Source organism: Coffea arabica, chromosome 4e (assembly GCF_036785885.1).
Source record: "Coffea arabica cultivar ET-39 chromosome 4e, Coffea Arabica ET-39 HiFi, whole genome shotgun sequence".
NCBI classification, from domain to species: Eukaryota; Viridiplantae; Streptophyta; class Magnoliopsida; order Gentianales; family Rubiaceae; genus Coffea; species Coffea arabica.
In genome coordinates this window covers 27,694,699-27,766,787 of record NC_092317.1, presented here as the reverse complement: position 1 = coordinate 27,766,787, position 72,089 = coordinate 27,694,699, and the positions used below count along the sequence as shown (strand labels likewise).

Here is a 72,089-nt window from a genome sequence, read left to right as displayed (position 1 = left end):
GCCATGCGTGATCTCCTGCCGACACTCCGTCGACCACACTCAATGGTCCGTAGAACTTCACTTGTACACCCACCGACACCTTATCACCCTCACTGGCCAGTCACCTCACAAACTTGCCCGGGCGAACGAAATCACAAACTTGAGCTTGAGTCACAAGCTCGGGTCACAAACTTGGTCACCTTCTCGGTGAACCGGATTCACAAAATTGGTTCATAACATGAACCTACAAACTTGGTGACCTCAGACTAAGTTGGACTGACTTCGACCAAGCCCTAACCGGCTCGAATAGTCCATACAGGTCTTAGATCGGGCCCACGAACTCACAAACTTTGCAAACTTCACAAACTTTACTCGAAAGTCGCCCCGAGCCACAAGCTCAAGGGTTTTGGTTCCAAAAGGTTCATATACATATGCCAAGTACAATTATACATTCAAATTAGGGTTTAGGTCGAGTGTGATAAAGTACACCCTCCCCTAAGTACCCTTTTCACATATCTCAAACACATAGCAAAGAAAACACACCAAACTGGCCTGAATACTTACTCAGACTCTGAAATAGCAAAAACACGTAGTCGGATCGAAATGAACAGCTAGTAGTGGCCCCACCAGTTCCGCCCAGCTCACCACCGTCTGAAATAGTAGATTGTGTCACATAATATCGCAAACGGCTACTATCGTACCTAAAACAAGCAAAACGGCAAAAATGACACGCGCGCACGTAAATATGACGGACGGAAACGGAAACGGCCGTTAGCGGAACCGGCAGATTTGACACTCGTTTCTAGTTTACTCATAAGTTGAGCTACGAATATCGGATTAAGGCGTATGAGACGTCATATCGAAGCTTAAAGGATGAACAACAACTGTTATGAAGACATCCAGAACTGAAACTGGAGGCTTCAGTCCCAAATGAACCAAACACAATCACTTACGAAATCTGGCCAAGGCACAAATGGTCAGTTTTGAGTGCAAACTGTTTTCTATGCTACACATGGTCAAAAGAGCTGAAAATTGGCAGTTAGATGGTTCATTCCAAATGGAACAACTTTCGTGAAGGTCGGCAATCCAAATCCGGAACGGAAATTGGTCATCAGGACCAAAACAGATCTGACCAGAAAATGGTCATTTTCACGGGCAGGCCTTGTTTGCTCGGCTATATCTCAGGTTTTATAAATCCGATTCATGAATTTCCAAGGGCGTTAGAAAGCTATGATATAGGGCTATAAGTTTGGTGTTTTGGTCGTAAGCCCAAACAGCTTGTAATCTAGTCAAATGTGAAGCCAAAGTTTCAGTCGTAAACTGTCCGGATATAAAAACAGTTCTGACATGCATTCTTATTTCGATCATAACTAGAGCTACGGGACTCGGATTTTGACGTACTTTATATAGCGTTTTAAAGCTGTGGCCAAGATCTACATTTCTTATGAAGAAGTCGACACCCAGATCGTACTCTATCAAAATCGAAAAAAATCACGGTCCGAAACTTTCCAAAAACGTAACAGAATTTGACGGTCACAACAGGTCTGAGTATTTCGTTTATAACTCAGGCTATACTAATCCGTTTAACCTGAAAATGTACAAGGATATCCAGGACTTAAGGGGCTACAATATTGACGAAGGAAACTTTGTCCAATTTTGAATGTAACAAGGTCAAAAATGCAAGACACTATACCAGAATCGTAAAACAGGATCACAAACCGTATTCTAGTACAAACATCATAACTCAGCCTACACAAGTCCAAATCCAGAAATTCCAAAGGAATATGATAGCTAATACATCAAGATACATTTCATCAAAAGACATCAACATCCAAATCCAAAGAAATACCAGTCAAAACAACCCATTTCAAACACAGTTCGCACATTCTGATCAACCTTGAACAGAAACAGTAAAATTGGCATATCTCACTCTACACTAATCCAAATGACCTGAAATTTTACAGGCACCTCAAAAACATCAATACCTACAACTTTAATGTTTTAAGCAAAATTCAATTCGGCCTCTAACCCTATGATCCAAAACCGGACAGAATAAGGGGTGATAAAACCCTAACTTTCCACAATTCAATCCAAACCCAAAATTGGTTGCAATTATCACTAATTCACACCTACTAGAGTCATTCCCCCTCATTATCAACCATCATAGATGACCACAACATCACATTCATATTAAACCAGAAAATTCCCCAAAAATATAAAAACTTCACCAAATCACTTCAAATCAAGAAATAAATCACAAATATCATCACTTTAGCCACTACTAAGCATAACTTAAGCATCATTAGGTGTAGGAGTATGTTCAATCATCACTTACCTAGTATACAAGAGAAGAGGAGTTGTAGACCACCTTAGCTCTTCCAAAAACTTCACCAAACTCACCACTAACACCAAATGGAAAGGTTGTATGGAGTAGAAACTAGTTTAGGCAATTGGTTTGGATGATTTGAGCTAGTTGAAAGCTTGAAGTTTGAAGAAGTTTTCTTCCTTCTTGGCAAGAGAGAGGGCCGGCTATGGAGGAGGTAAGAAATGGTAATTTTTGTGCAATTTTTAAGATATTTAACCATTTTGGGTCAAAAGTCAAAAACATGAATAGTAAATCATAAAGTATAACCAATAAGAGAGTGACACTTGTCACCTCTTAAATGCATCTTATCTTTCTTTTTCCTCTCACATCAATCAAATTTCACTCTCTACTTATCTCTTAACACCCGATAAATTTTACACAGTATCCAGATTTTAACCTAATTGGCCGAATTTTTCCGAACTTACCGCACTAATGGGTCCCATATCCGATATACGTTCTTATTTTCTCAAAATCTAACCGATACTTGAAAAATCATCGAAAACCCATATTTACTCATAAAAATTATCCTGGAAATTTTTCTAATAAAGAAAAATGTAGAAAAGGCGGGCGATAAAGAAAAGAAACAAAAACCCCACTTAAACTTTCTAATAAAATAAACTAGGGTTTTCAACCTTAACCGAGGTTAGGGTTTTACTCCTTAGCCTTAAAACCCGAATTCCATCCCACCGATTTACGAATAACCCTCATATCAGCTTATGGACGGACTGGGGCCTCACAATTTCCCCCACTTAGGACAATTTCGTCCTCGAAATTAATTCTTTGGTCCAAGCGTACCTTCGAATCCTGCCGAAGGATTACAAGGTCAACCATACGTTCCATCAAGTCAGCCATTCGCTGGATGGCTGTAGCTACTTGGTTTGGCTCTTGTTCACGTTCCATTTCAGGGCTTCGTCCTCGCCCTCTACCTCTACCTCGAGTACCGGAGGCCATTTAAATGCCAAAAGTCTATGGATCCAAGCATAACGTGTGCTTAGTATTCAAACTAGAAACAAAACAAAACACAAACAGATACACGAAAGGCACGCAAAGGATAGGTGCAAAAGATAATACTCGAATATATACATTTATTTACAAAGTCACACCAAAAGATATACAAATTACCCGACCTCCAGTCGGGTCAAAACCCAGTATACACACGAGCACTCTGGCTCCAGAATCTAGTCAGCCAACCAGATAACAAAAGAAATTAGCCAGGCCAGTTCTAACAAAAGTAATCTGCCAGCTAATCAAAATACGAAAGCGACCCTAAACGCCTCCCCTAGGGCCCCGGTTCCCTACGGAACCTAAAGTACCTATCTCACCTATCTGCTCTGGCCCGGTAGCTCGTGGGGGTGCCTCCGCGGCCATATCTAGTAAGACCCCACAATCAAACGTGATACTCCGGGCCCTCTCCCTGAGCTGCCTCTTCATAGCGAAGAGGTGCTGGTGTGTGTCTCGGAGATCCCGCTCCAGGTCTCTAACGCGCAACGCCTGCCAGCGGCTAAACTCTCTAGCCTCCGCCAGCTGCGCCCGCAAAGTCTCGACCGTCTGGTCTAGGTGATAACGCTCATCATCCAACGCTAAGACAACCTCGTCAGGATAGCTATAGGTATACCAACACGCACAGGGTCGGCGCGACACCTGGCCGAAGGGAGAATACAAAGTATAGGGCTCCCCAAGCCTCCTCCGATAGCGGATCGCCCGCTTACGCAGCACCCGGTCATCCGAGCCCCTCCCACTCGGAGGTCTCGGTCCCGGTCCCACGCCGCTAGAACTGCCCGGATCCATACCTACAAACATTAATTCGTCAGTTAACCGACATTTCAACTTAAAAGATATCATTCAACTTAAAATGGTCAAGTATGCCTAGTGCCTATCGCGTATGTCCCACTTGCCCAAGTCCTCTAACCTAGGCCCTCTGATACCACCTGTGACGACCCCACTTCTCCCAAGGGCGAAACCAAGGGTATCGGCGGGCCGCCTGCCTAGCTCGCGCCAGGACTCAAAACTTAAAGCAATAAAACTAGATAAATCGAAAGAGCACTATATACAATATATATATACAATCCCAAAAGTTACATTTACATCCTCAAAAGTCTCGAGTCAAACCACTCTAAAACACTATAACCACAACCAGCAGAAGATAGACCCTAAGAAGGGTCCTTATACAAACCACCAAAACAAAAACAAACATCCTAACTATTCAACTATTACAAGCCAATCTAACTATACTAGTGTACGAGCCAAAAGTCCCCGCGTCGGCCCCTGCTAAGGAAAACAAAAGGAAAGGGGTAAGCTATATGCTTAGTAAGTAAACAGGGGCGAAAGCATAAATTTCACGTAACAACAGTTACACAGTAAGAGTAAAGCAAAAGCAGAAAAGTAACATCACATAATAAGGATACAGGTGGCTCCAAAGCCAATTTATATGCCATGCGTGATCTCCTGCCGACACTCCGTCGACCACACTCAATGGTCCGTAGAACTTCACTTGTACACCCACCGACACCTTATCACCCTCACTGGCCAGTCACCTCACAAACTTGCCCGGGCGAACGAAATCACAAACTTGAGCTTGAGTCACAAGCTCGGGTCACAAACTTGGTCACCTTCTCGGTGAACCGGATTCACAAAATTGGTTCATAACATGAACCTACAAACTTGGTGACCTCAGACTAAGTTGGACTGACTTCGACCAAGCCCAAACCGGCTCGAATAGTCCATACAGGTCTTAGATCGGGCCCACGAACTCACAAACTTTGCAAACTTCACAAACTTTACTCGAAAGTCGCCCCGAGCCACAAGCTCAAGGGTTTTGGTTCCAAAAGGTTCATATACATATGCCAAGTACAATTATACATTCAAATTAGGGTTTAGGTCGAGTGTGATAAAGTACACCCTCGCCTAAGTACCCTTTTCACATATCTCAAACACATAGCAAAGAAAACACACCAAACTGGCCTGAATACTTACTCAGACTCTGAAATAGCAAAAACACGTAGTCGGATCGAAATGAACAGCTAGTAGTGGGCCCCACCAGTTCCGCCCAACTCACCACCGTCTGAAATAGTAAATTGTGTCACATAATATCGCAAACGGCTACTATCGTGCCTAAAACAAGCAAAACGGCAAAAATGACACGCGCGCACGTAAATATGACGGACGGAAACGGAAACGGCCGTTAGCGGAACCGGCAGATTTGACACTCGTTTCTAGTTTACTCATAAGTTGAGCTACGAATATCGGATTAAGGCGTATGAGACGGAATATCGAAGCTTAAAGGATGAAAAACAACTGTTATGAAGACATCCAGAACTGAAACTGGAGGTTTCAGTCCCAAATGAACCAAACACAATCACTTACGAAATCTGGCCAAGGCACAAATGGTCAGTTTTGAGTGCAAACTGTTTTCTATGCTACACATGGTCAAAAGAGCTGAAAATTGGCAGTTAGATGGTTCATTCCAAATGGAACAACTTTCGTGAAGGTCGGCAATCCAAATCCGGAACGGAAATTGGTCATCAGGACCAAAACAGATCTGACCAGAAAATGGTCATTTTCACGGGCAGGCCTTGTTTGCTCGGCTATATCTCAGGTTTTATAAATCCGATTCATGAATTTCCAAGGGCGTTAGAAATCTCTGATATAGGGCTATAAGTTTGGTGTTTTGGTCGCAAGCCCAAACAGCTTGTAATCTAGTCAAATGTGAAGCCAAAGTTTCAGTCGTAAACTGTCCGGATATAAAAACAGTTCTGACATGCATTCTTATTTCGATCATAACTTGAGCTACGGGACTCGGATTTTGACGCACTTTATAGCGTTTTAAAGCTGTGGCCAAGATCTACATTTCTTATGAAGAAGTCGACACCCAGATCGTACTCTATCAAAATCGAAAAAAATCACGGTCCGAAACTTTCCAAAAACGTAACAGAATTTGACGGTAACAACAGGTCTGAGTATTTCATTTATAACTCAGGCTATACTAATCCGTTTAACCTGAAAATGTACAAGGATATCCAGGACTTAAGGGGCTACAATATTGACGAAGGAAACTTTGTCCAATTTTGAATGTAACAAGGTCAAAAATGCAAGACACTATACCAGAATCGTAAAACAGGATCACAAACCGTATTCTAGTACAAACATCATAACTCAGCCTACACAAGTCCAAATCCAGAAATTCCAAAGGAATATGATAGCTAATACATCAAGATACATTTCATCAAAAGACATCAACATCCAAATCCAAAGAAATACCAGTCAAAACAACCCATTTCAAACACAGTTCGCACATTCTGATCAACCCTGAACAGAAACAGTAAAATCGGCATATCTCACTCTACACTAATCCAAATGACCTGAAATTTTACAGGCACCTCAAACACATCAATACCTACAACTTTAATGTTTTAAGAAAAATTCAATTCGGCCTCTAACCCTATGATCCAAAACCGGACAGAATAAGGGGTGATAAAACCCTAACTTTCCACAATTCAATCCAAACCCAAAATTGGTTGCAATTATCACTAATTCACACCTACTAGAGTCATTCCCCCTCATTATCAACCATCATAGATGACCACAACATCACATTCATATTAAACCAGAAAATTCCTCAAAAATATAAAAACTTCACCAAATCACTTCAAATCAAGAAATAAATCACAAATATCATCACTTTAGCCACTACTAAGCATAACTTAAGCATCATTAGGTGTAGGAGTATGTTCAATCATCACTTACCTAGTATACAAGAGAAGAGGAGTTGTAGACCACCTTAGCTCTTCCAAAAACTTCACCAAACTCACCACTAACACCAAATGGAAAGGTTGTATGGAGTAGAAACTAGTTTAGGCAATTGGTTTGGATGATTTGAGCTAGTTGAAAGCTTGAAGTTTGAAGAAGTTTTCTTCCTTCTTGGCAAGAGAGAGGGCCGGCTATGGAGGAGGTAAGAAATGGTAATTTTTGTGCAATTTTTAAGATATTTAACCATTTTGGGTCAAAAGTCAAAAACATGAATAGTAAATCATAAAGTATAACCAATAAGAGAGTGACACTTGTCACCTCTTAAATGCATCTTATCTTTCTTTTTCCTCTCACATCAATCAAATTTCACTCTCTACTTATCTCTTAACACCCGATAAATTTTGCACAGTATCCAGATTTTAACCTAATTGGCCGAATTTTTCCGAACTTACCGCACTAGTGGGTCCCACATCCGATATACGTTCTTATTTTCTCAAAATCTAACCGATACTTGAAAAATCATCGAAAACCCATATTTACTCATAAAAACTATCCTGGAAATTTTTCTAATAAAGAAAAATGTAGAAAAGGCGGGCGATAAAGAAAAGAAACAAAAACCCCACTTAAACTTTCTAATAAAATAAACTAGGGTTTTCAACCTTAACCGAGGTTAGGGTTTTACTCCTTAGCCTTAAAACCCGAATTCCATCCCACCGATTTACGAATAACCCTCATATCAGCTTATGGACGGACTGGGGCCTCACATGTCCCCCATTTAACATTTATGAGTCGAGAAGATTCACTCCAACGACGTATGCAGTCATAACTACCATTTCATTTCATTCAATCATTCAATACATTCCATCATTCATTTCATTTCAATTGATTCAATCATTTTCAATCAATTCAATCATGGTTCATTTAAATGAGAACGAGTGCGATAAAGTACACACTCTAGTCAACAGTTAAAGCCATTCTATTCATAACTGGTAAATTCACATAATTTTAACTATTCATGCACTTGACACTCACCAAGTAATTCAAGAAGTAAAACACAAGCGGTTGTTTAGGCGTCTCCTGCGAGATCCTCTTGAAGGTCCTCTTGAGTGCCTGAGCAATAATAATGAACTATTACACACTATCGCTTAAAACCCCTACTTATCGAGAGAGATTGCACTCGTGTACAATCTAAGAAGATATCATGAAAATGAACCTTAATTACTCGTAAATCGAGACTCAAAAGTGGGGTTTAAAAACACAAGAAAAATCTGAATTTCATCTTTGAAATCAAGTGTAAAACGGTCAAATGATATCGAAGGAAAATGGCGAGTTCTAAAAACTCAATTTCCTTTAAGTTCGGAAATTTCAGATTTGACAAGCAATCTTTGAAAAATCGTATCTCACTCTTTGTAGGTCCAAAATTGGAAAACTTAGTACCATTGGAAACTAGTTCCGAAGTACTAAAAGTTCCTAGAAGACACTTTTCTATGATTCTAAAAGGAAAACAATCAAATTTCAGCCTCAAGTTGCTAATTTGGACTCCCCGGACAGATTCGGGGTTGGTTTTTGACAAATTTTGGAAATTCGGCAAAATTCACAGAATACGAACTAGCCTCTCAAATTTGAAACTCAATTAGAGTTACAATAAAAGTTTAAAACACAAAAAATTAAACAAGAATCGGAGTTTTGAGCGCCAAGATATTGCAGCTCAAAGTTGCTGAAAATTTCTCACTGAACAAGGATTTTCCAGATTTAAAACATAAACTTTGGGACTTCAGTTGGGCATCGAAATGGACTTGGAATGGCACTAAATTTGGTAGTATTACCCTACCATATAAGGACTATTCCTCTGTGAAATTTCATGTAAAAATTCGTACAGAAGGTCAGTTAACAAAGCCACTAAGTTCCAAGAATTTCCAAGGCAAACCTGCCTTGTACTTCCTTTTCCCCTTTTTGTTTCTAACTTTTGGCCAATGAAATCGACTCAAATCCAGTTATTTTATGAAGACAAGGTCTAATAAACATCAAAAATATATTTGGTAGGTGATTGACACCAAAAGTTTCAAAATAACAAGTCCCCATTCGAAATAAGCCATTGGCTAATACCAAAATTAGGGTTTTCAATCACTGATGCAGTTATGTAATTCGGCCACAACTCACTCAATTCAACTTGGAATTGGGCGTAGTTTGTGGCGTTAGAAACTAAATTCATAAGGCTACAATGTTTTAGAAGAAATCATTTTGAAATTATTTCCATAACTAGCTCATATTCGAGCAACAAGTTACAGTGCATAACAGGTTTTCTAACACAACAGTGAAACAGGACAGGTAGATTTGAAAAGCTGGTACGGCTCACTCGAGTTGAACCAGGGAATTAATTTTATACTGTCAGAAAATTGGAACTATCTAGTTTCTAATGCCACAAACCACACTCGATTTCGACATCGGAGCAAAGAGTTATGGTCATTTAAAGTCCGCTGCCAGAGTGACTTTGAACACGTTTTCCAGCTATGAAGAAATTTCGAAATCCAAACATTTACCCAATCAAATCAAGTGATTTTTGGTGAAAACTTTCCATACAACCTATACAACATATATACATCAAAATCAAGACAATTTTACCACCAAAAATCAGACCAAGGGGTGCGGCAAGGACAGGGCAGAACCGGCCCTTCTCCCTTTGGTTTTTCCTTTGAGTTTCTTTCCACTATTTCAACTTACAACCACTAGATTAACACTTAATCAACATAAATAACATCCAAAATCATCAAATCAGTCCAACATTTCCATTGTAGGATTTCATAGAGCCCACTCAAGTGATTTCCAACAAAATAAAAGTACCCATATGAAGCTACAAGCTTCCAAGTGAAATTTAACTCCCTAGAACTAAGATTTAAAGGTTGGATGATCATTACCTCCTAGATGATGATAACCCAGAAAATTTCAGTCACTAAGCTCCAAGAAAACCATGGAAATGAAGCTCCTCTCCTAGTCCAAGATGATCTCCAAGTTGTGGTATGAATTTGAAGTGATTTGGTGCAAGATTGAGTGAGATGATGAAGAAGTTTTGGGTCTTCTTCCTCCTTGGTGTGGCCGGCTGTCTTGAGAGAGAAAAGAGAGTGTAGAGAGTGTTGTTTAGCTTCTTGAGGAAGATTGGTAGGTGTGAGGTTTAAGTGCTCAAAAGTCAACCCTCTAATAGTGCGCGTACGTGCGAGTTTCGTGCCCGTTTCCTCTCGGGTTTGTTTCACTTATGCACTTCCATTAACACTATTATTATTCACTCTTAATAGTCTAAGAATAAATGTCCAAAGTCCCTCAATTAATGGCACGCGCGAAAACGTGAACTTCGAATTTGTGTGCGATAAAGCGAAATTTCTAAGAAATTCTTATAACGATAGTATAACTAACTAATACTTGAGTACTTAAACATAAAAATAACCCTCCTAGAGCAAACCAATAAATAAGTGAATAAATCGATAAATAAATAAACAAATAAAATTAAAATTAAGGTAAAATACGAGTCCTCACATCCTCTCCCCCTTAAAAGAATTTCGTCATCGAAATTATACCTTGATTTGCGAACAGGTCTGGGTATTTTCCTCAAATTTCTTTTTCAACTTCCCAGGTTGCTTCCTCTAGCCCATGGTTCCTCCAGAGAACTTTCACCAATGGAATCTGTTTGTTTCTCAATTCTGTCACCTTACGATCTAGAAGCTTCACCGATTTCTCCTTATAGGTCAGTGTCTCATCGATTTCTATACTTTCTGGTTGCAAGATATAAGAAGGGTCTGGATGATACTTCTTAAGCATGGACACATGGAAAACGTTGTGGATCCGAGACAAACTCGGCGGCAGTTCCAACTTATATGCTACATTTCCCACGCGTTGGATAATCTTATAAGGTCCTACAAATCTCGGTTGTAACTTCTTTCTCTTTCCAGACATTAAACTTGCTTTCAGAGGTGTAATCTTAAGAAATACTTGATCTCCAACCGCAAATTCCAAATCCTTTCTCCGATTATCTGCATAACTCTTTTGACGACTTTGTGCGGTCTGAATCCTCTGGCGTACCAACTTCACTTTTTCACTGGCCTCCTCAATCCAAGACACTGTAGTTGGGTCTAAAATTTTTCGTTCACCTACTTCATCCCAACAAATCAAAGATCTACACTTCCGACCATAAAGTGATTCGTACGGGGCCATTTCAATAGAAGAGTGGAAGCTATTGTTATAAGCAAATTTCACTAAAGTTAAATACCTACTCCAACTTTCCCCAAAATCCAAAACACAAGTTCTTAACATGTCCTCAAGGGTTTGAATTGTCCTCTCAGACTGTCCATTGGTCTAGGGATGGCATGTAGTACTGAAATTCAATTTAGTCCCCAACACTTCTTACATCTTTTGCCAAAATTGCAAAACAAATCTGGGGTCCCTATCGGACACAATACTTACAGGTACCCCGTGTAACCTGATAATCTCATCCAAGTATAACTTAGCTAACTTCTCCAATGGGTACTTCATATTAATCGGCTGCAGAAAATGAGCCGATTTGGTCAATCTATCCACTATCACCCAAATGACATCATGACCTCTTTGTGTCCTAGATAACCCTGATACAAAATCCATAGTGATATTTTCGCATTTCCACTCAGATGTCTCCAAAGGTTGCAAAAGTCCTATTGGTTTCTGATGTTCAGCTTTAACTTGTTGACAAACCAAACAGGTCTGGACAAATTGAGCAATCTCCTTTTTCATGCTCTCCCACCAATACAAACTTTTCAAATCTTGGTACATTTAATTCCCTCCAGGGTGTACCGTAAACTTCGATCAGTGTGCCTCTTCCAAAATTTCCTTCTTAAGTTCTTCATCCTTTGGCACTACTTTCCGATTCCGAAACCTCAATATGCCATTCATTCCCAAGTTAAAATCCGACTCTTCTCCCTTTTTGACTCTTTCCGACCACTTTTGCACTTCAATGTCCTTTTCCTGGGCTTTTTTAATACGTTCCAACAAAGTGAAATTCACCACAATATTCTTAAGAATTACTGTCCTCGGTTCAAGTCTAGGATTCCAATAACTAACTTCTTCTAACAAGTGCATCTCTTTAATCATCAATCCGGCCACTTGCACTTGACGACTCAAAGCATCGGCCACTACATTGGCTTTCCCTGAATGGTACATTATCGTGCAATCATAGTCTTCCAAAAATTCCATCCACCTACGTTGCCTCAAATTTAGCTCCTTTGGAGAAAACAAGTACTTAAGGCTTTTGTGGCCAGTAAAATCCTCAAATGTTACTCCATACAGGTAATGTCTCCATTTCTTTAAAGCGAACACTACAGTCGCTAACTCCAAATCATGAGTCGGGTAATTTCCTTCATGCGGTTTCAACTTCCTAGATGCATACGCTATCACTTTATCATTTTACATTAATACACATCCCAAGCCTTCCTTGGAAGCATCTGTGTAGACCACAAAACTATCCTTTCCATTGGATAGAACTAATACAGGCGCTCTTGTCAAATGTTTCTTCAATTCCTAGAAACTCTCTTCACACTTAGGACTCCATATAAACTTTTCACTTTTCTTGGTTAACTCAATCATAGGTCCAGCAATTCTAGAAAAATCCTTAATGAATCTCCGGTAATACCCTGCTAACCCTATAAAACTTCGAAACGCAGTAGGATTTTTCGGTCGTTTCCACTTTGAAACATCTTCAAATTTAGCTGGATCCACTTTAATCCTATCCTTAGAAATTATGTGACCCAAGAATGTTACTTCCTTCAACCAAAACTCACACTTGCTAAACTTAGCATACAATTGGTGTTCCCTCAGGGTTTGTAAAACAATTCTCAAATACGTCTCGTGATCTTCCATATTCTTAGAGTATACTAGTATATCATCAATAAATACCACTGCAAATTGGTCGAGATAAGGGTTAAAGACCCTGTGCATTAGATCCATAAAAGCAGCAGGTGCATTGGTCAGTCCAAATGGCATTACTGCAAACTCAAAGTGTTCATGCCTCGAGTTAAAAGCAGTTTTGGATATATCTTTCTCCAAAATCCTCAATTGATAGTAACCCTGTCTCAAATCCAACTTCGAGAATACTACCGCCCCTTGCAATTGGTCAAATAATTCATTAATGTGGGGCAATGGATACTTATTCTTAATAGTGACATCATTCAAGCCTCGGTAATCTATGCACAACCTTAAACTCCCATCTTTTTTCTTAACAAATAAGACCGAGGCTCCCCACGGTGAATCACTCTCTTTTACAAAACCCCGTTCCAACAAGTCCTGTAATTGTAACTTCAATTCTTTCAGCTCAGCTGGAACCATTCTATATGGCGTCTTAGAGATAGGTGCTACTCCCGGAGTCAGATCAATCTTAAAAGCTATTTCCTTTTCGGGGATAAAGACTCTAACTCTTCAGGAAAGACATCTGGGTACTCTTTCACCACAGGCATGTCCTCCAGTCTCACTTTATCACTACTAGGAGTGTTGATTAGAAAAGCCAAGTATCCCTGAGCTCCCTTACTTAACATTTTCCTAACTCGAATCCCTGAGATAAGTGCAGATGAAGCTAATCTACCCCGTACATCCAACTTCAGGGTTGCCTCTCCCGAAATGCACAGTTCTACCATTTTCGTCTTACAGTTCAATTGGGCATTGTAACGAGCTAACCAGTCCATTCCTACGATCACATCGTATCCCTTAATCACTAAGCCTATCAAATCGGCAAGTAATTTCCGTTCTCCAACCCAGATCTCACAATCTCTGTATACCAAGTTAGCGATTAGACTTTGGTCACCAGTAGGCGTCCTAACTTCCAAGTCATAAGGTAACTTAATTGGCTTCAAGTCTATTCCACCCATGAAATTAGGGTTTACAAAAGAATGTGTCACACCCGGATCAATTAAAACCCTAACTAAGCGGTGAAAAATAGGAATCGTACCTTCAACCACCTCAGTCGCATCAGAAATCTGCTGATGGTCCAGTGCATAAACCCTAGCCGACACCTTAGGTCGGCCCCTTCCAGCACTAGTCAGCTTAAAGGTTGACTTTTCTGGCCTTTGGTTCTACCTACCACTTTCAGCTTATTTGGACAAGTCGCGAGGTGGTGCTCGGTACTACCACAAACCAAACACTTCCCAAACTTTCTCCAACAATCATTCTCAGAGTGGTTGGGTTTACCAAAGTACTCACAAGTAATTTGAGGGGTCACGGCCGAACCACTAGAAGGTGCTCCCCTTGCTTGAACCGGTCTACTACGACCTCCCCTAGATAAAGCTCCCCTTGAAGCTCCAGTAGTCCTTATTCCTCCCATTCCTATTCCTATTTTGGAAGGCAATGTATTCTTACTAGCCTGTCCAGAAGTATGACTAGAAAAGTTCATTTTTCTATTACGGAAGTCCCTAACTTGCACTCTTACACTCTCAATGTGACGGCCCCATCTCCCCCTAGGGCGTACCCCAGGGTTTAGCGGACCGCCTGCCCAGCTCTCGCCAGGACTCATTCACTCACGTCTCTAGAAAATAACTTATATCCCTAGAAAATAAGTAACACCACAAGTTCAAACTTAATATATACATTGATGCTCAGATCCAGCTACAAGGTTTGTACACACCCAAATACATTAGCGTGTTTACAGTTCGAGTCCAATCAACCCTTGTCGAGTGCTAGCGTGAGTACCATTCAAAATTCAAAACTAGACTACTCTGTACAAGTCTCACGCCTCGCTCGTACCCCCTGCTAGGGAAAACAAATGGAATGGGGTAAGCTATAGGCTTAGTGAATAATTGGGGGTAAAAATGTAAAAGCACATTCAATTAAACATATAAATCCAAATATTTCACATCAATACAGAAATGTAACATCAAAATGGAAGGATACGGGTGGCTCCAAAGCCAGTTCAATTCCCCGAGCTTGAACGCCTGTTGACACTCCGTCAACCAAAATACTCACAGACCGTAGACTCCAGTTAACTTTCCCCGTTCACCTTATCAACCCCCGCTGGCCAGTCAACAGCACACAGCAGCTCGAGCGAAACAAAATAACTTAGCTTTCATCAAAGCTTTAACAAAGAAATAATCCCAAGGTTAGCATGGAACTATCTTCGACCAAGCCCCGGCTGACTCGAATAGTTCGTCTACCCTTGGAACCGGGTTGGAACCAAGCCCTAAGATATCCAATCTCTCAATAGATGATATCTCTCAACAAAGTACACAACAAAGTACTTACCCCAACAGCACACAACAAAAAGGGATTTAATTCAAGTCATGTAATCACCCCCATCAGCACACAGCAAAAGGGTGATACTCAACATAAGGCAGGTATTCTCACTTATGATGTGAGAACCCGTAAATTCCCTAATATTTTTCCTAGGGTTTTCCCCTTTAATTGCATGTTTTCTGCATTTTCTGGCCTAGGAATATTTTCTTGGTGGATTTTATGAGCAATTATAGTTTTTAGATGATTTTTCTAGCCTTGGAGAGTTTTTGGAAAATTAAGTATATAGAAAGGACGTGGGACCCACTAGTGCGGAAAGTTCGGAAAAATTCGGCCAATAAGGTTAGATTCTGGATACTGTGTAAAATGTATCGGGTGTTAATGGATAAGTAGAGGAGTGTGAAGTGATTGATGTGAGAGGTGAACAAAGGATAGAAATGCAATTAATGTGATGCCAAGTGTCACCATGATATTGGTTAGGACTTAAGAGTTACTATTCATTTTCTTGACTATTTTGACTAAGTGGTTAATATCTTCAAAAAAAATCACAAAAATTCACCATTTTCACCTCTTGATGGCCGAACCTCTCTAGCAAGAAGAAAGACAAAATTCTTCAACTTTCTAGCTTCCATTTCACTCAATCTTCCAAAACCAACCACAACTTAGATTCTACTCCATAAAATCTATCCTTTGGGTGCTTGTGAGTGGTCTATTGAAGTTTGTTTGAAGGTCTTAGGTGGCCAACATCTCTACATCTCTTGTTTCTTAGGTAAGTGATGTTTGACTACTCCCTTATACTTAATGATGATTATTTTATGCCTAATGGTGGCTATGGTGTGAGAAATTGTGGATTATTTCATGGTTTGGAATGAATTGGTTGAGTTTTTTATTTTATGAGGAATTTTCTGGTTTCTTATGATCTTGATGGTGTGGTTGTTTTTGATGGTTGGTAATAAGGGGCTTTGACTCTAGTAGGTGTGAATTGTTGTTAAATGCAATCAATTTTGAATTTGGAAGAATTTCTGGAAAATTAGGGTTCTTGGTTGAACATTTTGTCCGAAATTTTAGGTCATAGATAGAGGCCGAATTGGACTTTTCTCAAAACATGAAAGTTGTAGGTATTGATGAGTTTGAAGTGCCTACAAACTTTCAGGGAATTTGGAGTAGTGTAGAGTGAGTTATGCCATTTTTACTGTTGCTGTTTTTGGTGAACAGAATGTGCGAACTGCGATAGTAATTGTCTGTTTTGACTGGAATTGATTTGGATTTTGTTGTTGGTGTCTTCTGATGAAATGTAGCTTGATGTCTTAGCTTTTATATGCCTTTGGAATCAATGCATTTGGACCTGTATAGACTGAATTGGACTGATTACAGTTTTGTGGGATTTGGGAACCTGCAATTACGGTTCTGGGTTAGTTTTCTGCATTTTTGACCTAGTTGTGCTAGGATTTGGACTGAGTGACCTTCTACATTGTTGTAGCCCTGTCTTTTAGCTTCGCGATGGTGGGTCTTACACCCTCATCCGATGAGCGTAACGCATTTTGTGCCATTACCGCATTTGGAAGCCAAAAACTGTTTTTTTTTGTAAGGTCACATTAGTGCATTGCTGAAATTTCTGGTTTGCTATGATGCTTGATTATGCATATGAAACCCTATTGGGGTTGTGTTTGGCTTGGATTTATGACTCGTTATCGAGTCTTATGGTATTTGTTTACATATTCTAGGGCGTGACGTTAGTGCACGACGTACTAGGGACGACGGTGCATGAAACCTCACTTGCTTAATTGGTGAGTATACTACTCACTTGGATTTATAATGTGGCTTTGCTATATGTGATTGTGATGCCTTGAAGGCTTGTTTGGCTATTGGAAATGATTAGGGTGAGGGTGTACTTGACCGCCCTCATTCCTTTTATTCTTGTGACCGATTGTTTACCGTTTCACTGTATTACTGTACTGCTATATGAATTCTTGGATTTCATTCATGGAAATTGTTTGGGTGTTGGTTGGACGAGTATCCAACGGCCCTACTGTACTGAGCTCGACCCCGTTGGCATTCAATTGAATCGAGCCAGCGAGGGCTTGGTCGTGAACATTGACTAGCCACGGGGACTGAAATGGGAATCTTGTGATAATGAGACCCTTGGTTCCGGTGTACTCGAGTATCACCTAAAGCTACTGCTTGGAGTGCGGGCCCGGTTGGGGTATGTTGGGTGGAAGGAATGGAAGTGAAGAGGGGTCTACGGTTTGGTACTTTTAACATTGACGGAGGGGTCAATGAGTTTGGATCAAGAAGTGGAAATGGGCTCCTGAGAGCCGACCGTATCCTTTTACCGATTTGTTTTGCTTCTTATTTGAATATTTGCAATGAACGAATATGCTTAAGTGATCTTGGTTGATTGTGTGATAGTTGCTCACTGAGCTTTAGCTCACACCATTCCATTTGTTTTCCTTACAGGAAAATAATCACTTTTGGAAGCTCATACTTGTTGGTTGCCAAATTGAGCCATGTATATGTCTATTTTGATAGCTCTTTGCATGAAACCCTAATGTGTATTGGGTTCATTGTTTGATTGGCAAACCAAACATGTGTATTCATGATAAATAGCTTTTGACATGCCAATGTGGTTGTAAATATTGGATTTTAGTGTATATATGCTTGGTTGATGTTTGGTTGACTTTCGGAACAATTCGGCTTGTGAACGGCAAAAGAAAAATTTTGACGGAAAGGCACTGGACCGAATCCGGCCAGGAATCCGGCCAGAAACTGGCCGGATTTTCGGCCGGATTGCCTTGGATTTTTTTGAATCCGTGAACTTGCTCACTGGACAGTATCCGGCCAAGAATCCGGCCGCTAATCCGGCCAGATTCAGGCCGGATTCTGCTGTCCAGGCTACTATTCAACGTTTTCGTTTTTTTATATTTTGTTATTTTGTTCCTTGCGGCTTGTCCGAGCGCGCTTTTACTTTCCCGAAACGTTCTAGATCGCGTGTAACTGCCCGTAGTCCTGGCGAGAGCTGGGCAAGCAGTCCGCTAACCCCTTTGGTTCGCCTTAGGGGAAGGTGGGGCTGTCACAGGTGGTATCAAAACAAAGGATGGGCTTAGGTCGAGTAAGATAAAGTACACCCTCGCCTAAGTACCCATTTAACATATATAAAGCACTTTAACAATTTCACATCAATAAACAACCTAATTACTCACTTGATAAAGCTTGGCAAGAAAAACGATACAAGTCACTGAGCTTGACCGTCACCGTCAAAAGCCTCACAGTCTGTATAGACAGATTATATACACACATAAGTGAAATGGCCATACAATAGCAGTTTATAACTTAAACGATCAAGAACGGTCGAAAACGGTCAAAAATAATCAAAAGAACGGTACAAAATGGGTTACACGATTTTGACCATAATTGGAGCTGTGGTTATCGGATCAAAATGTACTAGATAGTGTCTCGAAGCTTAGACAAAAGGTTACAACTTTCATGAAGACACCTTAACCCAGTTTTCAGTGTATCCAAGTCAACTTTGCAAAATACAGAACTAGAACTCCAAAGGCAAATTTATATCTCTAGCGAAAATTTGGCGGCATGCCCCTTGTGTTTACCTAATTTCCAGCCATTTTTGGCTTCAATATTTTCCTCAAACAATCCCAAAGTCACACACAAAATAATCTTATTTCAATATCCGTTCAATAGGCTCAAACTCATACAAGTACAAAATTAAACTAGGTACATGTCCGGAAATGAAATGGAAGGCATAAATCAAAAGACAGATTTGCCGTCACTTAGCGTAACGAGCACAAACAAAGCTACGCTTATCGGATTGGGATGAAATTTATACCATGTCGAAGCTAAGACAAAGACCTACAACTTTGATGAAGACCACTCAGTCCATTTTATTGTGTATCTAAGTCAAAATCTTAAATTACAGAAGCAGAATCTCACATTCGGGCTAGTCAACCGCAATATGCATAAATGACAATAACTCAGGCTAACGAAGTCCAATCGAGACGATTCTAGGGGCGTTGGAAAGATAAGAAATAGAAATACAACTTTCATGTTTTGATAAAATGCTAATTCAGTACAGATCAAGGTGAAAAGACATGATCAGATTGGGTGAAATGTCAAAACTTTCCCTAACGTTCTACCTATGGCAGTCAGGGGTAGTTCGGTCTTTTCACATGTTACAGTGCTCGGATTGAGTTACAATTTTACAGGCAGATATAAAACATCATTCCCTACAATGTTCATGTTTTGAGCTAAGTCTAATTCGACCTCTAACATGATGAACGGAAACCGGGCAGAACAGGGGACATACTAACTTCAATTCTGGAAATTGGCTACAATCAAGATATAAATCTCATTTTTAGCTTGAAACCATCACTACCACCTCTTATACCAACATATATACATCATACACCATCCATACAAAAAGTATGAGGAGGGTATCATTCAAACCCTAACTCAATTGCATCATTCCAATCATCCAAAATCACTTGATATAAGCATTATTATAACCACAAATACAAGCTACTAAGCAACTCCAACATGATTAAAGGACAAAGAAAAGTGTGGGCAGCCATGTACCTGCCAAAAAATCCCTTGTAGGTGTGAAACCAAACACTTTCTTCTCAAACTTTTACCACACACAACTACCTAAGTACTCAAATGAAGGTTTAATTGGTTTGGATTCATTGATTTTGCTCAAATGAAGGTGATTCAAGGTGAAACTTGGTGGTTGCTCAATTGGTTTCTTTCTCTCCTTTTCTCCTCTCTAAGTCATGGTTCTAATGTGCAGAAATGGAGGCTAAAATGAAGCTTCAAGAAGGTTAAGAAGATATTAATAAGCTTGGGTCAAAGTTAAGTGGATTACCGCCAAGTGTCGCCGTAGGATTCAATCTCAATTTTTTTCTTTTCTTCCTTTTCTTTAGTCAACAAAGGTGGCTGGATTAAGGGGTAATTTAGGGCTAATTAGTCAAGTAAAAACAAGGGAATTAAGGTAATAAAGTGGTGGTCAGGTGGTGTAATCCATCGGTAGAGAACGGTACGTCGGTTCAACCCGATTTTTCTTAAATCGCGTATACTAGGGTTTTAACTTATAATTCACTAACTTATTATTATTACCTCTAATCCCACACTTAATATCATCTAAAACTCACTTTTAATCACCAAATTTGATTCACACTTCGTACCGGATAGTCGCACTACGGATAGGCGTAAAACCCTAATTCACGCTAACTTAAAAAACGAAAAGTGAAACCCTACTTTCTAGGTTCATTTGCACTTATTGTGGGGTGATTGAGTAGTAAAGCTATTAGAAAGGAATAAATGCCAAATAAAAGGACATTTAAGAAAAATGTGGGGGATTTTACAATTCCCTTGATTCCAGTTAGGGTTTCGGGTCAAATATGAGAGATTTGAGAAAACCGAGTAGTCACTAGTAAAACTAGGGTTTTTTTATTAGAATTTAGGGTTTCTAGTTTTTAAAACAAAACAATATCTTAAAATAAAAATAAACTAAAGGAAGCGTAATATTTTTTTTGAGACTGAACAACAATAGTATCCTAAAAGTTGGGGTATCACAATCTCCCCTCCTTAAAAGAATTTCGTCATTGAAATTCATACATTTATTCGTAAATTCATATGTTTATTCGTAAATAAGTATAAGCAAATAAAAGCATTTTCAAAACACATTGAAAATAACATACTTTCTTTATATGCATATCATAGCAATTAACAAATCCTACGGTACATTAACCCTAGGTATTACTCAGGCACTATACTTAATCAAAACTTGACGAAGTACAACCAAGTATGTACGCGTGAATAATAAGGATCTCAAATCCCACGAATATTTTCAATATATTTCAAGTCCAGACTATTCGCATCCCCCGTGCCTTTGCTTTCACTATCCAAACTTATCCTAATAATCCCAAAGGTATCACTCTTTGGTACTCGGGTACAAGAATCCAAACATGTGATAATTCACCACTGAACTGGCCAGGTTCAAGAGGAAATCAACCACTTTTGAGATTCCTACCCAACATACATATCTAATGTCCCCAACAATAGACATTTGTTCCACACTTAACAAGTCAATCCCCACAGTCCGAGAATCCTCTCCCGACACAAGCTCGATAGGAGCTCTGATACCATCTGTGACGGCCCCACCTCCCCCTAGGGCATACCCCAGGGTTTAGCGGACCGCCTGCCCAGCTCTCGCCAGGACTCACTCACTCACGTCTCTAGAAAATAACTTATATCCCTGGAAAATAAGTAACACCACAAGTTCAAACTTAATATATACATTGATGCTCAGATCCAGCTACAAGGTTTATACACACCCAAATACATTAGCGTGTTTACAGTCCGAGTCCAATCAACCCTTGTCGAGTGCTAGCGTGAGTACCATTCAAAATTCAAAACTAGACAACTCTGTACAAGTCTCACGCCTCGCTCGTACCCCCTGCTAAGGAAAACAAATGGAATGGGGTAAGCTATATGCTTAGTGAATAATTGGGGGTAAAAATGTAAAAGCACATTCAATTAAACATATAAATCCAAATATTTCATATCAATACGGAAATGTAACATCAAAATGGAAGGATACGGGTGGCTCCAAAGCCAGTTCAATTCCCCGAGTTTGAACGCCTGTTGACACTCCGTCAACCAAAATACTCATAGACCGTAGACTCCACTTAACTTTCCTCGTTCACCTTATCAACCCCCGCTGGCCAGTCAACAGCACACAACAGCTCGAGCGAAACAAAATAACTTAGCTTTCATCAAAGCTTTAACAAAGAACTAAATCCCAAGATTAGCATAGAACTATCTTCGACCAAGCCCCGGCTGGCTCGAATAGTTTGTCTACCCTTGGAACCGGGCTGGAACCAAGCCCTGAGATATCCAATCTCTTAATAGATGATATCTCTCAACAAAGTACTTACCCCAACAGCACACAACAAAAATGGGTTTAATTCAAGTCATGTAATCACCCCCATCAGCACACAGCAAAAGGGCGATACTCAACATAAGGCAGGTATTCTCACTTTTGAAATCAAAACAAAGGATGGGTTTAGGTCGAGTGAGATAAAGTACACCCTCACCTAAGTACCCATTTAACATATACAAAACACTTTAACAATTTCACATTAATAAACAACCCAATTACTCACTTGATAAAGCTTGGCACAAAAAACGATACAAGTCACTGAGCTTGACCGTCACCGTCAAAAGCCTCACAGTCTGTATAGACAGATTATATACACACATAAGTGAAATTGCCATACAATAGCAGTTTATAACTTAAACGATCGAGAACGTTCAAAAATAATCAAAAAAACGGTACAAAACGGGTTACACGATTTTGACCATAATTGGAGCTGTGGTTATCGGATCAAAATGTACTAGATAGTGTCTCGAAACTTAGACAAAAGGTTACAACTTTCATGAAGACACCTCAACCCAGTTTTCAGTGTATCCAAGTCAACTTTACAAAATACAGAACTAGAACTCCAAAGGCAAATTTATATCTCTAGCGAAAATTTGGCGGCATGCCCCTTGTGTTTACCTAATTTCCAGCCATTTATGGCTTCAATATTTTCCTCAAACAATCCCAAAGTCACACACAAAATAATCCTATTTCAATAGCCGTTCAATAGGCTCAAACTCATACAAGTACAAAATTAAACTAGGTACATGTCCGGAAATGAAATGGAAGGCATAAATCGAAAGACAGATTTGCCGTCACTTAGCGTAACGAGCACAACCAAAGCTACGCTTATCGGATTGGGATGAAATTTATACCATTTCGAAGCTAAGACAAAGACCTACAATTTTGATGAAGACCACTCAGTCCATTTTATAGTGTATCTAAGTCAAAATCTCAAATTACAGAACCAGAATCTCACATTCAGGCTAGTCAACCGCACTATGCGTAAATGACAATAACTCAGGCTACCGAAGTCCAATCGAGACGATTCTAAGAGCGTTGGAAATCTAAGACATAGCAATAAAACTTTTATGTTTTGGCCAAATTCTAATTAAGTATGTATCAAGGTGAAAAGATACGATCAGATTGGGTGAAATGTCAAAACTGTCCCTAACGTTCTACCTATGGCAGTCAGGGGTAGTTCGGTATTTTCACATGATACAATGCTCGGATTGAGTTGAAATTTTACAGGAAGCTATAAAACATTATTCCCTACAACTTTCATGTTTTGATCTAAGGCTAATTCAACCTCTAACATGGTGAACTGAAACCGGGCAGAACAGGGGACATACTAACTTCAATTCTGGAAATTGGCTACAATCATGATATAAATATCATTTTTAGCTTGAAACCATCACTACCACCTCTTATACCAACATATATACATCATACACCATCCATACAACAAGTATGAGGAGGGTATCATTCAAACCCTAACTGTGATACCCCAACTTTTAGGATACTATTGTTGTTTAGTCTAAAAAAAAAAAAAAACATATTACACTTCCTTTGGTTTAGTTTTATTTTAAGACATTGTTTTGTTTTAAAGACTAGAAATCCTAAATTCTATTAAAAAAACCCTAGTTTTACTTGTGACTACTCGATTTTCTCAAATCTCTCATATTTTACCCGAAACCCTAACTGGAATTATGGGAATTGTAAAATCCCTCATATTTTTCTTAAATGTCCTTTTATTTGGTGTTTATTCCTTTCTAATTGCTTTACTACTCAATCACTCCATAATAAGTGCAAATGCACCTAGAAAGTACGGTTTCACTTTTCATTTCTTTTTAAGTTAGCGTGAATTAGGGTTTTCACGCTTTTCCGTAGTGTGACTATTCGGTACGGAGCGAGGATCAAATTTGGTAGGTAAGAGTGACTTTTGGATGAGGAAATATTATATGATTTGAAGTGATAATAATAAGTTAGTGATTAGAAGGTAAAAACCCTAGTATACGTGATTTAAGAAAAAAAGGCTCGAACCGACGGGTATCTATCACTACCGATTGAACCACCACTTCCTTACCACCACATACCCTTGATATTTTTGCAAAATATCTCCCTCATCCTCAGCCATATAACCGAAAATTGTGGCCAAAATTCAAGGAAAAAGAAAGCAAAACTTGGATGGCTTTGGTGGTGACAAGTGTCAACCATCTATGGTTCCTTGACCAACCTCTTGTTTTGCCTTCTTATCCCTTATTTCAGCCCATTTTCCTTCATTTCTTTCTATTTTTGGCTGAGAACAAGAAGGAGCAAGAGAGTGAAGAGAGTTTCAATCTTCTACCTTGAATCTAACCTTTTGAGTGCAACCAGGGAAAATTAAACCGATTAATCCCTAGTTTGGAAGCTTGGGAAGCTAAGGAACCAAACATTTCAAGGAGAGGTGAAGGATCATCCTAGCAAGCTCTTGTCTTGAGGTATAATGGCTGATCAACCTTTCTTTCTCTATTAATCATGATTAAGTTGGGTATTAATTCTAGTATTGTCCTTGTGATGCTTGTTCCAAGTGATTTTGATGATTAGATGGATGACTTTTGAATTAGGGTTTCTTGTGGGTTAGGTGTTGTATGATGTGTATATATGGTATATAATCTTGTAAAGGAGATAGTAGTGGTAGTTTCAAGATAAAAATGAGAAGTATAGCTTGAATATAGCAAAATTCCAGATTTCTGGAAATCTTAGCTGTAGTTCTGTCCAGTTCTATTTCATCATGTTAGAAGCCGAACTAGGCATAGAAAAAAACATGAAAGTTGTAGAGAATGACATTTCATGGTTTCCTACAAAATTTCAGCTCAATCGGACCAACGTAGCCTGTGAAAAGATGAAAATACCCTGACTGCCCTATGAGTAAAATCAGCGGACAGTTTTGACAGTACACTAAGTTGGTTGCGTTTGTTCACCTGGATACGTACTGAACTAGCTTTTAGCCAAAACATGAAAGTTTTATTACTATGTCTTAGTTTTCCAACGCCTCCAAGAACGTCTTGAACGGCCTTTGGTAGCTTGAGATATGTCCATTTGAAGGTAGTACGGTTAACTGGTCTATTAGTAGGAGTTTGGTTCTGTGAATTGGGAATTTGACTGGGTTACACTGGAATTTGGACTAAGTGATCTTCATCAAAGTTGTAGGCCTTTGCCTTAGCTTCGAAACGGTATATGTTACACCTCAATCCGATAAGCATAGCCATGGTTGTATCCATTATGCAAAACAACGTTAAATCTGCCTTTTGTTTCCTAACTTAAACTTCATTTCCGCACATGTTCTTAGCTTGATTTTGTACTTGTATTACCTTGAGCCTATGGAATGGCTATTGAAATGAGTTTGTGTTGTGTGTAACTTTGGGTTTGATTGAGGAAAATAATGAAGCCGTAAATGGCTGAAAAATAGGTAAATACAAAGGGCGTGCTGCCCAAATTTACGCTCGAGGGCTAGGTAAACATATTTGTAACTTGAGTAAGGGTTAAGAACGACTACCACTTGTTTTGCATGAAGTTGTGTAATGTGACCAAAACTGGTATGAAACAGGGTAGCTAGAGCAGTGTTGGGAAATCTGTTGTATCTTGGTGTAGGATGGTTAAAATTTAGTTTTGTTTATTGCATTTAAAACTATATTCCTAGGGCTATAAATCATGAAAATTTCAGACCCTGGTTCTGTCTGTACGATTTATGGTGATTTTGTAAAGTTTGATAAATTTCGAGACTGTTCTGCCTTAGTTTTGTAGTTGCTGTATTGTATAGTTAAAATCTGACTCGTTTGTGGTCCGACACTTGTAAAGTGACCTTCTAGACTTATGTAGCTTTTCAAATATACTTTCTTGTGTCAAAATTTGGTGATTTTTGGACTTACAAAATCCCTGTTTTGATTTTTCCAAAGTTGGTTGCTGGAGTTGAAAACTTTCTGTTCAGAGAGGTTTCAAGAGCCATTTGAGCAGCAAATTTGTCCATTGCATAGGCCAAACTAGGTCTTTCTCAAAACATGAAAGTTGTATGAAATAGAGTTATCTATTTTCCTGTAAAATTTCACCTCAATCGGAGCACTGTAGAGTGTGAAATGACTAAACTACCCCTGACTGCCAAAAGCCTATTTCACGGGCAGCTTTCTGTTTTCTCTGAGATTTCACATTTTGACCTTGAAAATGCATGAACTGGGTGTTTGTGTCTTCATAAGAAATGTGGCACTCTATCTTAGCTTCGAAATGCCATAAAATTTAACCCAATCCAATGAGCGTAGCTTCAGCTGTGACCAAAACGCCGGAAGATGTCAAACCTGTTACTTAGTTTTTCTTCTTTAATACTAGTTCCAACTTTGATTTTGATAGTTGTATTGCTAGAATTGCCTTGTATTGGGATGACATTGAGCCTATTGAAGGGCTATTGTGTTAAGATTGTTTATGTGTGAATTTGGGCTGCGTTGAGAAAAATAATGAAAAAAAGCTAAATACAAAGGGCATGCCGCTGAAATTTTCACTCGAGAGTTAAGGGTGTGTACTTGCGACTCGAGCAAAGAATTGAGGTCGAATTGAACTTGAATTGTCTAGGGTATTCGAGTCTTCTTTCGTAGAGGTATATAAGCTGAAATTTGACTGAAACTCGTACCCTTGGAAAAATAGAAATACCGTTTCCTCGTCTTTTCGACTCAAATGGGAATTCTAAAGTTTTAATCGCTTCCTTACCAAAACTAAAAGAGCGAGCATAAATTTTCGAGAGTTTAAGAAGTCATATGACTACTACTTAAACAAGTTTCATTTACTTGATCTTCTTGAAGCGAAACTCCTATGTTTCGAATCCTAGTAGATTTTAAACTCTTAAATGATATTTTATCGTAGATGTGAGAACCCTCATTTTTAAAATACAATTTCCCAAACTACATGCCTTGTACCAAGATTTAAACCACCTCTTATATGCCCTAGCATTATATTTTACAATGTGTTACAACAAATCCCTTGTATTGACCCTCACTTTAAAACACAATTTTCTTATTTACATACCTTATTATAAGATCTAGACCATTTAATATATGCCCTTACAATATATTTCCTATGTATTATAATAATTTCCATGCATTACATTTCATTTCATTTTACTTGAAAGTAAAACATTTTTCCTGAGTTGATTTTAATTAATGCACCACTTGCATTTGTCCAAGTGTTCTTTTATTAGTGGTAGAGACTTTATGTGAGAGATTAGGTGTGTTAAACAAGTATTGGTATGTGAGAACCCGTATTTTTTCCCATTTTCTAGGTTTTATTATTTTTCATGGCTTGTTTTCAGCATTTTCATGAGTAGGAAAAAAATTCTAGATATTTTTAAAGAGCAAATATAATTTTTAGATGATTTTTCTAGTATCGAATAGGTTTTGAGAAATTAAGAGCGTATACCGGATGTGGGACCCACTAGTGCGAAAAGTTCGGAAAAATTCGGCCAACTAGGTTAAGTTTTGGATACTGGAATTTAATTACCGAGTGTTAAGAGATAATTAGAGGATGCTAAGTGGATTGGTATAAGAGAGACAAGTTAGGTAAGCATTTAATAAAAGGTGACAAGTGTCACCATGGGATTGCTTCTTACAATAAGACCACTATTCACCTTTTCTATTTGACCAAATAAATCACAAAATTAACCAAAATTTCTCCATTTTCTCTCCTCTAGTGGCCGGCCCTCTCTCTCAAAAAGAAAGAAAGAAACTCTTTAAGTTTTGCTTCCATTTAGCTCAAAACCATCCAACCAACCATTGAAACTTGAAATTTCTCAATAAAACCTCTTCAATTAGTGTTAGTGAGTTGATTTGTGGAGTTATTTGGAAAGCTAAGAGGACCTTTTGCTCCCTCTCTCTTGTTTCTAAGGTGAGTTGAGAAGAACCATTCTCCTCCCTCTAATGATGCATAATTTGTGATTAGTGGTAGTATAAGGTGCAATATTATGGATTCCATCTTGATTTATGGTTGAATTAGTGAAGTTTTCTATTTATTGGTGATTTTTCTGTTTTAATATGAACATGATTGTGTGGCTATCTATGATGATTGGAAATGGTATATAATGACTCTAGGAGGTGGAAAAAGTGGGTAATTACAACCAATTTCTGTTTGGAAGAAAAATTGACAAGTTAGGGTTTTTATGAATAACATTCTGCCCGGTTTTATAGCTCTTAGTTAGAGGCCGAATTGTCCTTGGCTTAAAACATTAACGTTGTAGGGAATGATATTTTAGAGGTGCCTGCAAAATTTCAGGTCAATCGGAGTAGTGTAGGATGAGAAAAGTCGAAATTACCCTTGTTGTCCTGGTTTTATCCGAATGTAAGAATTGCGCCTGTAATTGATTGTTTTGGTTGGAATTGCTTCGGAATTGGTTGTTGAGGTCTTCTGATGAAATGTATCCCTATTTCTTAGATTTCAGATGGTTTTGGAATTTCTGGATTTGGACTTGGATAGCCTGATTTATGATGTTTCCGCTAGAATGCGTTTTGTGAATCTGTTTTACGGTTTTGGGTGTAGTATCTTGCATTTTTGACATGGTTGAACTCAAAACTGGGTTGAGTGACCTTCTGTAATGTTTTAGCCCTATCTTTTAGCTTCGAAACGGTGTATCTTACACCTTCATCCTGTAATCGTAGTGCCTTGGGTACCATTACCGCAAAAAGAGGTCAAAAACTATTTTTTTCAGGGCAAAGCTAATTCTATTTCCGGATTTTCTGGTTTCCTCTATTGCTTGTGTATGTGTCGTGCCCCATTTTTTACTAAAAATAAAAATAAATAAATAAATAGTTTAAAAAGTGAATTTTTGATTTGAAAAATGAATTTGGATTTACAAAGAAAATGAAGAAAAATATGGGTCTAAATGGGACTTGAAAATGCGACGATTCGACCCAAAATAATAGTTTAAAAAGGGTTTTGAAATAAAAATCGGAGTCGCCACTTGGTATTGAGTTAAGGTGTACCAAGTCACCAAAATTGAGTTTTCAAAGGAAAAAGTAGAAAAACCCCTTTTAAACGACTCCTAGTCTACGAAAACCAAAGGAAAGGTTCGGGAGTCACATTTGACGAAGGGGAAGGCAAGGATAAAAATCCAAGGCACCCCTTCGACCTAGCCAAGGCCAGTTGCGTGATTTAGTCAAAGATTTTCTTGTTTTAACCTAAAGATTCATCACATTTGGACGTGCTATATGAATGCAACCCTAGACCCAGGAGGGTATCGGGGGGCAAAATTTCTCTTCAAAGCTCGAATGGCACCAATCACATTAATTGTGACGCCCAATAATGACTCTTTGGAGAGGTCACGAATTATGCAAAAATATGAGACTCTAAGAAGAAGAAAAGGATAAAAATAATTATAGAAATATACATGTCTTAAAGGAATGCATCATATCGGGTACGGGGGACTAATGTTTGTGACCCAATTTTCCCTTTAATAGAGGGAATACGAGCGTGCTAAGGCTAGAAAGCCAAACTCGTCCATATCCCATATTCAAGGGGGTTCCCTAATCTAATCAAGCAAATGCACTACCCTAATCCTAAATCTAAAATGAAATGCAAGTCTAATGTTATGTAACATACAAAGGGGCATATATAGATAGGGAAATTAGGGAATAGGGGATATAAATAGAAAGGAATATGGGATAAAGGATGTACATATATAAGAAAGTGTCATGCAACATGGTAACGCCCTAAAAAAGTGAAAACATGCATGAGATGGAGTGATTTTATCATGCAATCATGATCTAACGCGCGAAGGGCTCCTAAGGGCTAGCGTTGGACTAGCCTACATCTACGCTCTCTCACAAGCATTGGACTTGCAAGAGCTCGAGGGGACAACCATGACTAGCATTGGACTAGCCACGGTTACGTGCATTTGCATCCATCATACACATATATAAGTAATGTGCATAATTAAAGCAAGTAGACATGTGAGCACATAACACATAAGCATGCATATCTAGATGCCAAAACCTAAGAAAGCGATTAAACACATAGCACCTAAGCATGCAAAACACATAAGGCAATTAAGGCCCTAACTATTACATTTTTAGGGGGGAAGCTTACTACAATCTAAAAGGGGAAACGAAATAAAATAATAACCTAGCTATTACAACTTTGGCATTTAAATGCCTTTCAAATAAACTAAAATAAATATACAAAATTAAGACGAATAAAGCGAATAAATAAATAAATAAAATGAAAACATTCAAAAGGCATGCAATAAAACACGTAAATCACATAGGGGCACATAGGATCACGTAAAATCAAAATAAAGGAGTTAGAATGTACCTCCCTTGAATTGAGGCCCTAATGGAGTGAAAACACTTATTTATCCTCCAAAATAAAAAGAAAAAGGTCAAGGCATCACTTTAATTAACAAAATCTCAAGGAACAAACTAAATATAAAATTGAATAACTAAACAAAGCAGTCAAAATGAGTTAAACAACCCCTATTCATCCAATTAAAACAAACAAGGATCCATTTAAAGGATTAAAGAAGATTCAAGGGATCAATTTATTATTACCACAAAAATTAAGAGCCTAACAGGGCATAAAACAAAATTAAGGACCTAGAGTGAGACCCCCCAATCAAATGATGAAATCACATAAAAACAAATGAAAATCAATTTGCTAGGATTAAACACCAAAGATTCCAAAATTTCATTAAAAATCGAAATTAAAGTCATAAATCTCTTGAAAGCTATGAAACCTCAAAATTTCATCCCAAAAGCTCATGCATGTTCTGTTCAATAATCACATGAAAGCAAACCAAGGGAAAAAGCATGTTAGAGGGGGCAAAATTGATCAACTTTCCAAAGTTTCTGGGCCATAAGGGAACAAAGGGAGACTTGAGGGATTGGAATGCAACTTTTAGAAAACATTTACATGCATGCAATCAAAAACTTTTCGACCAAAGCTGGAGCTATTTCTTTCTTCCATTTTTGCTGTAGTTCTCCACGCACAAGCTTCTGCAACTCGAGGCAACTTTCGGCAAACAAAAGTTCACACAAACACTTTTGAGCTAAAGTTAGCTACACACGGCTAAACATTTATTAACAAATGCAGTCTTGGAAGCATGTCATGCAAGCTCTCATAAAACCATGAGGGAAACAAACTGCTGGAGCTACTTTCGTATGTTTCATCAATCGAAGGTCAACCCCGCTGCATTCTTGTTTACAAATGCAGATTTCAAACCCAAACACACGGTTTTAAACTAGGCCACAAACTAAGTAATCACCACCATCCAAACAAGCAATAAACTTAGAAAGATATCATGCGAAATTCTGGAAAAAACATGCAAACATGGTTCGGCAACCTGGATGTTTAGTTTTCCAGCAATTATTCAAACATGATTCAAGTGTTTCTCTCTTCTTTTTTTTTTTAGACCCAAACACACAAACTCAGCACCAAACCTTCCATTTCTTCCCTTCAACAACAGATTAAACATGCGACTTAAGTGTACAGATTCATTGAGCAGCTAATTCAGCAAACCAAAATGCACACAAGCTGTCCGCGCGCACTGCTGCAACAAGCAGAGAGCTTTCAAGTTCATTGCAGCAGATTTTATACACGAAGCTCAGCTCCAGGAAGTCTAAACGCAAGTAAGAAAATTATTGAACGTTCTAATGGCCATCAAGCCGAGAGTTCAAGCAAAAGGAGATTTCTTGTGATCAAACAACACATTCGGTAAGATTGCTGCAATCTTTGTGGGCTTCATTATCTAAACCACAGATCATGCAACCAATTTCTAAATTAACAAAAATCAGGATAACCATGCCTTTTACTGCTAAAACCCACCATCAACATTGCAACAAAAACACGAACAAAATAGCAACCAGGGAAAAACATCAATAGGCCAAACATGATAAAACTCATGAAGCTAAACTCGCTGCAAAAATATCCCAAAATTCATGGTTACCTGAGAGGAGTGGGATGAACGTGTGATACCCCAGGAAGTCGCGCTGATTTCCAGAAATGAAGTTGAGAAATCAAAGAGTGCTCTTGCTTCGTAAAAATCCGCAGACGAAGACGGTGGATTCCTGTGAGGTGGTAACGGCAGTGAGAACCTTCGGCCGTAGCCAGCAGGTTTTGGGGCGGAGTGTGGTGCTGGAATCGGTAGCAGTAGAAGGAGAGCAGCAACAGCAACGGCAGCGCCACCACCACAGCCAGCGTCGACGATAAGATCCTCGACGTCCCTCTTCTCACAGAGCTTGGCAAAGAAGCCAGGCCGGTCGAGTTCCACAGTCACACTAGTAGCGCTCCTCTGACACTGCGGCCGCTCTGCGTTTTCCCTTCCCAGATTTCCTTTTTCTACACCCTCGGTTCTCCCCTTGAAGCTTCTTCCCTTATGCTCGCCTCCCAACTTTTCTTTATCCTTTTACTCTCTACTCCTATCCCAAACCCTAGCCGCTGTGTTTTTCTCATCCTCCTCCAACCCTAGCTTTTCTTTTCCTCTGTTATTTTTCAGCCGCCAACCCCAGCTCTCTGTTTTTCGTTTGCCTTTTCCCCGTCGCCCTCTCTAGCTCTCTCTCTCGGTTTCTCCCTCGCTCAGCCTTACCTTTCCTCTTAACCCGTCACCTCTATTTCCAAACCCCAGCCGCCGTACCTCCTCTCTGGTTGCCTTTCTTTTCCTCTACTATTTTTCAGCCGCCAACCCCAGCTCTCTATATTTTCTTTTCTCACGATGCTCCCTCGACTTTTTTTTCTCTCGACCGTAGCTAATCGACCACCGTGGTTCGTTATCTAATCGACTCGACTCGAGTAACTGGCCACAGGTGTTGAGCTTAGAGGTCACCGAAAGGTCGTTGGATACAAGCTTCCAAACGACATCAGAATAGATACAGATACAGATACAGATACAGATACAGATAACAGATTCAGATTCGCACCAAAATCTGACATACGAACAGACAAGAGAACGAGTGTGATAAAGTACACCCTCGTCTCAATCAAAATAACCAGATAGTTCAGTAATTCATATCACAGATTGCATGTACAGAAACCGAGTTAAACAACAAGTGAGGGGGGAGTGGTACACTCACCGGTTCAAGTACAGATACTTCAAATGTTTTCACTTCAAACTGGCTTTAATCGCTAAGAAACCCTAAAAGAACCAAAGGAGAACAATTGAAGGTTCCACTTCCAAAATCAAGTATACAGAACGCACATGTGAGGCTCGACTACCAGTCGTATGCCTCGTCAAATAAGTCTAATGCAAGGGTGCAGCAGAAACATGATTTTTGGGAACGAAAAGGTAACATGAAGACCTGGCTCAAACAACCCAAGAGCCCTTCATTTCTACCAAAAGGCAATTCAAACTTAAAGGAACCAAACGGCCTAGAAAATTGGACAGCACTTCCCCTAAATTTGTTTACTTTTCCAGCCGTCATGGCTTCATATTTTTCCTCAGCCAGTCCCAAAGTCACACACAAAATAAGTTCATTCAATAGCCGCTCAGTAAGCTCCAAGTAGTACAAGTACAATTCAGGCTAGGGAAAAGTCCGGAAATGAAAGTCAAGCCCTAAAATATTCAAATAAGCACAATAAGACTCGATTACAAGTCATAAACCATTGCCAAATACCACTAAAATAAGGTTCCACTAGAATGTATAAACACTAGAGTAAATCAGGAAAATCCGGAAATGGAATAAGGTCTAACCCAAAAAAAATAGTTTTTGATATCATTTTGCGGTTTTGGCACCATTGGCACTACGATTATCGGATGGAGGTGTAAGAGACACCGTTTCGAAGCTAAGAGATAGGGATACAATGTTACAGAAGGTCACTCAGCCCAGTTTCGAGTGTAACCAGGTAAAAAATGCAATATACTACACCAGAACCGTAAAAATAGATTCACAAATCGCATTCTGGTGCACACATCATAAATCAGGCTACCTAAGTCCAAATCCAGTAATTCCAAAGCCATACGAAATCTAAGAAACAGGGTTACATTTCATCAGAAGACCTCACCAACCAATTCGGAAGCATTCCTACCAAAATAACCAATTACAGAAGCAATTCCCAAATTCGGGTAAAACCAGGGCAGCAAGGGTAATTCCGTCTTTTCTCAAGTTACGCTACTCCGATTGACCTGAAATTTTTCAGGCACCTCTAAAATATCATTCCCTAAAACTTTTATGTTTTAACCCAAGGCCAATTCGGCCTCTACCTATGAGCTACAAAACCGAGCAGAATGTAATTCAAAGAAACCCAACTTTCCAATTTTCTTTCTAAAACAGAAATTGCTTGCAATTAACCACTTTTTCCACCTTCTAGCTTCCTTAAATACCATTTCCAATCATCATACATAACCACATAATCATATTCAGATGAAAACAGAAAAATCCCCAAAAATTATAAAACTTCATCAATTCAACCAAAAATCAAGATATAATCCATAAAAGTGCATCTTATACTACCACCAATCATGATTTAAGCATCATTAGAGGGAGGAGAGGGGTCCTTCTCAACTTACCTTAGCAACACAAGAGAGAGAGCAATTAGACACCTTAGCTTTCCATACAACTTCACCAATCACCTCACCAACCCTAAGTGAAGAGGTTTTATGGAACAAAAGTAAGTTTAAATGGTTGATTTGGTAGATTTGAGCAAGATTGAAGCCAAAACTTGAAGAGTTTTCTTTCTTTTGTTGCTTGAAGAGGTCGGCTATGAGGAGGAAGAAAATGGTGAATTTTTTGTATTGTTTTTGATTTATTTGGTCAATTGGTAAGAAAATGAATAGTGGTCATAAAGTACAACCAACCAAATGGTGACACTTGTCACCCTATTTAATGCATACATATCATTTTGTTCCCTCTCACACCAATCCAAATAGCAACCTCTAATTATCTCTTAGTACCCGATAATTTAAACACAGTATCCAAAACTTAACCTAATTGGCCGAATTTTTTCGAACTTTTCGCCCTAGTGGGTCCCACGTCCGGTATACGCTCTTAATTTCTTAAAAACTATTCGATACTAGAAAAATCATTTAAAAACTATATCTGCTCCTTAAAAGTATCTAGAAATTTTCCTAATCACGAAAATGCAGAAAACAAGCCATTGAATATAATAAAACCTAGGAAATGGAAAAAATTACGGGTTCTCACACTTTCCCTCATTTTTTCTTCATGGTGGCCGAATCTTGGGAGAGAAAAAAAGAGAGAAGAAAACTCCAACTACATCTTGATTTAGCCTTGTTTAAGTTGAATCACAAAAATCTAAACCGATTAAACTTGCATCATGGGAGTTAGGAAGCTTGGAGTGGTGAATTTCTTGGAAGAAATAGCTTGGTTCTTCAATTCTCAAGTAGTTTTGGAAGGTATAAGTTCATCCACTTCTTTTCTCTTCCTTATTCTTGTTAAATATGGCATAGATGGCATGAATCTTGGAATATTATGGATGATCTTCTAGTTTTGGTGTAGATTAGTGGATTTTCAGCTAGGATTTTGCCGTTTTAGCCTTGATTTATGTTGTTCAACTATATTATATTGGTATTGAACTTGGATATGGAATTTTTGAGGTGATTAGTAGCATGATTGTGACTTTTTAGCGTTAAAGGATGAATTTCCAACTTTGCTAAGAAATTTCCAACTTTGATATTGGATGGTTACTTGTTAGAAATGAGTTACATTTTAAGGGTTTTTAGCCTGGATGAAGAGCTATCTTGATATGCTTACTTATGGTGTTTGAATTGGGTTTATTTGAGGAAAGAATGAAGCCGTAAATGGCTGGAAAAATTGATAAATACAAAAGGTATGCTGCCCCAAATTTTTCTTCCGTAAGATAAGCAAGCGAAATTGGAACTTGAGCGGTGATTCATGGTTGAATTGAACTTCAGTTGTTTAGGGTATTTAAGATTCCTTTAGTAGAAGTATATAAGCTGAATTTTTGCCAAAGCTCATATACTTTTAAAGGTGAAAGTAGTGACCACTTTAAATACGATTTCTTAGTTTTTACCACCAAGTTGCGAACTTATAAGTGTTAATCCCTACTTTGATATTTACACTTTTAAATAGTGGTCAATTTGCTACTTGGGTCTGCATGATGTTTTGGAACCTCACTGAGTTTTGCCTCACCCTATTAGTTTTGTTTTCCTTACAGGGGGTTCAAGCGAGGGCATGAAACTGGTACAGACTAGCATTGTCTAGTTTTTGAAATTTTGCGATTATACTCGCGCTAGTGCTCGATTAGGTTTGAATTTATCTGGAACTCCAATCTTTTGTTATATTTGGGGTCGTATGAATGTTTGAAATAGAAATGAATGTAAATGTACGTTCCAAGCTTGGGAACTGTTGTTTCATTTACTCTTGAGGTTGTAACTTATTTTTATTGGAGTAAGTGAGCTAGTCCTGCGGAGAGTTGGGCAGACGGTCCATTAAACTCTCGGGTACGCCCCTAGGGAGCGGTAGGGTCGTCACAATAAGCTTCTTAATTGGGTCGTGACTTAGTTGGTTTAGGTTTTATGTCTTGTAAGTGTAGACACCAAAATTTCATTTATTTTATTCAATTTTAGCTTTATTCTTGTTTATTTTATTTTATTTTTATTTTTATTGATTAAATGATAGTTAATGTTCATTTTGTTTATTTTTATAAATTGGATTTATCATTTTCATTTTTAAGGTATTTTTACATTAAATTTCTAAAAAAAGGAAAAATTCTCACAAAAATTCAAAATTTGTTTTCAACCCTTTTAGATTTAATTTCTTTAAGATAAGTGAAAATTGTTCAATAAGAATTAACATTTTTTTATTATTTGGTTTACCTAAATTGTTTTTGAAAAATATATAATAAATAAATGAAAATAAGAAGACAAATGCATTAGGGAGATAGTAGCCAAGTGGAGGCCATGCAAGAGGGCTTGGTGTGATGAATAGAATTTAGACAAATATCCCTATTATTTGATGAGTAGGATGACACTTGTTGATTGAGGGGATTTTTGGGAGGAAAAACAAAAAAAGAAAAAAGAAAAAACCAAGGAAAGGCTACGGGGCTGTGGGCAGTAGAGAGAAAAAGGGAAAAGAAAAGCTGAGCTGATAGAGAGGTTTTCCTTGGGAACCAAGGGGAAGAACAAGAAAAGCGTCGGGCATTAGAAAGCAAAAGAGGGAGAGGCTACGGGAGGAGAGTCATCGGGGCTGAGGAAGGAAAAAAACTGGAAAAGGGTTTCGTCGGGGCTGAGGGTGAGAAAAAAAGACTAGGGAAGATGAGGTCTTTGGCTAGGGGTAAAAACAGGGGAACGAAGTAAGGAAAAGGCTTCGGCAAGGAAAGAACAGAGCAAGGGAAAAAGGAAAAACCTGCGAAAAATTGAGGGAGTTCTTCGGGGAGTAAAACGAGAGAGGAGAGCTTCAAAGAGAGAGGCTGCAAAGATGGAGAGAGCTGAGAAAAAGAAAGGCAGCTTCAAAGGAGGATGAAGAGGTGATTTTTGGTGGGTAGTTGAACCGACCAGAATCAGGCTCCTCTGAGATGAAGTGAAGTGTACCCTCGTATCCGAAGTGAATGGCGGGGCTTCTCCCCTGGGATCACTCCGACGATCAAGTTAGTATGAGAACGAGAGAAAAGCAGTAGTATTGTCAAATGAACAGTATGCTTACTTGTTGGTAGTATGTGTGAGGTATTTATAGAAAGAGAGTAGAGGACAGGGCGGAAGGCCCATACTAGTGGGACCTACTCTCTGGCATTACGGCTTTGTCCCTTGTCAGGAAACCTGACCCTGACACTGTAGCCTTCTGGGCATGATGACGAAGAGTATTGTGCAGGTGCCATTAAGTGCCTCCAGTGCTTTTCAGATAAAGCACTGGTCCTGGGTGATGTCAGGCGGCTTGACATCATCAGCGTGCAGCTGAGGTGGAGGTGCCGAGGTCACCTACACGGTAGACTAGTGATCCGGCCGAGCTCAGGGGTTATGCCAAAGACACGGATGAGCTCTCATGGGGGACGAGGTGGGTTCACCTCGGACATGCGGGTGGCCGAGGTGAGCATCCTCAATAAGCCCCCCAAGCCTCGGGAGCTCCGGGATAGAAGATGCTGAGGCTTCCTTGTGCCGAAGTCGTTAGAGTCGGGGTCCCGAAACTGCTCCGGAAGATGCGGGGACGAGACACGTGGGCGAATCAGTTGACGGGACGTGGTCATTGGTAACCGTCGCGTCGTGAAGTAGTGGGACGTTTCGTGCAGAGGGTGTCAGTCGAAAGGACGGGGCATTAATGACGAGAGAGGGGGGCACGACGTTTTGAATTCAATCGTGGCCGTCTTTTGGCATTCTTGCCGCCTCTTGGGATTCTCGCCGAATCCCTATAAATAGGGGGTCCTTTTCACCGCATGGCCCCTCACTTTATCTCTCAGCCTTCGACTTGTAAAATTCGCTAGTGTTGCCGAGATCAATCCTGCCAGCCGAGATCCCAGCCGAAATCATCCACTTCGTCAGATTCCGTAGACAATAGTAAGTACCTTTCTTTCGATCTCGTCTTACACACATGGCCAAAATAGCTAAGACCCATAAAGAAACCGTGACACCGAGCTACCAGACCGAGGTGAGGCCGGATCCTGAAGAAGTGACGACGTCTAGCTCTGAGGGGTCGACGCCGAGTTCTGAGGAAGGATCAACCGAGGTGAGAGCCGACGAGACGGGCTCGGAGTTGGAGTCATCCGAGATGAGCGAGGGTGGCTCCGAGGTGGTCTATAACGAGGAGCTCGGCGTTACGGTACCACGCGACGAGGGCGTGGAGGAGCCAGTGGCTCCAATGGATGCAGCCAACATCGACTTCGGCAAGATGCCGAAGTTCAGAAGTCGAATAGGACGAGACAGGGCCGAAAAGGTGTTAAGTAAGTACCCTTTTCGGCCGCATTATGCGATTAGGACGCCCGGGCCGGATGACTCAGCCGAGAAGCCCCCCATGGGCATGGTGGCCATCTACGTCTAACAGTTGGAGGCCGGGCTGAGGATGCCGACGTCAAGATTCTTGAGAGACGTACTTCGTCACTTCCACGTGAGGATTACTCAGCTCACTCCGAACGCCGTCCGCATCCTCGTAGGCTTCGAGATGTTGTGTCGACATCAGGAGGTGACTCCCTCTGTGGATCTCTTCCGCCGATGCTACACTCTCAAGGCGCATGGGACGGACAAGGGATGGTTTTATATCTGCAACCGGAACAATGCCATCCCGAAGTTCGTGATTGGTGCTCCCAGCTCGATCAAAAATTGGAAGCGCGACTTCTTCTATGTATCCGTAGTGGACTTCCCCAGGGGTTTTTGGTGGAGGCCAATTAAGGCGAAGGCCGACCCCTCCGCAGGGGATGCCGAGGTGGAGGCCTTCCAGAAGCTGATGGGGTCAGGACTTCGGATATACAGTCTGGACTACCCCGAAGCCGTGCTAGTTGACGGGGGAATCAGCCGAGCTTTGCTCAGTCCTAACAAAACTCCCTTCACTTCCACCAAACTTAAGATTCCTTGTAATTTTCTTTCATAGCTTTGCTTTCACTTCGGCTAAGGCATATGATAATATTTGTTTCTTGTGCAGTGACTAAACTGTCCGACATCGTCGTATCGGGCTCGTCCGAAGTGGCCAAGAGGTCTAAGAGGAAGGGTTCTGATGAGACATCAGCACCTCCGCCGAAGAAGAAGTCACAAGGACCAGCTGCCAAGACTTCGGCGAAGAGCATTCCCACCCCGGGAGGCCAAAGCAGCTCGGCCGCCGCGGCTACGGGGTCCACCTCGTCTGTGCCAGAGGGAGTGCCCCTTGGAGTCGTCACGGCACTCCCGCCTCCTCGTGGCCGAGGCAAGCAGTTGAAGCCTCCGGTGAATGCAGTCTCGGGGACCTCGCTATGGAATCGCTTCCATAGCCCCCCAGTATTTCCCGGGGAGAAGAAGACACACCCTGGCGAGCACCGGTGTCCGAACTGGAAGGTTACGATCAACGACAGGTGCAGCCAACCTCGGGTAGCCCAAGAGCTAGTGATGCACTCCACCTTGCCAGGGGACTTGGAGTTCATGAAGAAGCTGAGCCCGGCTGAGATGGTTCAAAGCCTCATGGTGACCACAGCTTCCAACTCAGCCTTTGTGGCCGAGATGGTACACCGATACTGTGCTCTGGTCGAGGAGCAGGACTCCGGAAAGCTGCAAAATCAGATCTCCAAGTTGGCGAAGAAATTGGCGGTGTCCGAGTCTGAGAAGGCCGAGCTTCAAAGGCAGCTTAAGGAGGCCGAGGTGAAGGATGAGGAGGCTGTGGCTACTATCAACAGCCTCAGATCGGCCCTTGAGGAAGAGCAGAAGAGGGGGGACGAAGTGAAAAAGTCCCATGAACAAGCTCTCGAGGGTGCTGGAGCCTCGGCCGTGGACGCCTTTCGGAAGTCTGAGGCCTTCACCAAGGATCTCGGCCAATTACTCACGCCGAGCTTCATGTTTGGCTTCACGTCAGCTATAGACGAGGCTGCAGCTCACCTCCCCTTCGAAGCCTTGGATTCTTTGAGAAATCATGCCCACTACAATGAGGATTCCAAGGAGCTATGCGATCGGATGGCTGAAGGCATCCAGGCAGGAAGGAACCTGGCCGAAGTCCAGAGCGAGTTCAACAAGTGGCTGTCCGAATTCGACGAAGTGTTCGAGGAGGATGAAGAAGCTCGAGGAGAAGACGCTGGGGGAGACGAAGCCGGAGGGGACATCGGCGAAGAGCATGGAGGAGAAATTCACCCCGGCGGAGAAGAGGCCGGAGAGAAGACTGCCCAGGAGGGAGTCGAGAAGGGGGTCTAGGCTCGTGGGCCTTATAGGGGTGGCCGAGGTGGAGAGTGCTTAGTAGCACTCCGACCTTGGCCTTGTATTCTTTGTAACACCTTTTTTCTGTTGAATGAAAGTCTATTTCTTCTCATCTCAGCACTTTAATTTCTTGCTTTGACTTCGTCCCTTGCTTGTCCCCCTTATTTTTTAATAGCGTAACATCGATGTTGAAAAATAACATAATATCCGAAGTCATAACTTGATTAAAAATTCAAGTATAATACAATTTGAGGTTCTCGGCGTGCCAAGATCTCGGCACTAATGAGCCATCTCGGTAACTCAGTTTACAATATCCCTTAAGGTCAGACTCCACAACTCGGTAAGGGCCTTCCCATTTCGGGCATAATTTCCCTTGTGGTTCAGCTCGGCTGACTGAGTTTTTCCTAAGAACCAAGTCTCCAGGCTGGAATCTACGGTGTCTGACGCGGGCATTGTAATAGTGTGCCAGTGTGTTCTTGTAGGAAGCTATCCGGGCTGAGGCGAGGTCCCTTCGTTCATCGACGAGGTCGAGATCCAGCTGTCTCTCTTTGTTGTTCACCTCGGCGGCATAGGCTGCCAGCCGAGGGCTGGGGGTAAGGATCTCGGCAGGGATGACCGCCTCGGCTCCGTAGGTCAAAGAGAAGGGGGTCTCTTGCGTGGCTGACCTCGGCGTGGTCCGATAAGACCACAGGACACTGGGGAGTTCTTCGACCCAAGATGTTCCAGCTCGGTGTAGTCGGGTCTTGAGGCCATGCAAGAGAGTTCGGTTGAAGATTTCTGCTTGACCGTTGGCCTGGGGGTGGCCTACCGAAGTGAAATGTTGTTTGATGCCAAGGTTTGTGTACCAAGTTTTGAAGGGGTTCTCGGCAAATTGCCATCCATTATCCGAGATGATGACCTGAGGTATGCCGAAGCGGCAGACGATGCATTTCCAAAAGAATTTTTGAATTGCCAGCCCGGTGATGGTTCTCAGAGGCTCGGCCTCAACCCACTTGGTGAAGTAATCCACAGCGGTTAGCAGGAAGGTATAACCCCCGACAGATCTGGGAAAAGGACCTATGATGTCTGTCCCCCATTACTCAAACGGCCAAGGTGAAGTGATGGAAATCATGTAGTTTGCGGGCTGGTGATGCTCGGGTGCGTGGACCTGGCAGGAAGGGCAGCCGAGAACGAGGTCCTGGGCGTCTTGCCGAACAGAGGGCCAGAAATATCCAAGAAGCAAAGCCTTCTTGGCTAGCATTCTATGGCCGACGTGAGCTCCACACAAGCCTTCGTGGATCTCCTGGAGGACGTGGCGTCCTGTTTCAGGAGTGACACACCTCAGCCATGGGCCGAGGTAGGAGCGTTTGTACAACTCTCCATCGCGGTGAGCGTACCGAGCCGCCTTGCGTTGTATTTTTCTCGCCTCGACTCGGTCTTCGGGGAGGGCTCCTTGACCCAAGAAAAGGATGAACGGGGTCATCCAGGTTTCTTCAGAGTGCACGGGGCAGGCCACCTCTTCCACGTATCCTGGTTCACTCAAGACTTCCACTAAGACTGTTTTGTTGAGGTCAGAGAATGAGGTGGAAGCCAGCCGGGATAAGGCGTCGGCTCGCTTATTCTGGGACCGGGGTATTCTTTGGATTTCGAAAGACTCGAAGTACGCGGTGAGTTGGTGAACTTTGGAGAGGTACCGTTGCATTGTCTCATCCCTGGCTTCGTATTCACCAAGAATTTGGCGTACAACGAGTTGGGAGTCACTGCGGACGTGGATTTGCTGGGCGCCGAGCCTGCGGGCCAGCTGGAGTCCAGCAATTAAGGCCTCGTACTCGGCTTCATTATTGGTGGCTGGGAAGCCAAAGCGGAGGGCGTAAGAGCACACTTCTCCCTGAGGTCCTTCCAGGAGCAGTCCAGCTCCGCTGCCATCCCCATTAGAGGGCCCGTCTACGTACAGCGTCCACGGGGAAGGGGTGGACACCTCGGCACTGGCGGAGGTGGACTCTGGACCATCCGTGAAGGTCAGCTCGGCCAGGAAATCAGCTAGGACTTGAGCTTTTATGGCGGTGCGGGGCTCATATGACAGGTCATATTCCCGCAACTCGACAGCCCACTTGGTAAGGCGACCGGAAGCCTCGGGTCGCACCAATATTTGCCGAATGGGCTAGTCGGTCCTGACGGAGATGGGATGAGCAAGGAAGTAGGGCTTCAATCGCCGAGCTGCGTGGACTAGCCCCAGCACCAGTTTTTCTACCTGAGTGTATCGAGTCTCCGGCCCGCGGAGAGCTCGGCTGACGTAGTAGACTGGCACTTGGGTGCCCTCATCCCGGATAAGAACAGCGCTGACAGCCACGTCGGCTGCGGAGAGGTAGAGGTAGAGCTTCTCCTCGGGCCGAGGTGAAGCGAGAGTGGGTAGGTGATGGAGGTATTGCTTCAGCTTGTCAAAAGCAGCCTGGCACTCTTCCGTCCAGGCAAACTGATCAGCCTTCTTGAGCACCTTAAAGAAGGGCAGAGCTTTCTCAGCTGATTGGGACAGGAAGCGATTCAGCGCTGCCAGGCGTCCATTCAGCCGTTGGACTTCTCGGATGTTCCGAGGTGAGGACATGTCCTGAATGGCCTTGACCTTGTCGGGGTTGGCCTCGATTCCCCGGTGGGAAACCAGATACCCCAAGAATTTCCCCGAGGTGACGCCGAAGACGCACTTCTTGGGGTTCAGCTTCATCCTCGAGTCTCGCAGGACACCAAAGACTTCCCTCACGTCTGACAGAAAGGATGAAGTTTCGAGACTTTTGACGAGGATGTCATCCACATAGGCCTCCACATTGCGGCCGATCTGATTCTTGAAGAGTCGGTTGATCAGCCTTTGGTAGGTCGCCCCGGCGTTCTTTAGGCCGAAGGGCATGGTAGTGTAACAATAAGTACCTCGGTCGGTGTAGAACGCCGTTTTCTCTTGGTCCTCCTCACTCATTCCTATTTGATGATACCCTTTGAAGGCATCTAGGAAGCAGAGGACTACATACCCCATCGCCGAGTCGACGAGGGCGTCTATCCTCGGCAGAGGATAGCAATCTTTGGGGCAGGCCTTGTTGAGATCGGTGAAGTCTACACACATTCTCCATCCACCGGTGTCCTTTTTTACCATGACTGGGTTGGACAGCCAGGTGGGATATTGGACCTCGTGGATCATCTTGGCCGGCAAGAGCTTGTCTACCTCATCCGATATGGTCTTGCTACGTTCGGTGCCGAAGTGCCTTCGTTTCTGCCGCACAGGTCGGGCCTGTGGGTTAACGTTGAGTTGGTGAGTCATGAGCTCGGGTGGCACTCCGACCACTTCATCTGCGGACCACGCGAAGACGTCTCGGTGGTCCTTGATCAGGGAGATCATTTCTTCTTTCAGGGGTGAGGGGAGTCCGGCCCCTACTTGGACCACTTGGTCAGGTTTCGCTTCATCCAAGACCACTAGTTCCACCTCATCCCCGGGCTCAAGCCTGTCGGGCTCTCCTGCCTTCTGAGGGTCGATGCAGTCTATGGAGAGGACCGCTGGCCTCTTTTCTTCTGACCTCGGTGAGGGCCGGGGTGTGACTGCTGCTTGAATGGTAGCGAGGTAGCATTCCCGGGCGGCGCCCACGTCGCTGCTCAGCTCGGCCACCCCCGCAGGTGTTGGGAACTTAAAGCTCAGGTGGTAGGTGGAGTATACGGCTCTTAAGGCGTTGAGCGTGGGCCGGCCTATCAGCATGTTGTAGGGGGAGTCTGCTTTGACCACCGCAAAACTGACAGGCACAGTTCGGCAGCGTGGATGACGCCCGATAGTTACCATCAGGGTCACAATGCCATCCGGGTGGACGACGTGTCCCCCGAAACCGACAAGGGGAGTTCTGACCGGAGTGAGTTGCTCCTGGGTCAGCTTCAAACTCTCGAAAGTTCGGTAGTACAAGATGTCTACCGAGCTTCCGGGGTCGACATAGACCTTCTTGACTATGTAGTTGTTGGTGAGGACCACGATCACGAGGGCCTCGTGGTTGCTGGAAGCGGCGGGGACGGGGTCAGTGGGACCATAGGTGATGACCTCGGACAACCGAGAGCTCGGCTCGGCCACCTCCACCCCGGCCTGGCGGTAGGTCCGCTTCCGGGAGTTCTGGCTGTCTCCTCCCGTTGGTCCTCCCGCGATGGTGTTGATCACCCCGGCGATGTTTGGGCCGTAGCCCGGTGATCCATCGCGTGGAGGCTGCTTGTCCTCCCTACGGTCTTCGGGACATCGGCACCGCATGTTCGTGTCCCGCCTGTCTTCTCGGCGAGGACCTCGGCTCTCCCGGTGGGAGGCGCTTCGGTTGAAGGTTCCATCCTTGCGGACAAACTGCTTCAAGTATCCCTGGCGGATCAGGTTTTCAATTTCTCGCTTCAAGTCGTTGCAGTCTTCAGTCTCGTGCCCCACATCTCGGTGGTAGGCACAGTAGAGGTTGGAGTTCCTCTTATCCCTTCTTCCTGGGATCTCAGGGGGAGTTCGGCCGAGGTGATTCTGCCTCATCACAGCCAAAATATGGGATCGGCTGGAATTGAGGGGTGTCAGCTCGGCGTCCGAGGTGGACGATCTGCCTTTCACGATCCGGTCGAAGACACTCCGGCGATCTCGGAGTTGGTTTGAAGTGCCACTTAGGCCTGGTTCACCTCGGCCGGTGTCTTTCCTCCTCCGGGGATCTTGCCCCGTACGAGATGCTTGGGCTTCTCGCTTCATGCGATTTACATCTTCACTTCGGATTCCCTGGTCCACTCTTTCCCAGAGCTCCCGAAGTGTATGGGGGTACTGCCGATGGATTTCGGTGTTGAAGATCCCTGCCACTAACCCGTTGGTGAAGGCAGCGATAGTTACCTGCTCATTTTGATCAGGTATCTGCACATTCTCCTCGTTGAACCTTTGGGCATACGAGCGAAGTGACTCGCCCTGACCCTGTTGCAGGTTCAAGTGGTAAGCAGAAGCCTTTGTGATTGGTCGAGACGACACAAAGCGGTGGATGAACCGGTCTATTAGCTCATCCAAGGAGGAAATGCTCCTTGGTTCCAAACTCCAAAACCATTTCCGGGCAGTCCCGTGTAGGAAGATGGGGAAAGCCCGACAGATCACGGCGTCGGGGACGCAGTAGAGTCGGAATGCGGAGATGAAGGCGCGGAGGTGATTATCGGGGTCACCTCGGCCGTCATAGGTGTGCAAGTTTGGAAGCTTAAAATTTGGGGGCACCATTTCCCCGTTGATGTCATCTGTGAAGGGCGGGGCCCGCATGTAGTCAGAAGCTAAGCCTCCGGGGGGCCGAGGCGGGTCCTCGGCTTTTTTCCCTAGCAGTCCCCGGGAAAATGCCCTGGAGATGGAGTCAATTTTAGAGGTCGCCTTGGAGGAGGCGCGCCTAGAGGTACTCCGAGAGAGACGCCCCTCATCGGAGTCCTCGCCTGAGGGCACTTCAGGAGACTTCGTCGGTCTCCTCTTGGAAGATTCGACTTTTTCTTTCCCCTGTCTTTTGAGGTATCTTCCTAGCTCCTCAAAAATGTTGGTGTTGTCTGATACGAACTCGGCCATTTTGGCGATGGCGTCTTCGTTGTGGGGTTGGCTCCCTGGGGACCCTTGTTCCTCAGAAATACGATCTTGCTGGGCTCCGGACGTCTGCCCAGCCCCGGTCGGGGGGAGTCTTCCGCTTCTAGAGCGCGTGGATCTCATTTTAGTAATAGTAGTCTCGTTCCCACAGACGGCGCCAATTGAAGAGGTGATTTTTGGTGGGTAGTTGAACCGACCAGAATCAGGCTCCTCTGAGATGAAGTGAAGTGTACCCTCGTGTCCGAAGTGAATGGCGGGGCTTCTCCCCTGGGATCACTCCGACGATCAAGTTAGTATGAGAACGAGAGAAAAGCAGTAGTATTGTCAAATGAACAGTATGCTTACTTGTTGGTAGTATGTGTGAGGTATTTATAGAAAGAGAGTAGAGGACAGGGCGGAAGGCCCATACTAGTGGGACCTACTCTCTGGCATTACGGCTCTGTCCCTTGTCAGGAAACCTAACCCTGACACTGTAGCCTTCTGGGCATGATGACGGAGAGTATTGTGCAGGTGCCATTAAGTGCCTCCAGTGCTTTTCAGATAAAGCACTGGTCCTGGGTGATGTCAGGCTTGACATCATCAGCGTGCAGCTGAGGTGGAGGTGCCGAGGTCACCTACACGGTAGACTAGTGATCCGGCCGAGCTCAGGGGTTATGCCAAATACACGGATGAGCTCTCATGGGGGACGAGGTGGGTTCACCTCGGACATGCGGGTGGCCGAGGCGAGCATCCTCATAGGAGAAAAGAGAGGGATTGAGAGTGAGAAATGGGGGAGCTCTCAAGTGGCTGAGCAAGCAAGGGAGGGAAGAAGGGAGAGAATAGGAAGAAAGGAAAAGAAAGAAAGTAAGGGTTTCAGCAGGAGAGAAACGGAAGAAAAGCCAAACTGAGAGGGGGTGGCGGGAAGAAGAAAAAACCCGAGAGAGAGTAAGGGATTGGGAGGAGAACTTCGGGCGAAGAAAAAAAAGAAAGAAAGAAAAGGGAGAAAAGAGGGGTTTTTGGTGGCTGAAAAAAGAGAGCCGTGGAGGAGGAAAACCAAACACAAAAGGAAATGTCAGTCTCAGCCATATCCAGTACACGGACGGTGACGATGCAGAAACCAGCTGGGATAAGCGGTGGCGCCACCAAAAACACGGCGGCAACAAGAATTGTTCCTGCCGGCGATTTCAGCGGTAGCGGTGGTGTTGAGTTGGTAATAGAATGCTCATCGAGGCCACAGAAGAAGACAACAGTTCTCCGGACATTTTCAAGTAAAGCTTTCAGACTTTCAGTTCAAAAAAGGCACAGAAAAAGGAGAAAGACGAAAGGGATTAAAAAAAAAAAAAGAAATGGAGAGAGTAACGCCTGCCCGGAAGCCCCATACTTCCACGGCCAACTTGCTGACATGGTCGGAAGCGCCTCCGTCCGACTCGTCCACCTCCGCCTCCGCCAATGTCTCCCGCTCTGCCACTCATCCCCAGCATCCAGCAAATGGGATTGGTAAGGTGTTGTTTGGAGGTTCAATGGGATTTTCATCCTCTTGAAGGGTCAAAGGTGATGTATCCCGTCTTTTTCCATTTCATCTAAACTTAGTTTGGCATCAAACTTGTCAGAAATTCTTGCTCAACCTGTTTTCTTTGTTGCCTCTTTGTCTGAAATTTTTGCCGCTCATTTTGCAACTCATTTGGTTGGATTTTGCTGATTGATGATTGTTTTAAGCATAAGTTTATGGGTTTGAGTGTATAAATGTGGTGTATTTCTTGAGTCTGAAGCCTTGGAAAGGGTGGGTTTCTCCCTGCGTTTGATGAACCCAGCATATTGTAGAAGGAAACCAGCGAGGAAGATGAATTCGTCGAACCAGATGCATGAAAATTTTCAGAAATTACACTCTAACCCCTATTTTTTCAAGTAATGCTACTATGGCCCGAAATTTGAGAAAATATGATCAATTTTGTCCCTTCAAAATTTTAATTTTCTTTGGTATACTTTAATAAGATTTTTGGATAAATTATTCCTGAATTTTAGGATGAAATTTGAAGGTTTAATGATTTTTGATAGATTTATAGTCTTGATTTGGATTTTAATGAAATTTTGGGGAATTTTCTTGTTTAATTATAGCAAATGGGTTTTCATTTATTTTTTGTGAATTTTAGCATTTAATTTTGGTAGGCTTCGTCTTAAGCCATTAATTTCATTTTATTTTAATTGAGATCATTAATATTTGTAGTAATAATGATTTGACCCTTCAAATTTCTTTAATTCTTTCAATTTGGTCCTTGTTTGCCTTAATTTGCTGAATATATGTTGTTTACTTTCATTTGAATCCTTTGATTGACTCAATTTCGTGTTTATTTCCATTTCATGTGATTATTTATTAATTAAAGTGATGTCTTGACATTTTTCTATTATTTTAGAGGGTAAATAAGAAAAATTTTCATTTCATGAGGTCACCAATTCAAGGGAGGTACACTCTACTCCTTTATCTTGATTTTTATTTGATCCTATGTGCTCCTATGTGATTTTATGTGTGTAATTGCATGATTCTTGAATGTTTTTGTTTTATTTCATTTATTTATTTATTTAGTCACTTTATTTGTTTTAGTTTTGTGTAGTTATTTTAATTTAATTTTTGATTATTTGAAAAGGCATTTAAATGCCAAATTGTAATAGTTAGGGGGTTCAAGATATGTATTTAGATAGGATATGTAATAGTTGGGTATTTATTTTTATTTTATTCCTCCCCCTCTAGATTGTAGTTAGGACCCCCAAATGTAATAGATAGGTCTCTATTTGCTTTATTTGCTTGTGTGTGCTTGCATGCTTGTGTGTTAAGTGTTTACCGCTTTTCTAGGACTTTGCATTTAGATATCATGCTTATGTGTTATGTGTTTTATGTGATATTATGTGTTACTTACTTTTATTATATGTTATATGATTTATTTGATTATAATACATGTATGGCATCACCACACTAGTCCAACGCTAGTTGTGCCCCTTTCTTCGATTCCTCACTAGTCCTACGCTAGTGAGAACTTATAGATATGGATTAGTCTAATGCTAGACTCTTAGGAATCGTCCACGCCTTAGATCATGTTTGTGTGATCAAATCATTACATGTCATGCATATTTTTCCATTTTTAGGATCCTTATCATTTTCACATAATATTCCTCCTAATAAAATATCCCTTACTCCTATGTAAATATAACATTTAGATTTCCATCTCATTTAGGAAATTAGAGATAGATTAGTGCATTTTGCCTGATCAAATTAGGGAATTAAACCCCTCGAATATGGGATATGGACGAGTGTGACTTTCTAGTTTTAACACGCTGTATTCCCTCTATTAAAGGGAAAATTAAAATCACGAATATAAGTTCCCCGCACCCATTATGACGTATTCCCTTAGGTCATGCATATTTGTATATTATTATTTTCTTTTCTTTCTTTTCTTCGGGTCTCATCTTTTGCAAATTTCGTGACCTCTTCAAAAAGTCATTTTTGAACATCACAGTTAATGCGATTAGCGCCAATCGAGTTTTGAAGAGACATATTGACCCTTCCGATAACCACTAGGTTTAGATTTCCATCCATATAGTTACATCCAAATGTGATAAATTCTTAGATTAAAATAAGAAATTTTTTTGACTAAATCATGCAATTAGCTTTGGTTAGGTTGAAAGGGTGTCTTGGATTTTATCCTTGCCTTCCCTTTCTTCAAATATGACTCCTAACCCCTTTTCTCTTGATTTTCGTAGACTTGGAATCATTTAAAAAGGATTTTTTCTACTTATTTTATTTAAAATTCATTTTTAGGTAACTTGGTACACTTTAACTCCATACCAAGTGGCGACTCCTAATTCTTGTTAAAAACCCTTTTTAAACTATTATTTTTGGGTCAAAATCGTCGCACTTTAAGTCCTATTTAGACCCATTTCTTTATTCATTTTTCTAAAAATCAAAATCTATTTTTTTTACACAAAATAATTTAAAATTCATTATTTTACTCAAAAATAAATCCAAAAATTTATTTTTATAAAACACATTATTTTTCATTTAAAAATGGGGCGTGATAATAAGGCTATAAATATAGCCCCTTGCAAAGTTTTTTATAATCATGTAACAAAAATTTCAAGTGAGTTGTTCTACTTTTATGGAATTCCTTGATGAAACTTGAGTTTCTTCTTAAACTGTATCAAATATTTTGCTTGGATACTTGTGGTGTTCAAGACAAAATGATCACATCATTTTGTTCTTTCAAACTAATAACCAATCTACTTGGTTTCTAAAGATGGGTTCTCTTTAGGTCTAGTAAGGTAGTTATTGTTCCATAGCCAGATCAAGATAAATCCTTTCGCTGTTTGATCGAATCAATTTCTTCTAGAACGGCCCTTGAAGAATCGAGTTCGCATCAATCACAGTCATCTCTTTGTTTCCTATCCTAAATGCTGAACAACTAGGATCCCATAATTATATCAAAGATTCTACCAAGTAACCATCTAGAACAGTAAAGTCTTTGTTGAGTTCTACATATTTATTAGTTATTAAATATTTTTCATGTTCTGCATCTCTTAAGATCTTGTATCTATCATAGCGTAACCGGATTACAATTATACAAAGTGGCATGTATCCACCTTTCTTGATAATATGCAATTCTTTCATTTAATTGTTGTACTGATATGCATATTCTTTAATAAGAAATAACATCGAATCACAAATTTGACATTCTTCCATTTTAAGGAGATGGATAGTGCCAATCTGAATTGTCAAATTCTATTCCATTATTAAAGTATCTAATAGATACTAGGTTTGCATCAAATTCTTCATCAGAAATATAATTTTTGTAATTATTTGAGGAAATATGTATATTATTTCTGGAAAGTATTGTAAGGATCGAAGACAACCTAAGCGGGGGGTGAATTAGATTAATTAAAAAACTAATCAAGTTATGAGACATTTTTTGCTCAATATGAAATTTATCCTCTTTTCTAAGTGATCACACAATGAATCAATCAATGAATGGACGAAATCACTTGAGAGAAGTAGAAGATATAAGTAATTTAAAGATCACAAGATAACAATAAGTAAATAAGAAGGGAAGAATTGCAAACCAATTAACTACCAAACTCCTCTTGAGCTTGTAGATGAATTCAAACAAGTTTCTTCAAATTGATGAAATACAACCAATCTTGTGTACAAAGGAAGGCTCACTTCCTCCTTGCCCCAATCTCCACTTGGTCAAGTTAAAAAGTTTTACTATCCCTCAGGACAATCCTCACAGAGCTACACTATTGAAGTATTCACTCACAAATAAAAATCTTACAATGAACTTGTGACAGCCCCACCTCCCCCTAAGGCGAACCAAAGGGTTCGGCGGGCCGCCTGCCCAGCTCTCGCCGGGACTCAAAATTTTAAAACAATAAAATTAAATAAACCTACAAGCATACTATTCACAAGATATCTAACGCCAAAAGAGGTCTATTTACATCTTCAAAAGTATCGAGTCAAACCACTCTAATACATTAGAATAACAACCAGCAGAAGGTAGACCCTATGGAGGGTTCTTATACAAACCACCAAACAAAAACAAACATCCTAACTGTTCGACTGTTACAATCAAACCTAACTATACTAGTGTATGTGTCAAAAGTCCCCGCGTCGGCCCCTACTAAGGAAAACAAAAGGAAAGGGGTAAGCTATATGCTTAGTAAGTAAACAGGGGCAAAAGCGTAAATCTCACGTAACAACAATTGCACAGTAAGAGTAAAGCAAAAGCAGAAAAGTAACATCACATAATAAGGATACAGGTGGCTCCAAAGCCAAGTCATTTGCCATGCGTGATCTCCTGTTGACACTCCATCGACCATAAATAAGGTCCGTAGAAACTTCACTTGTACACCCACCGAACACCTTATCACCCTCACTGGCCAGTCACCTCACAAACTTGCCCGGGCGAACGAAATCACAAACTTGAGCTTGAGTCACAAGCTCGGGTCACAAACTTGGTCCACATTCTCGGTGAACCGGATTCACAAACTTGGTGACCTCAGACTAAGTTGGACTGGCCTCGACCAAGCCCTGACCGGCTCGAATAGTCCATCTCGGTCGGAAGATCAACCCCAAACTCACAAACTTCACAAAATTATTTAAAAGTCACCCCGAGCCACAAGCTCAAGGGGTTTAGTTCCAAAATGATTCATATACATATGCCATATACAAATGTGTGCGTAAATTAGGGTTTAGGTCGAGTGCGATAAAGTACACCCTCGCCTAGGTACCCTTTTCATACATATCAAAACACATAAGCAACTAACACATAAGAGCGGCCTGAATACTTACACAACGAACAAAAGAGCAAAAGTACGAAATTCGTGCCGCGAGGAGTAGCTAGTAGGCCCCACCGGCTCCACCTAGCTCACCAACGTCTGAAATTGAAGATTGTGTCACAATATATCACAAACGGCTACTAACATACTTAGAACAAGCAAAACGGCAAAATCGGCACATGCAAGTGCGGAAACGGCAAAACGGGTGCACGCGCCCGCGCGGAACGGTAAACGGAAATGGTCAAATCTGCCTTCTCAAACCGTTTTGATCAAAAGTTAGCCTAGGAATGTCGGATCAAGGTACATGAGGTACCGTTGCGAAGCTAAGAGGAAGGGATACTATTTTCATGAAGACACCTAAGTCCGGATCTGAACAGAAATAGGTCGAAAGTATGGAAAATCGTTCAAGAAATTCGTACTTTAGAGTGACGAACAGGGTATCTTGGCTGGACCATAACTCCCAACTCACAAATCGAAATCAGGAAATTCCAAAGGTATTTGAAAGCTGAGACATAAGGTTAAACATTTTATGTTTTTCTCAAGACCTGAATCCATTCAGAACAGAACGAAAATTGAGTGCCAAAGTACCCGTCAGAACTGTCCAGATCAAAGGCAGTTCTGACGATCAATCTTGTTTTGGTCATAACGGAAGCTACGGAACTCGGAATTCGACGCACTTTATACTGTTTCGAATCTAAAACCAAGATCTACATTTCTTATGAAGGAGTCGACACCCAGATCGTACAGGATCAAAACCGAAAAATGCACGGTCAGAGGCTGAAATTCAAAACGTACACAATTTCAGGGTACAAAACAGGTACGAGTGTTTTGGTTATAACTCGAGTTACACAGATCCGTTTTACCGGAAATTTTGTAGATATATTCAGGACATAAGAGGCTACAATATTGAAGAAGGCCACTCAGTCCAGTTTCGAGGGTAACTAGGTCAAACATGCAAGAAACTACACCAGAACCGGAAAAACAGATTCACAAAACGCATTCTAGCGGAAACATCATAAATCAGGCTATCCAAGTACAAATACAGAAATTCTAAAACCAGCTGAAAGCTAAGAAATAGGGTTACATTTCATCAGAAGACCTCAACAACCAATTCGGAAGCAATCCTGACCAAAACAACCAATTACAGGCGCAATTCTTACATTCGGGTAAAACCAGAACAGCAATAGTAATTTCGACTTTTCTCATTCCACACTACTCCGATTGACCTGAAATTTTGTAGGCACCTTTAAAATGTCATTCCCTACAACTTTCATGTTTTGAGTAAGGCCAATTCGGCCTCTATCTAGGACCTAAAAATTCGGACAGAATGCTCCCTTAAGAACCCTAGGTTTTTTCAATTTTCTTCCAAAACAGAAATTGGTTGCAATTAATCACTTTTCCCACCTCCCAGAGTCAATATAGACCATTTCCAATCATCATAGATAGCCACACAATCATGCTTATATTAAAATAGAAAAATCCCCAAAAATAATAAAACTTCATCATTTCAACCACAAATCAAGAAATAACCCATAAATTTGCATCTCATACAACCACTAAGCATGATTTAAGCATCAATTAAAGGAAGAGGGTGGTTCTTCACAACTTACCTTTAAAACAAGAGAGAGAGAGCTATTGGTCACCTTAGCTTTTCAAACAACTTCACCAATCACTTTAAAATCACCAAGTGGAGGAGTTTTGTGGAGCAAAACCAAAATTAAACGGTAGGAGTGGAAGATTGAGCAAGTTTGGATCAAATTTTGGAAGAGCTTTTCTTTTCTTTTCTCTCTAATGAGGGCCGGCTATGAGCTTGATATTTGTGGGAATTTTTGGGTCAAATTTTTGAGTTATTTTGGTAAAATGGTAAAAGCATGAATAGTAAGTCAAAAGTAGAATTTAATCTCTAAGTGACACATGTCACTTGCATTAATGGTTTGCCTAACTTTTGTCTCTCTCACACCTATCCACTTGGCAACCTCTAAATATCTCATAACACCCGGTAATTTAATTCCAGTATTCAAAACTTAACCTAGTTGGCCGAATTTTTCCGAACTTTTCGCACTAGTGGGTCCCACATCCAGTATACTCTCTTAATTCTCAAAACCTATTCGATACTAGAAAAATCATCTAAAAACTATATCTGCTCCTTAACAATATCTAGAATTTTTTTTCCTAATCACGAAAATGCAGGAAACAAGCCATGAAAAATGCGAAAACTTAGAAAATGCAAATTACGGGTTCTCACAGAACTTCATACCACCAAGACTTCAAATCTTCCTTGGAGAGTGTTTTCTCACTAAAACTACTCTATATCTTTTGTATCTTTAGTGTGCAAAAGTTGTTTGAGGTTTCTGACCATACTCTATTTATAGGAGACCAAGAAAGTGCTTCATTAATACTTCCAATGAATAGAAAGTAGCTGAAGAGTCAACTAGCTATTGGGAGTATCAGACGTCCGATACATCCGAAACATGCGTCCGACAGCAGGCTGTGAGTTTGAAAAATCTTCTTCAATTCTATCAGACGTCCGGTGCTTGCGTCCAAAAGCAAACAATGAGTTAGAAGGAATATCTCAATTCTATCGGACATCCGGTATTATCTTTGTGAGCGTCCGACAGATTTTGTCGAGTTTTAAGGATCCTATCTGACGTCCGGTACTTCCATCCGATAGCAGACAAAGAATTTGAAGGATTCTATCTGAAATCCGATACTTGTGTCTGATCGAGGTCAGTGAGTTAGGGGGAATGTCTTATTTCCTTCGGACGTCCGGTGATGGAGTTCTTCATGCGTCTGAAGTTGCGCAATGATTATCGGACGTCCGATCCTGTCTTCACAAGCGTTCGACAGCTTTTAGCAACTTTTGTTTCTTTCAATTGCACTTGATCTTTGAATCTGATTTCTCCCCCTTTTTGTCATCATAAGATGAGAGTAAAATCTAGAAAACATAATCCATAATGTAGTTGCCATGATAGAAAATTTCAAAATACCAATAAAAAATAGAGAAATGATACCAGAATTCAGCAATCACCATCATACCAATATTAATCATCAGCCAAAAATAGAAAATTAATACCAAAAGAAGCACCAAACAAAGAAATATCAATCAAAATACATCAGCAATTCAACTAGAAACCATCAATATTAACCAAGATCTATTAGTACAGAGTACTTGAAACATTTAAAGAGAAAATACAAAAGATGCATCCTACTATGAAGTGCAAATGACCCTGAGATGTCTAAAGTGTAATCACAAAATTTCAAAAAATCACAACATTTAAATTTCGAATAATTGACACTTCTAATTTTAATAATATTCAAACCAAGCAGATTTTGAACTTTTACAAATAAGGAAATGAAATTTTTTTGAACGTAACCATCTTTGTGAGTAAGAAAAATCACCCAAGTGTATCTAGAATAATTATCAAAAATGACTAAGCAATATCTCTTACCACCCAAACTAGAAATTTGTGTAGGACTAAACAAATCAAGATGTAAAAGCTCCAATGGTATTGAGGAAGAAACACGTCATCACCAAATGTCACTATGCCACTAGATTTTGGCTTGAGTTTGATGAATTGTGATGGATCACCGGTCATGTGTCTTGAACATTCACTGTCTATGAACCACATTCATTCCTTAATGATATTCATCAAATTCACGTACTCAAGAGTTCAAGAACTAATATTTGGTACCTATAAATTTTTCGATTCTTGAGAGTTAGTATTATGTCTAACTATCCACATGCATTTCATGCATCTTCTCATATTCTTTCTCACATAGCAATTTCTTTTCATGTGACCTTTTTGGCAACGAAAATTACACATAACCAACGAGTTATTTGCATAAATAGGTTTAATAAATCTTACTTGTTTTCTCTTATAAATAGCAAAATCATTTGCACCAAAATTTATCTTCTTCTTATAAGTGCCAAGATGAGTCTTTGATTCATTCCTTTGAAAACAGTCTTATTTTTTATGCTGGAGTAACTCATTTAAATTATCCATTCTTCTTTTCAAATCACTTTGTTCCCTTTTGAACATTTCACAAAGCCTTGTTTTTCTATCAAGTTTATTTTGTAAATTAATCTCATTCTTTTTCAAGAAATCATTTTCAGTTTTCAGCTTCATGTTTTCCTGAATAAAGCGTGTATTATATGAAGAAAAAAACTAAATTTGTGTTTTAATTCCTTGTTTCTAGCATAAGATTCTTTCAAACTATCATGCAACTTTTTAATGAAAAATTTAAGATCATCATCACTTTCATCATCACTTTCAACTTGAGAGTTAGAAGTCGTTACCTCATTATCTTCAATGGACATAAAAGCCAATTGAGCAGATTCTTCTTCCTCTTCAATTTCACCATCGGAGTTGCATTCATTCCATGTGAATTGGAAGTTGTTGAATTTTGATTTTCTTCCTTCTTTCTTCTTCATCATTGGACACTCACTCATGTAGTGTCCAAGTTGGCCGCATTCCAAACATTTGCCAGTTTATTTTTTATTGGCCTCTTGCTTTCCTTTGAATCTTGCATTGTTGAACTGATTGGAATTTAAATTGTTAGATCCTCCTTTTCTGAATCTCCTTTTGTTGAGGATTCTCTTGAAACTTTTTGTGATGAGAGTTAGATCATCATCATCCAGATCTTCACCATCCAATGAAATTGAGTTATCTTTATCTTGAGATGCTTTTAGAGCGATGCTCCTTTTTACTTTTGCATCTTTTTCTTCTTGTAACTTGGTCTTTAGTTTCAACTCATAAGATGTTAGAGAGTTTATAAGAGATTCAATAGGCATTGAATTTAAATCTTTTGCCTCTTTAATAGCAGTCACCTTACTTTCTCAATCTTTAGACAAAGTATTCAAGATTTTTCTATTTTTCTCTCCTAAGGTATATTCCTTTTCCAAAAACTCTAAATCCTTTATAAGATCATTGAATTTACAATAAATTTGATCAATATTTTCATGAGGTTCCATCCTAAACGACTCATATTTAGTAACTAAAATAGATTTCTTTAGTTCTTTAACATTCTCACTACCTTCATGAATTTCTTTCAGTTTGTCCCAAATTTCTTTAGCTGACTTGCAACCTTTGATTCTAATAGATTCATTTGAATCTAAAGCACTATATAATACATTCATGACTTTTGCATTTAAGGTAAGATGAGCTCTATCCTCAACAGTCAGTTCATTTCTTATTTTTGGTCTAGGTTTATGAGTATCTTCATCTATAACAGAGGCATCATATGGACCTTCACTAACAATAAACCACAATTCAATATCAATCGATTGCAAAAAGATAATCATTCTTTCTTTTCAACTCACATAATTTGACCCATTAAACATAGGAGGTCTAATCACAGATTGTCCTTCAAAAAACATGGCATTACTGGTTGTCATTTTTACTCCTAAGCCGATTGAGCTTAATCTCTAGGAGACCAAGCTCTGATACCAATTGTAAAGATCGAAGACAAGCTAAGAGGGGGATGAATTAGGTTAATTAAGAAACTAATCAAGTTATGAGACACTTTTTGCTCAATATGAAATTTACTTCCTTTTGTAAGTGATAACACAATGAATCAATCAATGAATGGACAAAATCACTTGAGAGAAGTAGAAGATATAAGCAATTTAAAGATCATAAGATAACAATAAGTAAATAAGAATGGAAGAATTGCAAACCAATTGACTACCAAGCTCCTCTTGAGCTTGTAGATGAATTCAAACAAGTTTTTTCAAATTGATGAAATACAACCAATCTTGTGTACAAAGGAAGGCTCACTTCCTCCTTGCCCCAATCTCCACTTGGTCAAGTTAAGAAGTTTTACTATCCCTCACAGAGCTACACTATTGAAGTATTCACTCACAAATGAAAAGTTTACAATGAACTTCACACCACCAAAACTACAAATCTTCCTTGGAGAGTGTTTTCTCACTAAAACTACTCTATATCTTTTGTATCTTTAGTGTGCAAAAGTTGTTTGAGGTTTCTGACCATACTCTATTTATAGGAGACCAAGAAAGTGCTTCATTAATACTTCCAATGAATAGAAAGTAGCTGAAGAGTCAACTAGCTATTGGGAAAAATCTTCTTCAATTCTATCGGACGTCCGGTGCTTACACTCGAAAGCAAACAATGAGTTAGAAGGAATATCTCAATTTTATCGGACATCCGGTATTGTCTTTGTGAGCTTTCGACAGCTTTCGTCGAGTTTGAAGGATCCTATTGGACGTCCGGTACTTCCGTCCGATAGCAGACAAAGAGTTTGAAGGATTCTATCGGACGTCCGATACTTGCGTCCGATCGAGGTCAGTGAGTTAGGAGGAATGTCTTATTTCCTTCGGACGTCCGGTGATGGAGTTCTTCATGCGTCCGAACTTGCGCAATGATTATCGGATATCCGATCCTGTCTTCACAAGCGTCCGACAGTTTTCAGCAACCTTTGTTTCTTTCAATTGCACTTGATTTTTGAATTTGATTTGCTTCATAACTGAAAGTATATTTTGAAGAGATATTAGTATCATCTATTTGTTTTGTAAACATAAAAAACTAGGGACTAAGATCAACAAGTATGAGATCATTTATGGGGATTATGGGATCATTTATGGGCTCTAATACCATTTCGGTGCCCAAATTTAAGTCCAAATTTAAGCTTGGGTTGGCTAACAAGATATTCATATTTATCATTCTAGATGCAAAAGATATTTTTATTTCTAAAGGCTACCTTCTCGAGGACTTCTTACTTGGGTGTTGCAGCCTCCAACCACTAGGGTGACTTCCTTTAAGGGTCGATTCAGAGTTTTGCAGCACAGTTTAGTTTCGTTTCCTACCTCTAAGCGTACTCAGATGTAAATATGGAAAGTTATGAAGAAACTTGCTTCATTTATTAATGAAGAAAGTTTAGTACATGATATAGGCCTAGCACACTACTCTCTCTCTCTCTCTCTCCTTATTTACTAAACATAAGAAAAAATTTTCAAGACAATCAGTAAGATTGAGTTGCCATTAGAACTCTTGATTCCTTCAATTGCCTTCTTCATATGGCATCTACCTATTTATATAGGTGTTTGGCGGAATTCAATGCTGGATTTGAATTGATATTTCCATGAATTTCTACTGGCTTCAATTCCGTAGACGGACTTCAATTGGTCTCAATCCCACGGACTTGAGTAAAATATTTTGGATTCCGAGAGTGACATAAGTGCTTATGTCTTATTCCATGCTTTGACTACTTGATGCTGTGTCCTTATCTTCTTTTTTTGTACAGGCAGGACACATGTTATTTTTGTACTTTCTCATTCTGCACAAATTTTGATAGCTTTGTTGCTATATTTTATTCAATACTTTCCAATAAGTGTATTTTCCAATTCAAATAATTTATTGCTGCATCCGGAGTCTTCCCTACATACTTAGTCATTATTGAACAAAATGCTCCATTTCCTCCATATGTACAACATCCTTGCTTGGCGGTATTTTCAAAATTTTGCAAAACAATCCTTATCTCCAGAGCTCTTCGATAATGTATTTTATGTTCAGAAAAATATTCATATTTCTTCCTTTAAGGGTAGACTTTTATCTCCAACTCATCAAATTTCATAACTTTGATATGATGAAAGGCATCATATCTATTTGATTCTTCAAAATCTAGTCCAGCTGAAATAATCTTGAGCATTAAAATGCCTTTAGGACCATATGTGGGGTTATTTTGATAAATATGCCTAACTCCTTCTTGAATCCATCGAGGGAGTTTGAAAATTTCAGGAAAAGTAGGAGTGGTCATATAGATAGCATTGATTACTCCAAAATTGTACCCTTTTTGAATGAAATTGCTATCACATCCCTGCACACAATTTATTCGAGAATAGATCCCTGTGAAATCCATATAATATGTTTCTGTATTTTGTAATGCATATAATTCTCTCATGAGAGAATTATATTCAGTAACGAGCAAGTGCTCATTAATTATATTATCGATGATGGGATATCCTTGAAACCGGATTTCGAGAATTATAATATGATAAATATGCCTAACTCCTTCTTCAATCCATCGAGGGAGTTTGAAAATTTCAGGAAAAGTAGGAGTGGTCATATAGATAGCATTGATTACTCCAAAATTGTACCCTTTTTGAATGAAATTGCTATCACATCCCTGCACACAATTTATTCGAGAATAGATCCCTGTGAAATCCATATAATATGTTTCTGTATTTTGTAATGCATATAATTCTCTCATGAGAGAATTGTATTCAGTAACGAGCAGGTGCTCATTAATTATATTATCGATGATGGGATATCCTTGAAACCGGATTTTAGCCAGAAACAGACATTTCAAATGATACCCATAATGTTTAAAATCTCCAATCGGTCTGAGGTAAGATGCTACTTGATGAATTTTACTAGATGATAGAAGTCCTGGCTACTTTCGAACCTCTATCGGAACCATCAATAATTGTTTAACTCGTCAAGGTGTAACCATCTGAAGCATGAAGTCTGGATCAAATACTTTACCTACAGGCCCCACTTCTCCAATTTCAGAAAAAATTAAATATAAAAATCCCATAAAAGGTTAGATACCCAGGAGAAGATAAGGTTGGCATATTCCTAGAATAAGATTCCCTAAATAGCATTCCCTCTAAAGTTAATGCATGATGCCAGTTTATTAAAGCAAGTAAATATGCAATAACATAAATTAAACATGACATAAAAGAACCCCTTTAATATGTTGGTATAGGGTTAAAATGATGTGCAATTATTAGGATACTAATGCAATAGATTATGATTTAAATGTATAACAAACTATCTAATAAGATGGTCCCTTAAAAGAGTACCATGCCAGGATTCTTATTTCTAAGGTATATCAATACATGAAAGTGAAGAAAAAGGAAGGTTAGTTCAGTTGATAAATAACACATAACATATTGAAGAAATAAAATAATAGAGAAATATAAGATAAAGAAAAGAAAGAGGGGTAGAATCCCTCCGCTCGTGTCAAATGTTCCTAATAAGGTAAGGTAGACTCTATCCTAAACAATTTCTAATATTGATGCATGAGGTTGGTCTTACTAATGCATCTAAGACTTGATAAAGTTTTAGATCCCCAAGCTTCCAAACCGAAAACCAAAGAGTCATCAATCCCAAGACCCTAAGTCAGTGGCTCGAGTGATCCCTCAGATATTGTTATGAGCACGTCGTGCCACTGCCACATGTCCAAGTGAATCGATTCTAATTCTAATAGGGAGGAGTGGTATGACTGTCGCGCCCCACTTTTAAAGAAAATAAATAAAATTATGATTACGGGTTTATAAAATTGAATTTTGATTAATTTTGAGTGAAAATGAGTTTTTTATTTTTAGAAAATAAATAAAGAAAATGGGCCTAAATGGGACTTTAAAAATGCGACGATTTTGACCCAAAATAATAGTTTAAAAAGGGTTTTTTAATGAAAAATAGGAGTCGCCACTTGGTATTGAGTTAAGGTGTACCAAGTCAGTCAAAATGAATTTTTAAAGAAAAAGTAGAGAAAACTCTTTTTAAACGACTCCAAGTCTGCGAAAATCAAGAGAAAAGGGGTCGAGAGTCACATTTGAAGAAAGGGAAGGCAAGAATAAAATCCAAAGCACCCTTTCTACCTAGTCAAGGCTAGTTGCGTGATATAGTCAAAAATTTTCTTAATTTAACCTAAAAGCTTATCACATTTGGATGTTTACTATATGAATGCAAACCTAGACCTAATGGCTATCGAAAGGGTCAATATGTCTCTTCGAATTTTAATTTGTGCAAATCGCATTAATTGCGATGCCCAAAAGTGATTCTTTGAAGAGGTCACGAATATGCAACAATGAGATTTGAAAAAATAGAAAAATTATAATATACAAATATACGTGACCTAAGGGAATGCATGATAATGGGTGCGGGGAACTAACACTCGTGACTTCAATTTTTCCTTTAATAGAGGGAATACGAACGTGCTAAGGTTAGAAAGCCATACTCGTCCATATCCCATATTTGAGGGGTACTCTCCTAATCTAGGCAAGCAAAATGATCTAATCTAGTTCTAACTTTTCTTAAATGAAATGCAAGTCTAATGTCATGTCTCACACATAGGGATAAGGGACATACATAGGGGAAGTATCATGAAATATGCAAAATGATAAGGATCTTGAGAGAGTAAAAAATATGCATGAAATGTAGTGATTGTCACACGCAAACATTGTGACGCCCCCGCTTCTCCCAAGGGCGAACCCTAGGGTATCGGCGGGACGCCTGCCTAGCTCGCGCCAGGACTCAAAATTTCAAAACAATAAAACTAGATAAACCCACAAGCGTACTATTCACTATATATCTAACGCCAAAAGAGTTCTATTTACATCTTCAAAAGTATCGAGTCAAACCACTCTAATACATTAGAATAACAACCAGCAGAAGGTAGACCCTATGGAGGGTCCTTATACAAACCACCAAAACAAAAAAACAAACATCCTAACTGTCCGACTATTACAATCAAACCTAACTATACTAGTGAAGGTGCCAAGAAGTTCCCCGCGTCGTCCCCTGCTAAGGAAAACAAAGGAAACGGGGTAAGCTAGAAGCTTAGTAAGTAAACAGGGTAAAAGTGTAAAATTTCACATTTAAAGAAACAGCTATTCCACAAAATGTCAAGTCGAGTGCAAAAGTAACAATACAAAGGAAGGATACAGGTTGGCTCCAAAGCCAAGTCATTTGCTATGCGTGATCTCCTGTCGACACTCCGTCGACCATAAATAAGCTCCGTAGAACTCTACTTGTACACCCACCGAACACCTTATCACCCTCACTAGCCAGTCACCTCACAAACTTGCCCGGGCGAACGAAATCACAAACTTGAGCTTGAGTCACAAGCTCGGGTCACAAACTTAGTCCACATTCTCGGTGAACCGGATTCACAAACTTGGTGACCTCAGACTAAGTTGGACTGGCTTCGACCAAGCCCTGACCGGCTCGAATAGTCCATCTAGGTCGGAAGATCAACCCCAACTTACAAACGTCACCCTGAGCTACAAGCTCAAGGGGTTCAAACCCAAAATAATTCATGTATACATATCTCATAAAGAAACATAGGTACAAACTAGGGTTTAGGTCGAGTGTGATAAAGTACACCCTCGCCTAAGTTCCCCTTTTATTTAGATCAAAACACATAAGCAGTTTATACACATAAACGGCCTGAATACTTACTCAAAATACAAAAGTAGTACAAGAGCAAAATCACTTCGTGCGTGTTCGCTAGTAGTGGGCCCCACCGGCTCCGCCTAGCTCACCACTGTCTGAAATAGAAGATTGCATCACATATTATCACAAACGGCCACTAACATGCCCAAAACAAGCAAAATGGCAAAATCGGCACATGCAAGTGCGGAAACGGCAAAATGGGAGCACGCGCGCGCGCGGAACGGCAAACGAAAATGGCCAAATCTGCCATCTCAAACCGTTTTGATCAAAAGTTAGGCTAGAAATGTCGGATCAAGTTAAGCGAGACACCATTTCGAAGCTATGAGGAAGGGCTACAATTCTCATGAAGACACCTTAATCTAGATCTGAATGGAAGCAGGTCGAAATTATGGAAAACAGTACCAGAAATTTACGTGTTCGGGTGACAAACAGGGTTTGTTTGCTGGACCATAACTCACAGTTCACAAATCCAAATCAAGAAATTCCAAAGGCGTTGGAAATATAGGACATAAGGCTATAACTTTAATGTTTTGTCCAAGACCTGAATCCATTCAGAACAGAACTAAAGTTGAGTGTCAAAGTACCCATCAGAACTGTCCAGATTCAAGGCAGTTCTGACGATCGATCTTGTTTTGGTTATAACTGGAGCTACGGGACTCGGATTTGGATGAACTTTATACCGTTTCGAAGATGAAACCAAGATATATATTTCTTATGAAGGGGTAAACACCCAGTTCGTATGTTATCAAAACGGATAAAGCAAGGTCAGAAGCAAAATTCAGAACGTACGCAATTCCAGGGTACAAAACAGGTGCGAGTGTTTTGGCTATAACTCGGGCTACCTCAGTCCAAATCAAGTGATTCCAAAGCCAACCGAAAGCTAAGACACCAGGTTACATTTCTTAAGAAGATGTCAACAACCAAATCAGAAGTAATCCCAACCAAATTAACCAATTACAGAAGCAATTATCAAGTTCGGATAGAAACAGGGCAGCAGGGGTATTTCGGTCTTTTCACTGGCTACGTTGCTCCGATTGAGCTGAAATTTTGTAGGCACCTACAAAATACCATTCTATAAAACTTTCATGTTTTATTTCAAGCCTAATTTGGCCTCTAATATGGTGCAATAAAACCGGACAGAACAAGGCTGAAATTTTCCAGAAATCTGGGAATTTTGGGATTCAATGAAACTTTCTTCATTTCTTGCCTCAATCCACCACCACAACCTCCTATATAAGCTTAGATACAACATATATCATCCATATAGCAAATATAGGCAGAAATCATCAAACCCTAACTTACATATATCACCTTAAAATCATCCCAACAACTTGTATCACAACTAATCTAACAAAAACATGAATTATATAACATCTTAATCAAAAATAAAAGAACCAAAGCTATGGGTTAGACCTTGTACCTCAACAAAAGAAGCTTGCAAGAGTAATACTTCACCTTCTCTTGGAATTTTTGTTTCCCCTAGCTTCCCAGGATCACAACTCACACTTTAATCGGTTTAGTGTTTCTTGTTTTCACTCATTCAAGCTCAAACCAAGATTCATTGAAGTTTCCTTTTCTTTTGTTTTTCCTCCCTCAACTCACGGCTGATATGCAGAAATAATGGAGGAAATAGGTTGGTTTTTGGTGATAAATATGGTGTAAAGTAGTTAGTCAACCATCCAATGAAATACCGCCACTTGTCGCCACCAATTCCATTCATTTTTTCCCTTCTCTCTCTTGGTATTTAAAGTCAACAATTGTGGCTGATGTATGAGATATTTTGAGGGTTAATTAGCTGTAATAAAATAAGAAGATTAAGGTAATAAAGTAGGGATCAAGTGGTGTGTTCAATTGGTAGCGCGCGACACCCGTCGGTCCAAGCCGTTTGTCCTAAAATCGCATATACTTGAGTTTTTAACTTCTAATCACTAACTTATTATTATCACTTCTAATCATATAATATTTCCTCATCCAAAAGTCACTCTTAGCTACCAAATTTGATCCTTACTCGGTACCGAATAGGCACACTACGAAAAAATGTGAAAACCCTAATTTGCTCCAATCTTGAAACCGAAAAGTGAAACCCTACTTTTTAGGTTCATTTACACTTATTGTGGAATGACTGGGTAGTAGGGCTATAATAAAGAAATAATTTCCAAATAAAGGGCATTGTTAAGAAAAACGTGAGGAATTTTACAATTTCAGTGATTAAAATTAGGGTTTCAATTAAAATATGAGGGATTTAAGAAATCCGGTTAGTCACAAGTAAACTTGGATTTTTGATTAAAATATTAGGGTTTCTAATCTTTTAAAACAAAATAAGGTTTTAAATCAAATCCAAAGAAATAGTATTTTCTTTACAAACAACCTCCTAATATTCGGGGTGTCACAAACATGGTCTAGCGTGGACGGTTCATAAGGGTCTAGTGTTGGACTAGCGCATGTCTATAAGTTCTCACTAGCGTTGGACTAGTGAGAAATCGGAGAAAAAGGTCGACAACTAGCGTTGAACTAGTGTGGTGACGTTGTGCATTTATTATAACTAATAAATCATATAAAACATGATAAAAGCAAGTGAACACATAAATCACATATAGCACATAGCACATAAGTATGACATCTAGATGCAAAAGTCCTAAGAAAGCGCGTAAACACATAATCACACAAGCATGCAAACACATAAAAGAAAATAAAAGTGAATAAAGACCTAACTATTACAATTTGGAGGCCCTAACTACAATCTAAAAGGGGAAAGAATGAAATGAAATAAAATAATAACCTAACTATTACAATTTGGCATTTAATCGCCTTTCAAATAATCAAAAATTAAATTAAAATAAATTTACAAAATTAAAACAAATAAAGTGAATAAATAAATAGATGAGATAAAAAAAACATTCAAAAGAGCATGTAATTACACACATAAAGTCACATAGGAGCACATAGAATCAAGTAAAATCAAAATAAAGGAGTAGAGTGTACCTCCCTTGAATTGGTGACCTAATAAAATGAAAATTTCCTTATTTACCCTCCAAAACAAAGGAAATGGTCAAGGCACCACTTTAATTAACAAATAATCATAAGAGATGGAAATAAACATGAAATTTAATCTATCAAAGTATTGAAATAAAAGTAAACAACATATATTTAAAATATTTAAAACAAGCGGGGACTTAATAGAAATAATTAAAGAAGATTGAGGGATCAAATTATTATTATTGCAAATATTAAGGGTCTAAATTAAAATAAAATAAAATTAAGGGCTTAAGATGAAGCCTACCAAAACAACCAAAAGCTAAAATTTACAAAAATAAATCATAATCCTCTCACCAAACCCCAAACAAAAAATATTACCTAAATCTAAACCATTTGTAAAAAATTCAAATAAAAAAAATATAAATCTATTAAAAATTGTTAAACCTTTAAATTTCATCCCAAAACTCATGAATAATCTGTCCAAAAATTACATTAAAGCATACCAAGGAAAAATAATGTTTTGAAGGGACAAAATTGATTAATCTTTCCAATTTTCTGGGCCACAATAGCATTTGACAAAAATTAAGGGGTTAAAGAGCAATTTTGAAAAATATTCCATGCAAGCTTCGAAGGAAGCTTTCTTATTCCTGCAACTGAGGGTTTCTGAAATTTTTTCTCTTTATGGGTTCATGCCAAACGTAAATAGCCAAAATCCAAACAGACAAGATCTCATGAACTTTCTTTTCACAATCCCAAAGCCAAACTTAAACGCAAAAGGGCCATAATCAAGAAAACCATCTAGAAATGAGCATGAAGAAAGCCCAGCAGCAAAAACTCAAGATTCATGTCTAACAAATCTGAATCTTCATGAAATTCACATAAAACTAACAAAAAAAAGGAAGCAAGGGTTACCTTAGGATGCTAAAACTGCTAAACGAACGTGAAATCTGTGAGAACCCTTGAATTTTCTTATTTTCTAGGCCTTATTTTATTTAATTATACGCCTTTTATGCATTTTCTTTATTACGAAAAATTTTATAAATAATTTTATGAGTAAATAGGGTTTTAAAAGTATTTTTCCAGTATAAGTTGGTCCAAGGGGTTTTAAGAGTATATACCGGACGTGGGACCCGCTAGTGCGGAAAGTTCGGTAAAATTCGGCCAATTAGATTAAGTTTGGGATACTGGGATTAATTTACTAGGTGCTAAGAGATAATTAGAGGTTGTTATATGAATGAGAGTGGAGAGACAAAAGGATAACCATGTATTAATTATAGTGACAAGTGTCACTTGGAGAACTAATCTTACCTTTTGACCTTTTGACCACTTTTCATGACTTTACCAAATAAATCAAAATTGACCCAAAAATCACTTAAAATTCCAAGCTCATGGCCGGCACTCTCTAAGCAAAAAGAAAAGAAAAGCTCTCCAATTTCTTGGCTCCAAGCTGGCTCAATCTTCAATTCCAACCGTTTAATCTTATATTTGTTCCATAAAACCCCTCTACTTAGTGATTGTGAGGTGATTGGTGAAGTTGTTTGGAAGGTTAAGGTGGTTAGTTGCTTCCTTTCTTGCTTTACAAGGTGAGTAGCTAAGGGACTTCTCTTTTCTTTCCAATAATGCTTAATTAGTGACTTATGTGAGTTGAAGTGATGATATTAGGTGTTATTTCATGATTTTGGTTGAGATTGATGACATTTTTCTATTTCATCATGATTTTTCTGTGTTAATATGATTGTTATGGTGTGGCCATGTATGATGGTTGGAAATGATCTAAAATGAAGCTAGAGGGTGTAAGTTGATGCTATTTGCGGAAAATTTTCGCATTGAAAGGAAATTTCGGAAGTTAGGGTTTCAATTACCCTCATTCTGTCTGGCACTATTCCTCATAGTTAGAGGGCGAATTAGCCTTGGGTCAAAACATAAAAGTTGTATAGGATGGTATTTTATAGTTGCCTGCAAAATTTCAGGCCAATCGGAGTAGCGTAGCCTGTGAAAAGCCCGAAATACACCTGCTGCCCTGTTTCTGTCCGAAACTGAAATTCAGCTTTAGTAATTGGTTAATTTGATTGGGAATACGACTGATTTGGTTGTTGATGTATTCTTAAGAAATATATCCTGGTATCTTAGCTTTCGGATGGCTTTGGAATCACTTGAATTGGACTTAGGTAGCCTGAATTATGGTTATTTAACCAGAATGCGGTTTGTTAACCTGTTAATGCGGTTCTGGTTTGGTACATTGACATTTTGACCTAGTTTCACTACAAACTGGACTGAGTGGCCTTCTTCAACATTGTAGCCCTTTCTCTTAGCTTCGAAACAGTGTAAATTACACCTCAATCTGACAAGGATAGCTTCAGTTGCGTTAATTCCGCTAAGCAACAGTAAACCTGCCTTTTGTTTTCCAACCCAAATTTCGTTTTCGCATATGTCCTAGTTTGATTTTGCACTTATACGTTCCATATGATTTTACTCTAGTGATATGTGGATTCGGTTTATAACTCGTATTCGAGCATTATTGTGGCGCTAATTAAAGGTGTTTGATAGCTTGTGATTTTGGGTGTTGGTTTGGTTGGAAAGTAAAGAAAGACAAGGGAAATGCTGTCAAAATTTTCGCGGAGCTCCTGCACAGTCTCGGGAAACTTGCTATATCTTGATGTAGGAATGTCGGAATTGAGTTCCGTTTGTTGCGTTTTAAACTAGATTCATAGGGCTATAAACCGTGTAAATTTCAGATCCTGTTTCTGCCTGTGCAAATTATGGTGATTCTTCAAAGTTGACTGAAATATTGTACCTGTTCTGTCTTTCACTGGATAAAGCAGCAACTTGAAGCTTGAATTTGACTGACTTGCGTTCTGAATCTTATGAGGGTGTTTTCTGGAAAGTTATAGCCCTTTGAATGTATTTTCCAACAGTATAACTTTTACTAATTTTGGACTTACAAAACTTGAGATATGATTTTTCATATAGGGTTGCGCGAAACTGGAAAATCCTGTTTTCCTAGTATCGACTTTACTTTCATTTTCTACTTCAAATTTGGAGTTGGTCAGTCATTGTAGGTAGGGCTTTGAGGTTGTTCATGCCTTTAAGACTAATTGTTACCTTTTCACTCTGAGATCACCTCTTTGCTTTGCATTAATGGCTCTTTTGACTAGGCATATGGCTCGTAACCGAGTCTCACTTGCGAATTCCATACTAGGTCTTGGAGTCGAGTCTTAAGTGTTTGCCTTGATTGTTCTAGGAGGTGCCGACGATTAAAGCCACACTTGGGAAGGAAACTTTTGAAGTTATCCTTATTTGAACTGGTGAGTGTACCACTCCCCTGAATTATTGCTAAACTGGTTTCTTGTACTTGCAAATGTCTTTCCTGACTGTTTATCTTGTATAAGACGAGGGTGTACTTTATCACACTCGTTCTCTTGCCTGTACTGAACAAACTGGAATCTATTACTTGTACTTGTTATGTACTTGAACTTGTTACTTGCACTTGTTATGATGTCGTTTGGAAGAGTATCCAACGACCTTCCTGTTAAACCTGAGCTCAACCTCATGGGGAGTTAATTAAATCGAGCCAGCGAGGGCTTGGTCGAGATAATTGACAATCCAGGGGTGCCTGTTCCTGGGGGAATCTTTGGGTATTGAGACTCTTGATTCCGGTATACTCGAGTATTACCATTCCTGTTCCTGTTTAGCGTTCGGGCCCGGTAAGGGGTATGTTTGGTGAAAGGGATTTTGGCGTTAAAGTTGTGATCTACTGGATTGGTTCCTTTATTTGAACGTTGACAGAGGGTCAACAAGGCTGGATCAAGTATTGCAATGGGGATTTGGCTCCTGAGAGCCACCTGTATCCTTGAAATTGTGATGTTCGTTCATTTCTTTTACTTGATGCGGATATGTGTCCTATAAATGTTTTCTCATGATTTCTACTGTTATATTTTTGGTACCTGTAGACACCAAATTTTTGGTGTAATTTCATTTTTTAGTTTTTTATTTGTCGTGTTCATTTTTTAGTTTTTAGTTTCCAGTTTTATTTTTATTTTTAAGTTTTATCATAGAATTTGTTAAAAAAGAAAAAAAGAGAAAAAGCATTCAAAAAATAGGTTTTTAGTTTTCTTGGAAAAATCATAAAAAAAGAAAAAAAGGGAAATTTGTTCACAAAAATATGTTTATTTCTTTAAATTCAACCTTTTTGCACTTTAGTTATTTTTATTAAGTTATTTTAAAAGAGAAAAAAGGAAAAATGAGGGAAATTCGAAAAATGGACATTTTTGTTGTTTTTATTTATTTAGTTTGGTTTTTTTATTTTATTTGTTTTCAATCTTATTATTATTACATAGTTTTGGCAATTTGTTATTATTATTATTTATATTTTATCATTTCTGTATTTATTAAGTTTAAAGTCAAAAAAAAAAAAAAAAAAAAAAAAAGAAAAATGCCGCAGCATGAAAGCTGCGGACTTGCGCAGCTTGCAAAGGGGAATTGGGACGGCTCCTGGGAGTGCAAATATGGAGAAAAGGACCTGAAGTTTTTAGGGTAAGAAACATCATATAAAAGTTAGAGAAAAGCCAGCCGCAAGGGGAGGATTGAGGAGAGAGTTACGGGAAAAAGAGAGAGGTTTTAACGGCAAAAAGAAAAAACAGCGCAGGAGGGAGAGAAAGCAAGAGAAAGAGAATCCGAGAGAGATAGGTTTTCTGAGAGAGATTAGAGAAAAATCTGTTGGCGTTTGAAAACAATAAAACTGCAGAAACAGGAGAGAGCATAGGGAGGGTCAGCTGTGAAAAGGCTAAAGATTAGAAAGAGTGGCGGCTGGCGTGGGAGGAGTGAAGAAAATGTAAGGAAAACTGGAAGGAGAGGCTGCGGGCGAAGAAGAAAACTGACGGGATAGCTTGCTCTGAGGATGAATTTCTGTTTAGATCTCTGGCTGTTAAAGAGGTTTCCATCTTCGAGTCCAATAGATTGAAGCCTAAAGTCATAGGTTCTCCATCACCAGAAACGCTGCGTTCGGTTGGATCGCAGTTGCA

At 39.9% G+C, this 72,089-nt stretch overlaps 2 protein-coding genes across 2 annotated transcripts; both read right to left on the bottom strand.

Annotated features, from left to right (window-relative positions):
- Positions 1–10,690: 10,690 nt before the first annotated feature.
- LOC140005548 (uncharacterized) lies at positions 10,691–11,035 on the bottom strand. Its single transcript, XM_072046555.1, has one exon. The coding sequence runs from the start codon at positions 11,033–11,035 to the stop codon at positions 10,691–10,693; it is 345 nt and encodes a 114-aa protein (XP_071902656.1).
- Positions 11,036–41,266: 30,231 nt separating this feature from the next.
- LOC140005547 (uncharacterized) lies at positions 41,267–48,103 on the bottom strand. Its single transcript, XM_072046554.1, has 6 exons — positions 47,952–48,103; positions 47,625–47,852; positions 47,055–47,145; positions 43,265–46,858; positions 42,182–43,174; positions 41,267–42,025 (listed from the first exon to the last, which is right to left on the bottom strand). Exons 1-6 carry the CDS (start codon positions 48,101–48,103, stop codon positions 41,267–41,269), a joined length of 5,817 nt encoding a protein of 1,938 aa, XP_071902655.1.
- Between the last annotated feature and the right edge of the window lie 23,986 nt (positions 48,104–72,089).

Coding starts and splice junctions, on each gene's coding strand:
- LOC140005548 (XM_072046555.1), bottom strand. CDS start 11,035: ATGTCTGGAAAGAGAAAGAAGTTACAACCGAGATTTGTAGGACCTTAT.
- LOC140005547 (XM_072046554.1), bottom strand. CDS start 48,103: ATGAAAATCCCATTGAACCTCCAAACAACACCTTACCAATCCCATTTG. Junction 47,146..47,624: donor GACATTTCCTTTTGTGTTTG/GTTTTCCTCCTC, acceptor GACATCACCCAG/GACCAGTGCTTTATCTGAAA. Junction 42,026..42,181: donor TCGGCTGCCCTTCCTGCCAG/GTCCACGCACCC, acceptor TACTTCACCAAG/TGGGTTGAGGCCGAGCCTCT.